This window comes from Periophthalmus magnuspinnatus, chromosome 22 (assembly GCF_009829125.3).
Source record: "Periophthalmus magnuspinnatus isolate fPerMag1 chromosome 22, fPerMag1.2.pri, whole genome shotgun sequence".
Classification (NCBI taxonomy): domain Eukaryota; kingdom Metazoa; phylum Chordata; class Actinopteri; order Gobiiformes; family Gobiidae; genus Periophthalmus; species Periophthalmus magnuspinnatus.
In genome coordinates, this window is record NC_047147.1 from 19,830,118 (window position 1) to 19,891,065 (window position 60,948).

The 60,948-nt window shown below is 41.4% G+C and overlaps 1 protein-coding gene across 1 annotated transcript; it reads left to right on the forward strand.

Moving 5' to 3' along the window:
- The first annotated feature begins 23,743 nt into the window (after nucleotides 1-23,743).
- ddhd1a (DDHD domain containing 1a) lies at nucleotides 23,744-58,854 on the forward strand. Its single transcript, XM_055230981.1, has 14 exons — nucleotides 23,744-24,691; nucleotides 25,761-26,007; nucleotides 32,530-32,706; nucleotides 42,374-42,502; nucleotides 45,104-45,251; nucleotides 48,557-48,666; nucleotides 49,449-49,555; nucleotides 51,906-52,168; nucleotides 53,426-53,501; nucleotides 53,865-54,014; nucleotides 54,755-54,819; nucleotides 55,327-55,499; nucleotides 56,243-56,440; nucleotides 56,913-58,854. The coding sequence occupies exons 1-14, from the start codon at nucleotides 24,182-24,184 to the stop codon at nucleotides 57,104-57,106; spliced, it is 2,547 nt and encodes an 848-aa protein (XP_055086956.1). The 5' UTR covers nucleotides 23,744-24,181; the 3' UTR covers nucleotides 57,107-58,854.
- The last annotated feature ends 2,094 nt before the right edge of the window (nucleotides 58,855-60,948 follow it).

Consider the following 60,948-nt stretch of genomic DNA (forward strand, 5'->3'; position numbering starts at 1 on the left):
GGAGCCTTCACATGGGCCAGTTGGTTTTTAATTACAGTTTTCTTATTAAGTGGCTTCTGTATTTTTTCAACCTCTTTTTTAGTTGTGAGTCCTGCTTTTGCCTTTTTACTTAACTCTTTTTGTTTTTGGACCACAGGCTTGGAGATTGGAGACTGATTGGAGAAATCACGCATATAGGCATAAATAGCAGCTATGGGCTCTCTCACTTGGTGCTGGTCCCGATATCTAACAATATCCGCAGTACGCTCACTTAAAAATTTGTAAATGTCCTCCTCCGGTTTTATCATGAAGGCCATATTTGATAAACAGTCCACTAAGGCCCTCACCGCTGCACAGTTGTAAGGGTCACTCATGATTGCAAATGTACACGGTGAATTTCCCTGGCTGGGGATTAATAAAGTATCTATCTATCTATCGATCTAACTACCTGTGAGTCTGTGTCTGAACAGGAGTTTGACCAGCACACTTACTTCTTCACCTCGGCTGTCTTTGATGATGTCACAAAGATGTCACTTTATGATGTCACAAAGCTTTTCTAGGTTACCGATGACATCACAGGCCGAATTTGCATATGTGTTCCCTGGGTGGGTTGCTAGGTTACCAATGACATCACAGGCCGAATTTGCATATGTGTTTCCTGGGTGGGTTGCTAGGTTACCAATGACATCACAAGCAGAGTTTGCATGTTTGTTTCTGTGTCTGTGTGGGTTACAAGCCAAAACATGCACCAGGTAAAATTCTCCCATAACAACAATAAGGTGTACCTTAATCTAACAGATAAATAAAAGAGAAGTGTGTGTATGTAACAAAATCAAACCAAACAGACTGTGCATGGTGCGCCCTCTGCAGGATTAATGGTGTCACGACAAATCAAACAGGCAGCCCTTGTAACCAGGTAACCAAGAACTTGGAGTATATTCACTAAGCTTTGGTGAAGGTGCTAAATTGGAGACAGTAAAAAGCAGAGGCTTTTCAGATTAACGTCTCTTATAGACGCATTACAGACGCAGCACGGATTTTGCTCGTGGGATCAAATGAATATGAAAAGTGGTGCGTTTGACCAAAAAACGCAAGAAAGGAGGAGGAGAGTCGATTTACGAGTGCTACTTGAGTTATCAAAACAAGTAAAAAACTGTGTAAATTTACCACATAGGAAAGACAGGTTTAAATGATCTATGGAGGATAGACAGTTCCAGTTTCTGCACCAACAGTGGATTAAAAGTGATGTAAAGTTAAAGTGCACAAGTCTACAGTTGCTGATTCACAAAGAGTCGGACGTCCCAGTAGCTGTCATGTCCTGGGTTGACACGGTGTTCCGGTTGTGGATCACAATTCTCTGGATGAGGTTGGTTAGATGCACGAGGCTTCTAGGCATATCTATAATTAGCATGATATAAAGCTGAAGTTGAAGCTAGGTTTAATTGTGTCAAGTTAAATGATTCAATAAAAATCTACAGATACAAAGGGCATAACAGTGAGCAAAGTTATCACATTCTGTTGGTCTATGTGTGAAAAACAACAGAAACAGAGCTGTTCTTTGACGCTAAACTATGTCTTATATTTTACAATTGCAGTAAGAATAAAAGTAGCAGTTTCTAAAGCACATGCAGTTTTTCAGTTTGCACTTGTTATTTGGCAGCTGGTGTAGTCAATATGCCCCCGTGAACGCTGACGCTTAATGTTTTCTTTGATTAATACTCCTGTACATGGACACTAGAAACTAAACTAAATTTAATGGAAAGTGAGAAAATTAGCATTTGTTGTGCACTTTTCTGCAGTATTACTGAGGAATTTGTAGTTACTGCAAATTTCAAAATCAAGATATCTCAAAAGAGATAAAGCCATAAAACTTTGCCAGCAAATAAAACAGGTGATATGAAGCTGTTCTTTGGTCTTAACTTTTCCTGTAAAGGCAGTGTTGGCGAGAAGTGGGCGGGGCTTGTTTTCCTGTAGGTGAGAGATGGGCGGGGCTTGTTTTCCTGTAGGCGAGGGGTGGGCGGGGCTTGTTTTCCTGTAGGCGAGAGGTGGGCGGGGCTTGTTTTCCTGTAGGCGAGAGGTGAGCGGGGCCTGCTCTGCTGTAGGTGGCTCTGTTCAGACCTCTGGGTTCTTTGGGATCGGGTGAAGTCTGGTCTTGCAGGGGCTCAGCCCTAATAAGGTCAAAGGTATAGAACTATCTACAGCATTAAAAGAGTAAACCCTTGAAACTCTTTTTAAACACTGAATCAATCGTGCCCATATTTTATTTGGTAAACATTTCTTTTGGTGTGCATATTTCAGATGCCCTGTTGGTAAATACTGGCACTACCATGGTGAGCCCTGTCATGAGCTGATCACTCTGCCCCTGGACACTTCTCACTCACTCATTGGCCGTGTCCCAATTCGCCAAATGCACCTTTTGAAGGGTCCCTTCGAAGTACTCTTCAAAGTGTAGTTTGAAGGTTCCGGTCAAGAATCTGCCCTCCTCAGTGTAGCCGGCATTTTGCTGAAGTGGGACAGGCCCACACCACGGACCACACTTCAACATCATCTGCGAACAGCAGAGATGAGATCCTGTGGTTCCCAAACCAGGCCCCCTCCGGCCCCTGGCTGCGCCTAGAAATTCTGTCCATAAATATAATGAACAGAACCGGGGACAAAGGGCAGCCCTGGCGGAGTCCAACATGCACCGGGAACAGGTCTGACTTACGTAATGTACGTACGCTCAAAGACAGCGGTGGAAGTGTGGTCCGTGGTGTGGGTCTGTCCCACTTCAGCAAGATGGCGGCTACACTGAGGAGGGCAGATTCTCGACCGGAACCTTCAAATTACACTTTGAAGAGTACTTCGAAGGGACCCTTCAAAGTGTGCATTTGGCGAATTGGGACACGGCCATTGAGCAGGAGCTGAGAGTTGCAGTATCAGGCTTCAAACCCCGGTTCGAAAAGCTGTGCCCTGCAAAACGTGCTCATTGCAGCCATTAATCCTGACTTCTTCATTTTGATAAAGAAAAACAAAACAAACAAAAAGATTTTATAAACAATTTTTTATTTATTTTTATCTTGTTAATGTTGCTGACCAATTAATGTATTATTATTTATTGATTTTATTTAATAGTAATAATTTAATGTGATATTTATTTAATTTTAATGTATTATTTTGATATATATATATTTTTTAATTTGATAGTTAATTACATTTAATTTTATTTTATTTTTTCAGTATCAAGTGGTATTGAACCATTTGATACTGAAAAAATAAGTTGTTCAAAAATGTGTGTAGTTCAAATAAGGATAAATATATATATACATGAATTTCAAGGAAATTTATGCATTTTACATTTTACAAATGTAAAATGCATAAATTTCCTTGAAATTCATATATAAAACAGTGTTATTAGTATTTTTTGTAAGATGATCTATATTGCTTTCTTGTTAGGTTTTTTGTTTTGTTAAATTGTACTATTATAGTTGCGGCGGGGTCTTCACATCACTGAGGTTGTATTGAGACGCACAGTGTGTTTTGTACCAGGTTTCCATTGGGACAACAGGCCATGTCATGTGTGTATAGTTAAAGTCTAACACTGGCTGTGTCTGTGTCTTGTTACATGTGCACACAGGTACAGGTACAGACACCTTGGGCTGTTGGGCAGACATGGTGACTTTTTCTCGTGGGATTTTCGCTGACATGTCATCCCATTTTTTGAGGGATTTTGTTTTTCCCCATTCTGCCCAGCTAACTCGTTTGGTGCTGCTTTGAGGTGCTGTTTTTAAAATATTGGGTGCTGGTGCTAAATGTTTTGTTTTCTGTGCGAAACGTGTGGGGTGACTGCGGTCTAACTGTGCCTTACTGGGTGCTACGGTGTTCTTTGTCTTTTTCGATCCACTAGGATCTGTTACTTGCACCCCTGAGGATTTTGGCTCATTCGGCACAGTTTTAGGTCTTTTTAAAATATTAGGTGCTGGTGCTACATGTTTTGTATTCTGTGCGGCACGTGTGGGGTGACTTACTGCCGGCAATGCGAACACAGCTCCTGCTCCGGTCATACAGGGACCGGACAGCCCTTAGCAAAGAGCCCCGGACCCCATACTCCCAGAGCACCCCCCAAAGGACACCACGAGGGACACGGTCGAATGCCTTCTCCAGATCCACAAAACACATGTGGACTGGTTGGGCATACTCCCATGAGCCCTCGAGGACCCGATGGAGAGTATAGAGCTGGTCCAGTGTTCCACAACCAGGACAAAATCCACACTGCTCCTCCTGAATCCGAGGTTCGACTATCGGTCGGATTCTCCTCTCCAGTACCCTGGAATAGACCTTACTGGGAAGGCTGAGGAGTGTGATTCCCCTGTAATTGGAACACACCCTCCGGTCCCCCTTCTTACACAGAGGGACCACCACCCCGGTCTGCCATTCCACAGGTACTGTCCCCGACCGCCACACGATGTTGCAGAGACATGTCAGCCAAGACAGCCCCACAACATCCAGAGACTTGAGGTACTCAGGACGGATCTCGTCCACCCCCGGAGCCTTGCCACCGAGGAGCTTGCCAACCACCTCAGTGACTTCAGCCAGGGTGATGGACAAGTCCGCCTCTGGTTCCCCAGTTTCTGCTTCCTCCTCGGAAGACGTGACAGTGGGATTGAGGAGATCCTCAAAGTATTCCTTCCACCGCCCGACAACATCCCCAGTCGAAGTCAGCAGCTCTCCCCCCGCACTGTAAACAGTGTTGGTGAAGCACTGCTTCCCCCTCCTGAGGCGTCGGACGGTTTGCCAGAATCTCTTTGAGGCCGTCCGATAGTCCTCCTCCATGGCCTCCCCGAACTCCTCCCAACCCCGAGTTTTTGCCTCTGCCTGCCCAAGCCGCGGCACGCTTGGCCCGCCGGTACTCATCAGCTGCCTCAGGAGTCCCACGAGCCAACAAGGCTCGATAGGACTCCTTCTTCAGCTTGACGGCATCCCTTACTTCCGGTGTCCACCACTGTGTTCGGGGATTGCCGCCGCGACAAGCACCACAGACCTTATGACCACAGCTACGAGCAGCCGCATCGACAATAGAGGTGGAGAACATGGCCCACTCGGAGTCCATGTCTCCAACCTCCCCCGGGATCAGGGAGAAGCTCTCCCGGAGGTGGGAGTTGAAGACCCCCCTGACAGAGGGCTCCGCCAGACGTTCCCAGCAGACCCTCACAATGCGCTTGGGCCTGCCAGGTCTGTCCGGCTTCCTCCTCCGCCAGCGGATCCAACTCACCACCAGGTGGTGATCATTTGACAGCTCAGCCCCTCTCTTCACCCGAGTGTTCAAGACACGCGGTCGGAGGTCAGATGACACGACAACAAAGTCGATCATCGACCTCCGACCTAGAGTGTCCTGGTGCCATGTGCACCGATGGACACCCTTGTGCTCGAACATGGTGTTTGTTATGGACAAGCTGTGACTAGCACAAAAGTCCAATAACAAAACACCGCTCGGGTTCAGATCGGGGAGGCCGTTCCTCCCAATCATGCCCCTCCAAGTGTCACTGTCATTACCCACATGGGCGTTGAAGTCCCCCAGGAGAACAACGGAGCCCCCGGTTGGTGCACTGTCTAGTACCCCTCCCAGGGACTCCAAAAAGGCCGGGTACTCTGCACTGCTGTTTGGCCCGTAGGCCGACACAACAGTGAGAGACCTGTCCCCGACCCGAAGGCGCAGGGACACGACCCTCTCGTTCACCGGAGTGAACCCTAACACGCAGCGGCTGAGCTGTGGGGCAATGAGCAAGCCCACACCAGCTCGCCGCCGCTCCCCGCGGGCAACGCCAGACAAATGGAGAGTCCAACCCCTCTCAAGGAGTTGGGTTCCAGAGCCCAAGCTGTGCGTGGAGGTGAGGCCGACTATATCTAGCCGGTAACGCCCAACCTCCCGCACAAGCTCAGGCTCCATCCCCCCCAGCGAGGTGACATTCCACGTCCCCAGAGGTAGTCTCCATGTCCGGAGATCCGGTCGTCGAGGTCCCCGCCTTCGACTGCCGCCCGGATCTCTCCACACCCACCCCTCATGGCTCCTCCCGCAGGTGGTGGGTCCACGGGAGGACGGCCCCACGTCGTTCCTTCAGGCTGGGCCCAACCGGGCCCCATGGGGAAAGGCCCGGCCACCAGGCGCTCGCTGCCGAGCACCCACCCCAGGCCTGGCTCCAGGGTGGGGCCCCGGTAACGCCAGTCCGGGCGACGTAACTGGCCTCGTTGTTTCTCTATTCATGGGGGCTTCTGAACCGCTCTTAGTCAGACCCGTCTCCCAGGACCTGTTTGCCATGGGTGACCCTACCAGGGGCATGAAGCCCCCGACAACACAGCTCCCAGGATCATTCGGGTGCTCAAACCCCTCCACCACGTTAAGGTGGCGGTTCGGGGGGGGGAAATTTTTTTTTTATTTGATAGTTAATTACATTTAATTTTATTTTATTTTTTCAGTATCAAATGGTATTGAACCATTTGATACTGAAAAAATAAGTTGTTCAAAAATGTGTGTAGTTCAAATAAGGATAAATATATATATACATGAATTTCAAGGAAATTTATGCATTTTACATTTTACAAATATAAAATGCATAAATTTCATTGAAATTCATATATAAAACAATGTTATTAAAGTATTTTTTGTAAGTTGATCTATATTGCTTTCTTGTTGTTTTTTTTGTTTTGTTTTGTTAAATTGTACTATTATAGTTGCGGCGGGGTCTTCACACCACTGAGGTTGTATTGAGACGCACAGTGTGTTTAGTACCAGGTTTCCATTGGGACAACAGGCCATGTCATGTGTGTATAGTTAAAGTCTAACACTGGCTGTGTCTGTGTCTTGTTACATGTGCACACAAGTACAGGTACAGACACCTTGGGCTGTTGGGCAGACATGGTGACATTTTCTCGTGGGATTTTCGCTGACATGTCATCCCATTTTTTGAGGGATTTTGTTTTTCCCCATTCTGCCCAGCTAACTCGTTTGGTGCTGCTTTGAGGTGCTGTTTTTAAAATATTAGGTGCTGGTGCTACATGTTTTGTATTCTGTGCGGCACGTGTGGGGTGACTGCGGTCTATCTGTGCCTTACTGGGTGCTACAGTGTTCTTTGTCTTTTTCGATCCACTAGGATCTATGACTTGCACCCCTGAGGATTTTGGCTCATTCAGCACAGTTTTAGGTCTTTTTAAAATATTAGGTGCTGGTGCTACATGTCTTGTATTCTGTGCGGCACGTGGGGGGTGACTGCGGTCTATCTGTGCCTTACTGGGTGCTACGGTGTTCTTTGTCTTTTTCGATCCACTAGGATCTATGACTTGCACCCCTGAGGATTTTGGCTCATTCAGCACAGTTTTAGGTCTTTTTAAAATATTAGGTGCTGGTGCTACATGTCTTGTATTCTGTGCGGCACGTGGGGGGTGACTGCGGTCTATCTGTGCCTTACTGGGTGCTACGGTGTTCTTTGTCTTTTTCGATCCACTAGGATCTATGACTTGCACCCCTGAGGATTTTGGCTCATTCAGCACAGTTTTAGGTCTTTTTAAAATATTAGGTGCTGGTGCTACATGTCTTGTATTCTGTGCGGCACGTGGGGGGTGACTGCGGTCTAACTGTGCCTTACTGGGTGCTACGGTGTTCTTTGTCTTTTTCGATCCACTAGGATCTGTTACTTGCATCCCTGAGGATTTTGCCTCATTCGCCACAGTTTTACATGTTTTTAAAATATTGGGTGCTGGTGCTACATGTTTTGTTTTCTGTGGGGCACGTGGGGGGTGACTAGGTTCTAACTGGGCCTTTCTAGATGCTTCCATGTTCTTTGATGAACCAGGATCTAGGTTGGTTTTGGAAGGAGAGGGAGCCTTCACATGGGCCAGTTGGTTTTTAATTACAGTCGTCTTATTAAGTGGCTTCTGTATTTTTTCAACCTCTTTTTTAGTTGTGAGTCCTGCTTTTGCCTTTTTACTTAACTCTTTTTGTTTTTGGACAACAGGCTTGGAGATTGGAGACTGATTGGAGAACTCACGCCTATAGCCGTAAATAGCAGCTATGGGGTCTCTCACTTGGTGCTGGTCCCGATATCTAACAATATCCGCAGTACGCTCACTTAAAAATTTGTAAATGTCCTCCGGTTTTGTCATGAAGGCCATATTTGATGAACAGTCCACTAAGGCCCTCACCGCTGCACAGTTGTAAGGGTCACTCATGATTGCAAATGTACACGGTGAATTTCCCTGGCTGGGGATTAATAAAGTATCTATCTATCTATCGATCTAACTACCTGTGAGTCTGTGTCTGAACAGGAGTTTGACCAGCACACTTACTTCTTCACCTCGGCTGTCTTTGATGATGTCACAAAGATGTCACTTTATGATGTCACAAAGCTTTTCTAGGTTACCGATGACATCACAGGCCGAATTTGCATATGTGTTCCCTGGGTGGGTTGCTAGGTTACCAATGACATCACAGGCCGAATTTGCATATGTGTTTCCTGGGTGGGTTGCTAGGTTACCAATGACATCACAAGCAGAGTTTGCATGTTTGTTTCTGTGTCTGTGTGGGTTACAAGCCAAAACATGCACCAGGTAAAATTCTCCCATAACAACAATAAGGTGTACCTTAATCTAACAGATAAATAAAAGAGAAGTGTGTGTATGTAACAAAATCAAACCAAACAGACTGTGCATGGTGCGCCCTCTGCAGGATTAATAGTGTCACGACAAATCAAACAGGCAGCCCTCGTAACCAGGTAACCAAGAACTTGGAGTATATTCACTAAGCTTTGGTGAAGGTGCTAAATTGGAGACGGTAAAAAGCAGAGGCTTTTCAGATCAACGTCTCTTATAGACGCATTACAGACGCAGCACGGATTTTGCTCGTGGGATCAAATGAATATGAAAAGTGGTGCGTTTGACCAAAAAACGCAAGAAAGGAGGAGGAGAAAATGCAAATGAAGTCGATTTACGAGTGCTACTTGAGTTATCAAAACAAGTAAAAAACTGTGTAAATTTACCACATAGGAAAGACAGGTTTAAATGATCTATGGAGGATAGACAGTTCCAGTTTCTGCACCAACAGTGGATTAAAAGTGATGTAAAGTTAAAGTGCACAAGTCTACAGTTGCTGATTCACAAAGAGTCGGACGTCCCAGTGGCTGTCATGTCCTGGGTTGACACGGTGTTCCGGTTGTGGATCACAATTCTCTGGATGAGGTTGGGGTAGATGCACGAGGCTTCTAGGCATATCTATAATTAGCATGATATAAAGCTGAAGTTGAAGCTAGGTTTAATTGTGTCAAGTTAAATGATTCAATAAAAATCTACAGATACAAAGGGCATAACAGTGAGCAAAGTTATCACATTCTGTTGGTCTGTGTGGAAAAACACCAGAAACAGAGCTGTTCTTTGATGCTAAACTATGTCTTATATTTTACAATTGCAGTAAGAATAAAAGTAGCAGTTTCTAAAGCACATGCAGTTTTTCAGTTTGCACTCATTTTTTGGCACCTGGTGTAGTCAATATGCCCCCTTGAATGGGCGCTAGCAACTAAACAAAATTTAATGGAAAGTAAGAGAATTTGCATTTGTTATGTACTTTATGTAAATTTTGGGAAATATATATGCATTTTATATGGACAGAAGCAATGTTGCTGAGGAATTTGTACTTACTGCAAATTTAAAATGAAGATATCTCAAAAAAGTTAAAGCTATAAAACTTTTTCAGCTGTTTTTGGTCTTAACATAAATTAGACCAAATGCCACTTTTCCTTTGAGGGCAGTCTCGGTTAGAGGTGGGCGGGGCTTGTTTTCCTGTAGGTGAGAGGTGGGCGGGGCCTGCTCTGCTGTAGGTGGCTCTGTTCAAATTTCTGGGTTCTGTGGGATCGGGTGAGGTCTGGTCTTGCGGGTGCTGTCAGGCCTAATGAGGTCAAAGGTCAAGAGGCTCTTCACACTGACAAAGACTGACATTCCACTGTGAAAAACACTGTTACACACACGCACTTACAAAACGTCACTTTGACTTTGGAGCCAGAATAATCACAAGCTCATATTCAAGACCACACAACTACAAACAAAGGCATACATTTATTTTCATGTGCTTTCTCCATTCTTTTGAGAACTCTTTTAAGAAATGGATTGTAAAAGATTACTTACAATCTCATTACTCCTGTGCCTGTTTTATATCCATGTTAATAATGGTAGTCTATGCCAGTGGTTCCCGACCTTTTTCACTTGAAGCCCTTTTTGAATGAAGCAGAGACCTTTAACATAGTGGATTTTTAACTTAATGAAAGCAAAGTGGGTCTTGTAGTAAACTGTATTAATCTTTCTGTAATGTAAAAAGGAGATTATCATATGTTGTTTTGCTGTTTAAAACCATTATGCACAAGTAGATGCATCCCTGGTCAGTGTGCACTACCCCTTTGAAGTGTCCCTCCACTCCTCCCTCCTCTCTCAGGGCCGTTAGCCTACTAGCGTGTTAGCGTGCTCAGGTATATCCTAAGTGTTTGGGGCTCTCATTATACATTACAATGTGTTTGGAGCTCTGAAGTGCACTTAGCCTAGTGTCCTGTCTCTGTGCCTGGCCTGTTAATGCTAGCTTTAGTTCCCTTTGCATCAACAGTTTACCCTTGTGTAATTGGAAGATGGACCTCCTTCAGTCTGCTCTGTGTAAACATACAGTAGACGTGCACGCTCCTGTACCCTCACGTGCACGCTCCTACTCACACACCAAATGGGAGAAACATCTGGAGCCGCTCACCCAGGCCACTTCCCCCGGAGAGGTTCCCGGCAGAGGGGCTTCAGATGGGCTTCAAACAGGCACGTATGACCAAGAGGCATAGCTCCAGACCACTATCTACGGCAAGGTTACCGTTGATCATTTGGTTAATTTTATACCCAATGAGAATGAGGTGAAATTCTCTGCATTTGCATAGCAGTCAGGATAGTATTAGCTTCCTTTTATATTTCGTTTTCAAATCTTGGCAATTAATACAAGTGGTACAGTAGTCTGGTTTTCATTCACTCACTCACACACCTCACTCATGCATGCAGTGGAGCTGGAATTGAATCTGATAAGATGTGCCACTAATCAGCCGTTGAAACTAGCTTCTTTCTCTGCACTTTCACCTCACACCAACAAGGTTCCAGGTTCGACTCCCAGGCCAGTTGGAGTCCAGACCTTTTTGTGTGGAATTTGCATGTTCTTCCTGTGTCTCTGTGTTTTTCCTCCAACTACCCTGGTTTCCCCCATCAAACCAAAACATGCACAACAGGTCAAATCCTCCAGCTAAGGTTGTCCTGACCAAGACTATCAAGATCTGGAGATGGGCCCCAGCACTTATGACAGTTTGCCCCAGCTGCACTGAAATGACTGAATTGATTTCCTAAATTTTTCATCACACGACCAGTCAAAGTTTGGACACACTTTTCCATTCATTTTCATGATTATTCACATTGTAGATTCTCTCTGAAGGCATCAAGACTATGAATGGACACATACGGAACATAGTAAACAAAAAAATATTTTTATTTTTTTTTGGTTTGATCACTGGTTTGCACTTTTGGCATTTCTTAATCCCGACACAACACGTATGTGAAATGAAAACTATTTCATGTGAACTCATCAAGAAGCTCATTGATAGAAGGTCAAGGGTTTGCAGCAGTGTCCAAAGCAAATTAAAGAATATAAACCAAATGTTTAGTTGTATATATCTGGCACTGTAAAGCAATTTGTAACTTTGAAAGGTGCCATAAAAAAAAAAAAAAACAACTCCTTACCTCTCTCCCCCCTTTCCCTGCCAGAGCCGTCCTGTCACACATAGGGCAGCGTTTATCATTATCGCCCCCTCTCACCTGAGACCTCCCGCTCCGCAACCACTTCCTGATCCCCCCCCCCCTCTCCTGCTCTCCCTCCTCTCCCCCCTTCCCCCCTCTCCCTTGCCAGCGGTCATCCCTTCACACCTCTCCCCCTCCTCCTCCTCTCCCCCCTTACCACCTACCGCGCTCGCTTCCTCTCCTCTTCCTCCACGCCGACAAAGAAAGGAAAAAGTTCGGACTCAGTAGCGCGCGACCTTTGAACCTCATTTTGAAGAGATCTTACTTGACTCCTGACCAATCACAACGCTTGTACGGACGCGGCTACATCCGATGGATGCGTGTGTGACCGGTGATAGACAGGTCCGCTAACTACGCTATGCTACGTGCTACCTCATGTGGTGCTGTTTAATCTCTGGAGTGCAACTCTGATGGTTATGGATAATTCCCGCGTGGCCTATTTGCTTTATTACCACCATTAGTCCGTTTACAAGTACTTTTGTAGTCATTTGTCTAACCATTGTGAGCGTTAAGCATTCACCTGAGAACTAGAGGGTTGCTGTTTCAAATACTGCTCACATACTGTTGGCCTTGGATAAGACAGAATGTGCATTTAACTTAAATTTCATCACAAAATATACTTGCAAATTTTACTTCAGGAGCTAATGACGTTATGCCATTTATAGATTAGATTTACGGTACTCATGAAAGTCACGTTAATACATTTCTACCTTTTCTGGTCATTTAAAGCCCCACCTTGCAAATATTTTAAAAAATCGTAATCATTTTGGGTTTTTACTTTGCTGAAAAACTGAACGCATCCTCCTCAAAGCTGACTCTGGAGGGCCTCTTCGTGGTTGTTTCCATGGAAATGGTGTTCCCATGGCTATAATAATCCACAATATGGCATAAAATGTATCTATCGCCATGAAAAATGTTCCCAAGTATGATTTTAACTTTGTATTTCCACAGAGCAGCTCTTGAGGTAAGTCAGCTGTGTGCTGTTTGCATCTAATTAGAAAGCGTTTTATTGTCAGAGATTTTAGCATTACCGCTCCTGACTGTGAGAGTTGTGAAAGCCCTTATAAACTCATCGTGGTGAATAATTAGGATGCTCAGAATGCATCATAGACTGTATATATATAAATGGACATAGCTAACTTGCTAGCCGCATGCGTTCTAAATAGGAAGTGAGCATGGGCGCACTTCCGGCTCCATTGACTCTGCGTCCAATTCACAAGTACAAAAACTGTCCCTCTCTCTGTAACTGCTGCTGTCAGGTTCGTCATTTTGGTGTTAAAGTGTTTGACCAGCTCTACATGATCCTGGTGTCTTTATTTGGCTGTTTTGTCTGTAAATCAAGATATGAACATTAAACAAACAAATCAGGCACCTTCTTTCCTACTAGGATTAAGAACAAGTTTGAGTGACAGCGTTGCTAAGCCCCTCCTCTATAGTCTCGTTTCGGATTGGCTCTGTGGTTGCTATGATACTCACGGTCGTAACTCCTAAGATGCAACTCGGCTCCAGTTTGGCCCCTATAACTGCTGGTCTGAGCTTCATTTGACCAGAGCCGAAAGCTACGGGTGACGTTACACTCACTTAGTCCACTTTTTATACAGTCTATGGAATAAGGTAAATGTGGAATAATTTTGGACCACTGCAAACTGCTTCAAACGGACTCAGATTTCTTGTAGAGTTGTGTAGTGTACTGTACAGTGCTGTGCTGGTCTCTCGCTCTAATAATAATTGCTCACAGAAGTTCAGAAGGAACAGATCACATTTGTTGTTAGTGTTGGGAATTGATTCAACAGGAAGCAAATACGCATTAGCTTAAAACTATTACCATCTACCATTTTCTCACTCCTCTCTTTCTTTCCACCCCTCTATCTCAACCTCCCTCTTTCACTCCACCCTTTCACTCTCACTTCTCTGCCCCATCCATCTTTCTTTCCCTCCCTCCATCTTTCTCCCTCCTCTCTCTCTCCCCCTTTTTCCTTCTTTCTACCTTCTCCCCACCCCATCCACTTCTCTTCCTCTGTCATTGTCTGTACGTCATCCTCCCTCTTTCTCCCCCTCTCCTGTGATTCCCCTACTTTCCATCTCCCCTCCGCCACCACCCCCTCTTTTTCTCTCTCTCCACCTTTCGAGTTCTCCATCCTTCCTCCCTCTCTCTGTCCCTCCACCACCATCATCTCTCTCAAGATCCTTCTTTCCTCCTCCTCCTTCCACCTTCTATGTCGCTTTCTCTCTTTCTTTTCCTCTCCAAAAGTTAAAAATCCCTCGCTCACCTCCCTTTCCCCCTTTTTCTCAGTCTCTTTTTAAACGGGTGCAGCAGTAGCTCTTATAGGCCCGGGGACTGGCTCTGCTGTGACCCAGAGGTGTGCACTGCTCCTGGGTCAGGCCTAATGAGGAGGCCAACAGCTGAGTGCCTGGAGCTACTGCAGGCTAATGCTAATGCTAATGCTACTGTAATGGGCCGACACTGCTAACATGCGGCATGTTTGAAACGGTTCTTTCTCGTTTCGTGTTTGAACTACAGAAAAGACTGTGGTAAAGAGTTTTCTTATTTACTTTACATAACTTTTTAGCCAAGAAGTAAACCAAAAAAAGCATGTTTTTCATTTTGGTTGTTTTTATAGCATTGCAAAATATGAGTCCTACAATCCAGAATACATAGCTTTATTTTTTACAATTATTATACATGTTTTAAGGCTGTAAAACTCCTCACCACACACTTTATACACTTTCTTCAAACAGACATTGACATGTTCTCACATTTCTCTCTTTCCGTGCCTCTCTGTGCACAGAAACCCTTACATTCAAAGCACTTCTGAAATTTGTCAAACCAGCCCTTGGTGGCCTTAAATGGGCATAGTACTGCATGAAAAGTACTCGTCGATGGCCTGGGCTCCGCATCATCCTGCTCCTCGCTGCCATGAATGTCATCGCTCTCAGCAAAGGTTTCAGCACTTCAGAGTCACACTGCGATCCAACATTTATGTAAATTTGGCTGAACACATTCTGTACTGTACAGGAGACACGGCACAGAGGAGACTGATTGACAATGGTCTGCAGCCCCTCAGCCAATCAGGACGCAGAACACAATGCACGTTCATACACTATAAAAAAGGCATGGAAAATCTATGAAACAGCGAGACCGCGAAAGTTGAGCCGCGTTATAACGAGGGACCAGTATCCACGCAAATATGGTTACTGACAAGGAGAAAGAAATCACAGGGGACTGATTTATGCTGAATCAATGAGTGAAGCACTAAACTGTTAATCTGAGATGAGAGAAATTAGATTTTGTTCAAAAAGATAGGTAACCAATCAGCTCTTTCGTTTTGCATGTGTCTGGGGAAGAGTTTCCACTTTATGGGAGTTTGAAAATGGGGCCAATGTGCTCTTACACTGTGGTAAATGCTGTGCGCTCTTCAGCAAAGTTGACTTGTTGAATAAACTGTAGAAACCCGAGAGTTGAAGAGAAGAGGCATGAGGCTGGAGTTCTAACCATAGACTGTGGACTAAGTGAGAGTGACGTCACCCATAGCGTTCAGCTCCAGTTAAAAGAAGCTCATCAAGACTAGAGCACAATTTGGAGCTGAGTTCCACATTTGTCATAGCAACCAAAGAGCCAATCTGAAGCGAGGCTGTTGAAAGTAACGCCCCGTCTCGATTTATGGACAAAATGGTGAAATAAAAACACTAGGACCATGTAGAGCAAGTTAACATAAACATTTTAAGACCAGAATGACAAGACTCACTGCAGCAGTTAAAGAAAGAGGGGTGACAATTTTCCAACGTAAAATGAGTCAATGGAGCCAGAAGTGGTCATGATCATTTCCTATTTGGAACACAGCGGCTAACAGGTTAGCTATGTCCATATTTATATATAGTGTATGATTCTAACACAGGAGAAGTTTATTTACCACCAGCACCCAGAAATATGAACCCACTAGACTCTGTGATAGTGTTGTCCGTTGATGTGTTGTACAGTCCAGTCTGGCTATGCTTTTGTTGACGCAGGCCCAGATAACGAGCACTGAGCTGGCAGGATGCCCTCAGTACAGCACAGAGATGGAATTTCTCTAAGACGTCTAAACATTAGATATGTCAGAGGTTTTATGACACAGTATGCTGCCAGACATTTTTACATTCCACATTTTAAATATTGTATCACCACCTGGTCACTTGCTGCCAGCACTAATCGAAAACAAATTAAATCTCTTGTTAAAAAGCAAAATAAAAAACTTTGATTAAAAAAAAAAAAAAAGCACTGTTTTAGAGAAATGTCATTTGCTAACTTTTGATAGTTTTTGTACTTTTTAAAAACACATTTTATTTACAAAGTTCTGGACAGTCTGGCTCCTCCTCCACTGACAGTCCATCACTGTCCACTTTCAAACTGCACCAAGAAAAAAAAAAGTCTCTGGGCACTTTTAAGTCTGACCTTTTATTGTTTTATTGTTTCTATTCTCTTTCTGTAATGTCTGTTATTATCTCATGTGCCACTTCCCTGGAGACGACTGATTGACCTTTTGATATAATCTGGCATATTTACACTGTAACCGTAACAGATGTTCATTGATATGCGCTGTCCCCCTCAAATAAATAAATCAATAAACAAATCTGATTGGATGATTCTGTCTGAATCTGACTCAAGGCACGACAGAAGGAGTGGGAACCAGACTCATATCATTCTGTAAAAAATAAAAAATAAAAATACTAAAAGATTTCAGTCTGGACTCTCCGGTCAAGTCCTGACTCTGACCTGGCTTGCATATTCGCAAACCTGACTCGTATTTACGATCGAGAAGGGCCTCCTACTTGTTTCCATGGTAATGCTGTTCCTTTGGCTATAATATTTCACAGTGTGGCATGAAACATAAGTCCCCTGCATAGATATATAAGCTCTGGTCTGATTTTGTTAGTTTAGTTAAAATTTGGTTTTGACAAACACATATTATACAAAATTGACTTTTTGAGCTTTTAACCATTATATTGTTGTCCCCTTATCAAAAACCTACCTGGAGTTATATTTTGCTTCATTCACACTTGTTTCATTAATCTATTACTTCAAAGTCGTCTTCTCTGAGTCTCAATGCATTTTGCCTGGATTGTTGCATCATAGATAAACCTCTTGTCTTTCACGCAGTTTTAAGCTCATATCCAGACTCATTCTGTGGCCAAATTGTGTTCACAATGAATGCATGGCTCTATTAGCATAGCATGAATGGAGGATACAGACCTCATTTGTTTATTTTCTCACTATTCATTCCTGTTGCTGACAGCAGAGGGAGCTTCCACATCTCAACACCTCATTGGAAATGGAGGTGTAGTTTAGTGTGTTTTCCAAATGTAGATTTTATTTTAAGTTAGGAAAATGTGAAATACTTATCCTGAGGTGAGCTGAAGTCTGCTTAAAAGGGAATTAAAGACACAAGAATGCATATGTTTTCTGTAAACTTGATCACTACACCTTGTTGAGACCCTCTCCATGTTTGCATATGTCATGTGATCCAGTCTGGAGCTTGGTCTGGGGGTGTGTCCCAGTGGGGGTGACCTCAGGAACATGTCTTCAGTCCCCTCCACAGCTCCTGTTTGTAGAGGCCTTGTTCCCACCACTGCTTGTTTATCCCCAAGCCTAGTCCTGAGCTCCACACACAGACATGTGGCCTCCAGACTTCTCCTGATCACCTGGTTCCACGTTGTGCCTCTCCCCTTGGGCCTGTCCTGTCCTCCTCTCATCTTTCTTCTCCTGTGTCTCATCCAAAAAGTGAAGATTTAAAAGTGTTTGTTAAAGGCCTTGCACCTACTTCATATTGTTCAGGGGGGAAAACAAACATCCTCCCCAAAGCTTATCCATTTTAAAAGTATATTATGTAACTTTCTGGAGGTGGCACATCACACGATTTCATAGAAAGGGTTAAAAAACACAGTTTGAACATTCTCCATGGATTATGGATGGATGATATGGTTAATGCTACACTATAAAACATGTTTTTAGTATTTTATTTATTTATTTATTTATTTATTTATTTATTTATTTATTTATTTATTTATTTATTTATTTATTTATTTATTTATTTATTTATGTTTTATTTATTTTTTATTTTATTTTATTTTATTTTTTACTAAAATAATGCATACCGTGGCTTCAAAGGACATATATATTCTTGTAGATTTTATTAGTTTTGGTAACCTTGGAATTAGCATTTGTCATAGTCTAACTCTAAAAAACACACTTCATAATCTACACCTCTGTTTCCAATGAGGCATTTAGGCACTGCAGCTCCCTCTGCTGTCAGCAATAGGAATGAACATTCAGTAAATAAACAAATGAATCCAAATGAAGGCTAATAGAGCCATGTGAATGAGTCTTTTTTATGGACTTAAAAACTGTAGGAAAAGGCCGGAGCTATACCTGTGACGCAACAATCCAGACAAAATGTGACCGCAGCATATTTGAGGCTCAGAGAAGATAACTTTGGAGTGATTAATGAAAAAAGCATGAATGCACGAGAATATAATATGGTTATTAAATAAATAAATAAATATAAGCGTCATAAAGTATCAACAAGTGTGCTGCCCATATGAGAACCATGTAGAAGCAACTGCAGAGGTCTATCCTGTGCTTTGGTTTAGTTTATTATTATGGTATATTGTTATTATGTAGGTTTATTTTGTCTTTAGCCATATCTCACAGCCCTAAGTTACTGAAGGTCTTTTTGTGGACTGCTGAGTATAATTCAGTACGAGTCACATTTTATTTATTAAGAAAATATTTGCTATGCATCTGAAGCACCTACAGCCAATTATGAATCAATGCTTGTTCAGCCTCTGCAGCTCAGTGAGTGAATTCTGGAGGTTCTGAGCTTTCACATGGGGCCTGTAAATAAACTGAGAATGAGAAAAAGTTGTGTGTGTTGTATGGGCAGAGTCTGAAGGTATAAGGAACGGTGTGATTGGTCCAATAGGTATCTGCACTTGCACTCGGCCCCTGCAGCCAGGTGTTTGTGATCAGAAACACCTGGCTGTAAAAGTCACGGGTGATGTCACGTAGTTCTTTGCAGTGGGCGCTAGAGGAAACACACACTTAGATTTAGATGTTTTTGACCAGAAAGCTGCAAATTTGCCAAAAAAGGACTAGGAACAGTAGACTAATACTGTTAAAACAAGTTGATTCAGTGCTCAAGTTATGGTCTTGTTCTCACCTGCCCCATGAGACATATTTGAAATCTAGAGCCCTCTAGAGGAGTTTCATCTGCATTAAATGAATTACAGAAATCATACAAGCCGATTCCATTCCTGATCCAACTCTGGGCCTGTTTTGTAGAGACAACACAGCTCTGAGCCAGTTTCCTTTGACCTTTCTCAGGTATTTTAACAGCTCCATCTTCCCACTATTGAAATATTTGGCGAGGCTATATAATTATGTGAGTGTGAGAGTAGAAACAGCTCATCCTGGTCCAGAAGGCCTCCCTCTAGTATTAAAAAGCATTTAGGCAACCGCAAAAGAAAAACACCATAACCCAGAGATTACTGTACGTGAGAATACTATAAAAGTGACACGGGGGTTCTTAACAGGCAGGATGCTCTGGTTTTAGATGCCATATACTGCGTTCAAATGCAAAGTGGGAGAGGTGCTTTGCCCAAGGATATAAAGGCAGCATGGAGAATGTATAGAGAAAACATTGCTCTCAGCTTTTAAGGGGTAACTTTTCTGGTATGGGGTCAGTCCTCTGCTTGACTCCATGGAAATAGATAGAGTAATGCTATATCATGGAACAATCCAGGCAAAGCAACATCTCCAATGGCAGGTGGTGCCAAAGCTCCACTCCAGACAGTGACTGCAGCTAGACTCTCTTGTCTGTGGCTACCAACCGAGACCATTATCAAGTGTGGAGTGAATGAACAATGTGTCTTCCTAACTCCTGTGAGTGTCTGAGTTCTGAGACCAGAATCATACCATCCATCTGTTTTCTTCTTCTTTATCCAGGGAGGCAACAGTCCAGACTTCCCTTTCCACACACACTTTCACAGCTCTGATCCCAAGGTATTCTCAGGCCAGTCAAGAGACATAGTCCCTCTACCGTGTCCTAGTCTCTATGGCCCTCGCCTAAGAATCATATTCTTAGATGGATTCCTCTTGACCATTCCCTTTCATCTGGAGATTGGTCCTCGGCCACTGCACTACAGTCCACTACTGCTCTCAATGGGTTGCCCTAGAGACATTCTATGGATCAAACACACAATAAACTAAAGAATACTGAAAGAAACATTCTTATCTGATAATTAGAAGCCAAATTCTATTGGAAATCACACATTGGTATGAACATGTTTAAGTTTCAAAATATATTGTTGTATTGTTTAAAGAAGACCTGTCATGCCTGTGTCTCCTATACAGTTATAATTTATGACACAGTGGATCATTATGTTATAATTAGGACATTTTAAATCACAATATTCACCTTAAACAACGTAATAAAAGAAACAAGTCCACTGACTTCTGAGTTAGAACATCAGAGTGCATGTACACAAATATACACTGCCTGGCCAAATAAGCCAAAAAAAGGTCACACACTCTAATATTTGGTTGTTCTGCCTTTAGCGCTGATTATGGCACAGATTGGCTGTGGCATTGTTTTGATTTCGCTTCTGCAATGTCACAAGATTTATTTCCATCCAGTGTTGCATAAATTTTTCACCAAGATGTTGCATTGATGATGGTCGAGTCTGACCGCTGCACAAAGCCTTCTCCAGCACATCCCAAAGATTCTGAATGGGGTTAAGGTCTGTGGTGGACAATCCATATGTGAAAATGATGTCTCATGCTCCTGAACCACTCTTTCACAATTTGAGCCCAATGAATCCTGGCATTGTCATCTTGGAATATGCCCGTGTCATCAGGGAAGAAAAAATCCATTGATGGAATAACCTGGTCATTCAGTATATTCAGGTGTCAGCTGACCTCATTCTTTGAGCACAGACTGTGGCTGAACCTAGACCTGACCAACTGCAGGAGGCTTGTACCTATTTCTTGAGTTAAATCCAGGTGGACTTTGTTTTTTTTGTTTTTGGTTTTTTTTCACGGGCAGTGTATGTCAAATAGGCAAAATAAAGCATAATAATGAGTTCAGATCAATTGCAATAGAACAACACTGTGCTGTCTCACTAAAGCAGAGGCCTGTGTGTAAATTGACATGTCCAATTATGGAAATGTTGCTCTGTACCAAATCTGGAATGGTTCACTAACAGGTTCAAGATGCCCTGTGCCCTGGTTTCACGAGAGGTCTGGTCTGGGTGAAGAATGGAGCTGGTGAAATGTACTTTGGCTCAAGTTCAACTCCCTGCCCCGTAACCATGAGGTGTGTGGTTCATTATGGGCAGGCTGGAATGGTCAACTGAATAGACAACAAGAAGACTCGATAGTCAATATTGATTCTGATACCACAATGATATTTATTTAGACAATAGAATGTGATTTTCTTTTATATTTCCATGTGGCCTTATATCTGTGTAATCCCATTAGCTTTGTGTGTCCTCTGGTAGATCATTAAACATGAATAAAATAAAATCTGTATTTGATTTGAGCAAGTTAATTTGTATGTACTACTTCTACTTTTACTCATATGTACCAGTTTCATTCTAACAACTTTTTTCCCCAGTGATATTGAATTCAATGGGTTAAAGACAGACATAACACTACTAGTCATAATAAATAAATATGATTGAGGAACATGGTTTTACTGGTTCAAATTACTATGATAACTTAAATGTGGAACTGCATTGTGCTTTCTTGCCAGCAGATGGTGCCACAAAACTTAGAAAACTCATTGTTGCAAGTAGAGGACTTTTTGTTTTAATTATCAGAGTAAAATGCATGTACAACTTTCATTTTTACTAAGCACAAAGTACTTAAAGGCGCTGATTTTTACCATCTTAAAAACATGAAAAACAGGTCTACGTTTATTTTAAACTGTTTGCAATGGTCCAAAGTTATAACTCACTTACCTTATGCATTCTTAGCATTATAATTATTCACCACGATGAGTTTGTAAGCACTTTTCACAACTTTCAAAGGCCAGAGCGAATTTTTGCCAAGACAGTAATGCTAACAACAGCATGTTAATGTGCACTTCCAGATTATCGGACAATAAAATGCTTCGTAGTTACATGCAAACAGTACACAACGGACTTATTTTGACCTTGTACAAAATATCTGTACTGGGGCAGCCTCCATTTTGCTCAGATAAATTGGGTACAGGGTCTTTAACAGGGGAGTTATATTCTGGGAGGTGCAATTCTGAGTTTATTTCGGAGTAAATTAGAACAAAGCTGGGGAATGCGTGTTTATTCCAAATGCAGCTGTCTTCCCCTCTCTCCTCCTCTCCCCTTCTTCTTCCTCCTCCTCTCCCTCCTCACATAGACCACACCATGGGCCAGGACCATCACCTGCACTGACACAAACATACAGACTATAGGCTACACAAAAGAGACATTATGCAAAGTCACGCCACACAAACCAGCCAACATGTGCATATGGCAACTATGCACAAGGCTATTTACAGATGCTCCATAGACACAGCAATCTGGAGGTTTCAAAGTATTCTGGGAAATGTGAATTGAAAATCTCTCACAATGTCACTAAACATTATATGAGTGACACAGGTTTGTTCTCAAGTTATTGGTGCAGTCCGAACTGATTGAGGATGCATTCGAGTTTCAAAGGGTGCAAACATAATGTGCTTATTAAGTGGGTGAATTTTAGGGTGAAATGAGGGTGCAAATAATTTTAACTGAAGTTACAATGTACCCTTTTGCACCTCTGTAGACCAGGGCCTGCAACAATCAGAAACTTGCAAAATTGTATATATGGTACAAACTTTGTCCCGTATGGTCTGTAATAAAGGCGATCCATGTGGTTCAGCTACATGTGCAGATAAAGTTTCTTCTAAGTGTAAGCATTCAGTAGAACCCTCATTGATGTCTGTGGGTTGAAGCATTCAAAATATATTGCATTTTTTTCCCAAACGTTCTCCAAATGTCTCCAATTTGGATGTATCAAAAGTCCCTCCATAAAACGCCTGCATTTACTAATGATAAAATGAGTGTAAAAATCTCATTTTTATAGATACTGAACTCAAATTTGAAATGTGAGTGGTCAATGATATTTTCAGTTGAGGTATAGTGTACTTTTGTCCCTTAGCTACCTACTGCAGTTTTCTACACCTTCATTTTCACACAAAAAAAAAAATGTAGGCGATGATGAGAAAAATAATTTCTGATGTGTGTTCCAAAGTGTATAAATGCTTAGCAGACTTACAGTGATTCTGACACCTGTGGGTAAAACTATGGGGCGTTACCTTTACAAAGACCCCAAACTTGTGTATATACTACTGAGGGTTCAATAATGGTGATTATTTTAATTTGGAGACATCAGAACAAAGGCAATTTCACCAAAATGACCCAGAATTGACTAAATATTATATATTTTGGAGAAAATATAATAGAAAATAATAATCAAAATGTTGCATGTAAGAGGACAGTCACATTTATTTATTTATTTATTTATTTGATTTATTTGCGCAAAGTAAGCATCTTTAATTGTGTTTCTTCCAGATAGACAATTAAATGTATCAATCACTGTAGAGGCTATTTTGACTGAAATGTTTATGTTTTATATTTGTTTTTTGATCATTTAAGCTCCATAATAATTTGAAAAATATAGGGTATTTATGAATGTGACAGTTCTCCATCTTCATAACGTCTTCGCTCCCCTCAAGAAGCTACTGCACCCTCACGAACTCCTTACACAAACATAAACTAGTCTTTGTCGCCATCTTGTGTGTGAAGCGCGCATTCCCACCCTCCGCCTCTGCGTCACGTTCGTGTCCTTCCTGCGTGCGCGCCCCCGACCGAATCTTGTGATCTCTGCGTCAGCTGTCATCTGCGCACACGTACGCACTCTACTCCGGCGTCCACTCTCCAACTGATTTGTTTTGACTACCGTTTATGTCCAATTCCAATTCAAAAAGCTGGGAACTATGTTGACCTACGTTGAACCCACTTTATCGGACTACCGTGGCTTTTTACCCAGAAGAAATGGTTTTATTTTAACTGAGTGATTGTGTTTTAACGCGGAATGGGAAAGGTGAACAGGTTTTTCCTGGGGTAACGCTGCTGCAGAGGCTATGAGCTAACTAGCATCCAGCCGGCTTCTGTAGGCTGCGAATGCTAACGGCGGCTAACGAGCTAACGCGGCTAACGGGGGATGTAGAGGAGTCACGATGGGGACATGGAAACGGGAGCTGTCAAGCGTTTAATTCGGGTAGTTTTACAGGACCGTCAGACGATGAGCTAGCGTACCGATGCTAGTTATGAGTTAGTTATGAGCACGTTCAATATTCCGAGTAGTAAAATAGGTTCTGCCGTGGATCTAAGCGGCACCAATAACAACCAGGACTGGACTTTAGCGGGGGACGTGTTCTCCTACTGCCCCGCCGGGATGAGTCCGGTTGACGAGACCGTGAAGGCGGGCATGTCCTCCGTCCAAGCGGGTCTGGACGAGCATCTACTGGGTCTGGGGTCCAGCGAGGAGCAGCTGCTGTTGGAGTTGGGATCCCCGCCGGGTTTTCTCCAGGGGGGGTCCCAGGAGTCGAGCGACAGCGAGGGGAACTGCGCCGCGCCGCTGTACGAGGGCAGGAGGAAGAGGTCCCGCTCCAACAGCTCCAGACACCGCTTTCACGACGTGGTGACGGAGCTCGGCCCGGAGGAGGTGCGCTGGTTCTACAAGGAGGACAAGAAGACCTGGAAGCCCTTCCTAGGACACGACTCGCTGAAGATAGAGCTGGTGTATAGAAAGTACTGCGAGCTGAACCCAAGGACCTCAGACAACCAGGTTAGAGAGGGAAGAACCTGCCACAATATTACACATCTGGAAGCTCTACTCACTTTTTACTTTTTCTACATTTGACCCCACCTTCTTCGAATTACAATCAACAATTATTTTATTCGAGATGATTACACTTAATGCACATTTCACATATTTTTACTTATTTAAGCTTGAAAAGGAATGGGAAGAAAAGAAAGTTTAAATTTTACTATTTTTTCTTTGAAATTCTCATTTTCTAAGGCAGCATTGTTCATTATTCTGAATCCATTCATATTCAGTTTTTTTAAGAAGGGTATTGGGGTGGTCTGACTCTGTTTGCGATTCTTTCACAATGTCAAAAAGATTAATATTACTCTAGTGTGAGCAGATTCATATTATAAAAAAAAAAAAAAAAAGAAAACAGCCTGATTAAACACTACACTGTAGTTTACTTTTGGCAGTATAGATTGAAAATGAACTGATGTTATTTTGCTTTTGAAATGGTCACAATTAAAGATCACCATTATAAATTAACTGCATTATCAATGTCAATATTATTATCTTGGTCCGATCTCTTTTGTCCCTGGATCTTGAGTCTCAGTTCAAGACCCAGTTCTTCTGAATCCCGGTCATGCAGCAGAAAAAATGTATGTATGTATTAGGGTTGTCAGAAGTATCGAAAATCAGATACTAATCGATACTAAAACTTGAAACTAGATGCTTCTCTGAGGAGGTATTAATATTAAAAAGCCACATTCACAGGACAGAAATCAAAATTTCCTGAATAGCTTTAGAGTTGGCTTGGATCAGAACAAGTATAAGACCACATAAACTAATATATGCCAATGGATTACTATGAAAAATACCTGCGTGACTGAGGGATTACAGTCATTGTGGTATCGGAATCAATATTGAGTATAGAGTCTATTCCTTGTGTTGAAAATTGAGATTAACATTTTAGTAAAGTGACAACGCCAGTATGTAATCGCCATACTTCTGCAATTTCACTACTTGATATTTTGAGTCTGGGATTTCAATTGCAAGTCAATAATCATTGGAAGCACAACACTAAAACATATGCATTTCTCTTCTCCAGCTGAACAATGGAGACAAGGAGTCGCCTGGAAACGGCATGGAGAGCAAGGGGCTGAATGAGGCCAGCCCAGCTGACTCCAAGCCCAGCATGATGCAGTCTCCACGGGAGTCCATGGATGCCTCCACCCTGTCCCCCAACCACAGGGACCTGGACGGGCTTGTGGTGCCCGTGGAGCCTGTGTGCGTGAGAGGGGGGCTCTATGAGGTCGATATTACCGTCAGAGAGTGCTACCCGGTCTACTGGAAACGTGAGTACTGTCCATTCATATGGTATAGATCCCTCAAAGTTCTCACACCAAGTGACACCAAAGAAAAGATTTCCGAGTACTACTAGATCTAAATCAATAACAGGACTATTACATGTCTAATCTAGGCTTAAACCAGGCCTAACAGTGGATCATTTCTACTGTAGTTCTAAACCAGGAATGATCCAAAGGAAGACTAAAATGTGCACAAAATTAACTCTAAATTAGGTAAATCCAGAAAACAGAGCCACAGTTTGAAAGCCGAACCAGTCCGGTAGTGGTTTATGTGTTTAAAAACGGTGTATATCACTCTATAAACATGTCATTCTTTGGTTAAATAAGCAGATCAAATTTCACTCTTTGCTCAAATGCCATTGTCAAATGGAAAAAAACTTGTGTTGTCAATGCCTAAATAAGTGATAATTCTGCAACTTTGTTGGTAAATTTACAGTTTTTTCATATTTGTCTGATACTTAAACCCCAACTAATACTTTTACTTTTTAAAATACTTTTACTTTTTTTCAACGCCTTTTAATACTTAGACTTCTTCTAACACATTTCTGTTGGACTTACTATTATCTGAATATTGTTATCGGGATACTCAAAAAAAATTACCAAACTAAATTGTGAGACATGGGTTGGCAATATTAATAATAATAATAATACATTTTATTTATAGGGCGCCTTTCTGGGCACTCAAGGTCACCTTACATACAATATATATACATATACAGACAGTTAAAATCAACATTTATGAACATACAGTTAAAAGCATTCAGATAAAAAACATTGAAAAAGGACAGGGCAGGTGTGGATTATAAAGAATATGCCAGTCTGAACAAGTGGGTTTTAAGTTTGGATTTGAAGTGTGAGAGTGTGTCAGTATTGCGGAGGTCAGGGGGGAGAGAGTTCCAGAGCTGGGGAGCAGAGCGGCTGAAGGCCCTGCTCCCCACGGTGGCAAGCCGGGCTGAGGGATTTTGGAGATATTGAAAAAGTAAAAAATAAAAATCAAATAAAATTGACACTCTAGGTCGGAGGTCGATGATCGACTTTGTTGTCGTGTCATCTGACCTCCGACCGCGTGTCTTGGACACTCGGGTGAAGAGAGGGGCTGAGCTGTCAACTGATCACCACCTGGTGGTGAGTTGGATCCGCTGGCGGAGGAGGAAGCCGGACAGACCTGGCAGGCCCAAGCGCATTGTGAGGGTCTGCTGGGAACGTCTGGCGGAGCCCTCTGTCAGGGGGGTCTTCAACTCCCACCTCCGGGAGAGCTTCTCCCTGATCCCGGGGGAGGTTGGAGACATGGACTCCGAGTGGGCCATGTTCTCCACCTCTATTGTTGATGCGGCTGCTCGTAGCTGTGGTCGTAAGGTCTGTGGTGCTTGTCGCGGCGGCAATCCCCGAACCCGGTGGTGGACACCGGAAGTAAGGGATGCCGTCAAGCTGAAGAAGGAGTCCTATCGAGCCTTGTTGGCTCGTGGGACTCCTGAGGCAGCTGATGAGTACCGGCGGGCCAAGCGTGCCGCGGCTCGGGCAGTCGCAGAGGCAAAAACTCGGGGTTGGGAGGAGTTCAGGGAGGCCATGGAGGAGGACTATCGGACGGCCTCAAAGAGATTCTGGCAAACCGTCCGACGCCTCAGGAGGGGAAAGCAGTGCTTCACCAACACTGTTTACAGTGCGGGTGGAGAGCTGCTGACCTCGACTGGGGATGTTGTCGGGCGGTGGAAGGAATACTTTGAGGATCTCCTCAATCCCACTGTCACGTCTTCCGAGGAGGAAGCAGAAACTGGGGACCCAGGGGCGGACTCGTCCATCACCCTGGCTGAAGTCACTGAGGTGGTTGGCAAGCTCCTCGGTGGCAAGGCTCCGGGGGTGGATGAGATCCGTCCTGAGTACCTCAAGTCTCTGGATGTTGTGGGACTGTCTTGGCTGACACGTCTCTGCAACATCGCGTGGCGGTCGGGGACAGTACCTGTGGAATGGCAGACCGGGGTGGTGGTCCCTCTGTATAAGAAGGGGGACCGGAGGGTGTGTTCCAATTACAGGGGAATCACACTCCTCAGCCTTCCCGGTAAGGTCTATTCCAGGGTGCTGGAGAGGAGAATCCGACCGATAGTCGAACCTCGGATTCAGGAGGAGCAGTGTGGTTTTCGTCCTGGTCGTGGAACACTGGACCAGCTCTATACTCTCCATCGGGTCCTCGAGGGCTCATGGGAGTATGCCCAACCAGTCCACATGTGTTTTGTGGATCTGGAGAAGGCATTCGACCGTGTCCCTCGTGGTGTCCTTTGGGGGGTGCTCTGGGAGTATGGGGTCCGGGGCTCTTTGCAAAGGGCTGTCCGGTCCCTGTATGACCGGAGCAGGAGCTGTGTTCGCATTGCCGGCAGTAAGTCAGACCTGTTCCCAGTGCATGTTGGACTCCGCCAGGGCTGCCCTTTGTCACCGGTTCTGTTCATTATATTTATGGACAGAATTTCTAGGCGCAGCCAGGGGCCGGAGGGGGCCTGGTTTGGGAACTACAGGATTTCATCTCTGCTGTTTGCAGATGATGTTGTCCTGATGGCTTCTTCGAGCCAGGACCTGCAGCAGGCACTGGGGCGGTTTGCAGCCGAGTGTGAAGCGGCTGGGATGAGAATCAGCTCCTCCAAATCCGAGGCCATGGTTCTCGACCGGAAAAAGGTGGTTTGCTCTCTCCGGGTGGGTGGTGAGTCTCTGCCCCAAGTGGAGGAGTTCAAGTATCTCGGGGTCTTGTTCACGAGTGAGGGAAGGATGGAGCGTGAGATTGACAGGCGGATCGGTGCAGCGTCTGCAGTGATGCGGTCGCTGTATCGGTCCGTTGTGGTAAAGAAGGAGCTGAGCCGGAAGGCGAAGCTCTCGATTTACCGGTCAATCTACGTTCCTACCCTCACCTATGGTCATGAGCTTTGGGTAATGACCGAAAGGACAAGATCGCGGATACAAGCGGCTGAAATGGGTTTCCTCCGCAGAGTGGCCGGGCGCACCCTTAGGGATAGGGTGAGGAGCTTGGTCACACGGGAGGAGCTCGGAGTAGAGCCGCTGCTCCTACACGTTGAGAGGAACCAGCTGAGGTGGCTCGGGCATCTGCTCAGGATGCCTCCTGGACGCCTCCCTAGGGAGGTGTTCTGGGCATGTCCCACCGGGAGGAGGCCCCGGGGAAGACCCAGGACACGCTGGAGGGACTATGTCTCTCGGCTGGCCTGGGAACGCCTTGGGGTCCCACCGGAGGAGCTGGAGGACGTGTCCGGGGTGAGGGAAGTCTGGGAGTCCCTGCTTAGACTGCTGCCCCCGCGACCCGGCCCCGGATAAGCGGAAGAAAATGGATGGATGGATGGATGAAACAATTAATAATATAATTTAAAAAACATCAGCTTAAATATTCCGCCATTGTTTTCTGTAATTTCTCTTTTAAAACTATACATTCATTAAAGGAAGGATGCATGTTTCGATACAGACCAGTATATTTCCATTTTATTCATTTATTTGATTTAGTTACTGTGGTTACTGTGTAATTTTCAGTATCACCATTTGTCTACTTTTCCAAAATGACATCCCAAGGACGTCTCATGCTCTCTTCATTGACATACATTGATCTGTATCTTACCTTAAATGCATTATCTGCTGTTAGCTGTGGCTCCCATCTCCCTGACCAGTGGTTTGGGACCTGGCCATCACAGGGCCCATTCAGCCAGCCTCAGCTGATCCGTGCTAACTAATTCATGGCTCTTTCCAGGAAGAGCCCAGAGAAGAAATAGATTGAATCGCCATAGTGACCTGTGTGAAAGGGCTTGGAGTTTAACAGTGAGTGACCTGTATAGAAACCCCAGTTTTCAATGTTACCAGAGGAAGGAGGATAATGATTTGCTCTTGGTTGTTTTCAGATTCTAGATTGTGATGTGGGCACCAGCCAGATTGTCCTATTGATTTACATTGCATTTAAGTAAAAAAATATATGGGAGGGAAATTCACAAATGTTGAAACTGGTCATTTCTAATAGTGACTATAACTATAACTCGATATACAACAGTACAGGTGCAGCTGCGAGACATCTTCAGAACTGTCTCTGGTCTTGGTGGTGACATATCAGCTGTTGTTACTTCCTGGAGGCGTGGTCAGCCTGACAGACCTGGCAGGTTACTCAGACTGACCACGCCTCCCTCTGGTGGTCTCTGGAGGATGGTCCGCAGGTGGGTGAAAGGAGGAACACGTCGTTGTTACAGTTGATGCTGTCCATGGCCCGTTTTCTGATTTCAGTCGCCTCCCTGATCCCTGTTTGAACATGTTGTTTCCGATCCAATGACATGTGCCCTGTCCCAGTCCATACAAGAACCAAAGCTGTCAATGTATAAAAGAAGACAGAATGAAGGTCTTTGTACAAGTCAGCTGTGTACTGTCTGCATCTAATTATAAAGCATTTTATTGTCCCGAGAACCAGGAATTGGACATACATAGTTGTTAGCGTTAGCGTGACAGAAAACTCTGTTGTTGTGAAAAACATTTGCACACACATCAAAACTGGGACTAAACCAGAACTTGAACAAGCGTACACCAGGACGACAAGCCTCTGCTGAATAACACACTGCCAAACAGTTATGAACAAAATTTTGGAATTTGACACTTTGAGGCCACCGTAATCATCCTCTCTAAAACATATTGACAGAATGTTTTTGAAGCTAGTCTTATTAAGACTTTTTTGTCCTTAGCTCAAATAGTTTAAGTCTTAATCTTGAAATTACCATGTTTATTCCCCCAAAAATCGTGCCACAAAAACTCTTAATTATCCTGTATATTCATCTACTTGGTGTAATTTTCAGTCAAGTCATTTTCAGGAAAGTCTTCCGTATGCATTTTTTTTTTCTGCTTAGAACTGCTTTTGAAGTCTGATGGCATTCTCAGAGCAAGGGTTGAGTTCAAGCTAGCGTCGCGTGTTCTGAACGATTAGATTAGAAACAAGCTAAACCACCCTGTTATTGTTAAAAGGTCACATGAAACTTATCAAGTCAAGAACAGAGTTATCTGTGGAGAGCAGCTGCCAGCACACTATCAGATGAGTGAATAACCTCCAGCCAAGGCAGACCTGTTAAGTATTCCTGCCCCGTCTCCCCTCAGCCTCTCTGGGCTTGTCACTGTCACACAGCGGCCTGGATAATGTGCTCTCTTAGTTGGTTGCCAGTCACAAATGGCTAACCCACTTAGTTATTTTCTGATCTACGTTATAATGTTGTTTCTTCATCAACAACATACCCGGAGTTGTGTTTTGTTTTCACATGTTTCCACCTTGTGATGTCATGCAGTAATACAGGAAGCACTCCACTGTGTTTTAAAACTCCATACACCTTCACTAGAATCATTTGGATAATTTCAGCCCTGGAATTTTCTGTCTCTACTAAACAAAAGGTAAAATGTAGCTGTTAACTTGAAAACTACTTCTTCGTGACATCACAGGGTGCATCAGAGCATTTTGAGCTGAGATGTAGACAGACTAATAAAAAAAGATTACTCTAAAGTCTGTGAATGTAACAAAACACAACTCCAGGTATGTTTATGATGAGTTAACAACATTCTAACGTGGCTAAAAGCTCAGAAGTGTCAATTTTGTATAATATATGACCTTTAATAATACATTCAGAGCCAGTTCTGCATGCCACATTTTCTTCACAGGAGAAGGAGCTCATTTGAAATTAACTCGAGCTTGGACTGTAATCAGAAGTGGCCTCAATGTAACGCAGAACCGGTCCTGTGGGAATGAAGAGGTTTAATGAAGTGGAGATGGCTTTACTACTCTTGCTGCTAATGTTACTTACTGCACATGTATCATCATAGGCTGGATGATACAGTTTGTACTATTACGATTACGTTCAAATCTTACCTCCTTTCCGCACTGTTTAAACCAAATTAAACTAAAATCATAATATTTCATGTGTAAAGTGAATGCACACAGTCTGGTGAATTCTTAAAAAAATGTTTTTTCAGTGTCTTTTGTAAGCTCATGTCTCATGTCTGGTGCAGCCTGGCCCCACAAGCCCACCTAGACTACTTCCATTTCAAAGGCTAAAGCATCTTTACAAATCACTTGTTCCTAAAGGTTTGTTTCTGTGAGCCTTTGCTACCGTTGCAACTACAAATAATGCATGTTGTGTTTATGACAAAACAATATGCCCTGTGTTTGGGGAAATTGTACTTCTCAGTGTAATTGCTCCTGTCCACATCCTCTCTCAATGAAAATCCACTTCTAACTGATTTGTATTGGAAAAAGGTCTGCTAGGCATAGCTATTACAATGTTGATATAATAACACATAAACCCTTTTGTCTTCTTAGCTATTCACAACTTAACTTAAACATCACCATCAGTTGACTCTTATTTGCGTATAATGTCTGTTACATTGTGTTGCTGCGTGGTTGTTTTCCTTCACAAACTGACTGAAATCCCTTTTTATCAACTACATGGATGTGGAGATTGCATTGTTAAGTGTATTGACGTGTGTATCTGGTCCTCTCCTGTCCAGAACAAGACCACATCCCTGTAATGAGGGGGCAGTGGTTCATCGATGGCTCGTGGCTCCCTCTGGACGAAGAGGAAAGTGACCTGATCGAGCACGAGCATCTCCGGCACTTTAGGGGGCAGCAGGTGCAGGATACGCTGGAGACGGATCTAGTGGTCAGCACAGTCGACCGCAAAGATGGTAAGAATTACACTATGGTTACAATGCGAATATTTTATATTGGTAATGACAGATTTCTCACAGCCAGATTACTGATCTTATTTTGTAAATTAAATGCACTGTACCTGATTTTTACTGTTTTAAAAACATAAAAACAGAACTAGTTCATTTTAAAATGTTTGCATCTGTCCAAAGTTATATCTCACTTTCCTAAAGTATTCCAAGCAGCCTATTTATTCACAGCAATGAATTGAAGCAATGAACACTTTTTACAACTTTCAGATACTAACAGTACTACTAACAACAACTAGCATGCTAACAGCACGCTTCCTGTTTCTCAGAGAATAAAATGCTTTATAATTAATTTTGATCCTAAAAGCTGGTTTTACAATATATCTGTGCTTGGGCAAAGCCAAATATACTGTCACACATGGAAAATGATCTGGTGCAGTCAGTACAGTCTCATGTATTTCAGACATTTGTGGAGGTTTTAATTAAGTAATATAAGCTACAATAAGCTAAGCTAATATTTAATTTAATTACAATATCATCACCCTGGTATACTATAGTATTTCTACTTTGTCCACTATTTGGGGTCAAAGTTCCAAAGTTGATGCATTCATTAAAGTCTTCATTTTCTCCTTGGTCGAGCTAAAACGAAGAACACAGAACTCTGATCTGGCTATTAGAAATCTATTAAGATGCTAACGGATGCTAACGGAAGGACAGTAATGCCATAAGACTCCATTTGAGTGGTTTAGTATTGATTCATGAGGATGAGTGCTTTGTTTTTCACAGGTGCAGTTTGTTCCATAGTTTTTGCAGGCTCTGTTAGCTAGCTCGCGTGCGTAGCTTTGATCGTGGTTTATTCAGTAGATCCTTAAGGCAGCCAAAGTCAGCACTGATTCATGTCGTGGGCGTGTGAATGAAAACAGACACGGAGATGGTGACGGGGAAGGTGCTGCACAAATGTTTAGACTGTGATACCAAAGCTGAGCACTAATTAGCAATTCAAGTCAAGAGGTTCATTCACGCTCAATAAAAGTAATGTACACTGTGGAATAACACATACTTTTATAGCTGTAATGGTCAGCGCTTAGCAGTATTGACAAAATTATAACATTTAAACATTGATATCTGAAATTGTGCAGATTTGTCATCATAGACCATATTACTCTACATCAGTGGTTCTTAACCTGGGTTCGATCAAACCCTAGGGTTTCGGTGAGTCAGTCTCAGGGGTTCGGCGGAGATCAAGACACACACCCGACTCATATGATTAGCGGACTGCGAGCGTCTCCAGACGTTGGCCCAATTCAACAAATGCAGCCTTTGATGTGTCTATCGAAGTACCTGCCCAACTTAAATGAGCCATTTAAACGGCATAAAAACATAAAACGACATAAAAACTAAGAAAAGGAAAAGACTTTGCTGTGACAATGACATGAGAGTGGCACTTGCCAAGGTGAAGCCACGCGTTTCTGACCTGGTCTCTCAAACGCAACAGCAGAAGTCACACTGATTTGCAGTAAATTTTCATTAGCGCAGGGGTTGGCAATCTGCGGCTCTTTCATCCTTATACTGCGGCTCTGCGTGGCTTGGGAAAATAAATTTTAAGTATTTAATTGAAGTGTATTTTATTTGTGTTAGTGCTTTTTTATTGTAGTTTAAATTGAAAGATTATTGTGATCTTGGAATATTAAAATACAATATATTTGCAATATATTTTCTTATTTTTCGTTGATCAAAATATATTATAAATATATTTTCGTATATAAAATAATTTTCAATAAACTAGGGTTCGGTGAATGTGCATATGAAACCAGTGGGGTTCAGTACCTCCAACAAGGTTAAGAACCACTGCTCTACATCTTAATTTAGCATATTAAAAGATCTTATAGACAATATATAGCGTATTACTAGTCAAGGTTATGCCACTTTGAGATGGTTTAACAATATGGTATGAAAAAAGCTGTACCATTTAAAAGTCCTATTATGCAAAATTGACTCTTGTGAGCTTTAAACCATGTTATAATGTTGTCAGCTCACTAAAAACATGTTTGATTAATCCTTTATTATCTCCAAAGCTCAAAATGGTCTTTTGCACCTTGTGATGTCACAAAATGGTAGTTTTCAAGTTAGCAGCTACCTTTACATTTAGTTCAGAAGAGATGGGCAATTCCAGGTCTGAAATTATCCAAATAATTCTAGTGAAAACAAAATGGAGCCCTTCCTTTATCACCACATGACATCATAAGGTGGAACAGAGTGTTTTCCGTTTGAGAGAAGAACTCACCCTAAATATGCAGGGTTTGTGTGTTGAACATGTGTGAATGAAACATGATAAACAGGTGTGTCTGTGATGAGGAAACAACATTATAACATAGATCAGAAAATAGCGTAATATGGGCCCTTTAACCCTTTATATCTCTCAACATCTTAATTTTACATATTTTCAGAATATATATCTATATATATATATATAGATCTTGTAGACAATATATGGCATAATTCTAGTCAAGGTTATGCCACTTTGAAAGGATTTAACAATATGGTTTGAGAAAAGCCGCACTATTTAATAATAACTACTACTTTAATTGGTTTCATAGACTTAATTCACAATGAACTATTTTGGCTAAGTAACTACTTAATGGAACTCCACTTCTACGTCCGCTCTGGCTCTGGTTTCCATTCATTTTTCCCATAGACTTTTCATAAAATTTATCACAGAGGTTAAGCAGCTACGTGCTAACTAATGTCCTTAACGTGGTAGTTTTCAGTCCAGAAAGCATGTTTAAAATGCAAAATTCAGCAAAATGTTTTAACGTAACTTAGCAGTTTATAAAGGTTCAGAAGCAGGGTTAATTAAATAAAATTATAGGTCTTGTGGTTATTAGTTAACACAGAGCTGATTAGCCCTGAGCAAGCTTTCAAACTTTTTTTTTTTTTTTTTTCGCAAAGTCTATGAGAAAAGTACATGAGAAATTTACTTCTGAAATTGGGGGGTGAGCTGCCGCTGTTGAGCTTCATTATGGAGTTGGGGTTAGGAGTCTGACTGATCCTTAACAAACTATTTCTTCATAATGAATTCTTGGTTCATGCTTTATTAAGGCCAATTAAAGTGTCATTATAAAATTAATTTAAAAAAATATTATAAAGTAATATCTGAAAAACTGAAAACTTATTATTTCCTTTTTACTCACCTAAAATATGTCCCTTTACTTTTCAGTTTTACATCATGAACACTTCATAAGTGTGAAAAAATACTGATCTCTTGGTTGAGGTGCCAGTATACTAAGTAGTATTAAAACTATTCCCAGGGCTAGTTGAACTACATTGCGGCCTGACCAGATTTGAATCATCTTTACAATAGAATAACACAGACGCACACACCTACGTCAATGTTAGACTTATTTAAATCATTTTTGTGGCTTAGTATTCGTAAGTCTCTGCTTGGTCTCATGTGCTAACCATTAAGAGTGCATAAGCTATAAGTAGAATTTGAAGTCCATAACTATTGATTAATACAGAATGTACTTATCTCTCCACCCCCTCTTGAGCTGAATCTCTTCTCTTCGTAGAGAGTGTAAAGGTTAGTAAAGTACCTAGCCTGTAGGATAAGCACATGCTTTTGCTGCCATAACATGACTGTAAGAACAACACAAAGTTCATGTTTCATCAGCACTGGCAGTGTAGAGGTGGGAGATATATTGTCTACACAATAGCACAATAGTTGTTTGACAATATGTGCATATATATGCAAAATAAAAATATCTTTAATTGATACTTTGCAGTGACATCACACTGGGGTGTACTGCATGCATGTTTGTAGCAGAATGATCAGCAGTTACCATGGCGACACAATACCCACATTAGCAAACACAGCCAGTTTTGATTTAAGTCTTAAAACTCAAGTGAAAGTCACATTGTAGGAGCCTCTGATCAATGCAACTGTTCATGGACCCATTTAGGTGTTAAATTTTCACCTAACTGAACAGTTGGCTAATGCTAGCTAGCTTGTGACTGTAATATTATTTGAGAGGGACTTGTTTAACAGCACAAAATGAGCTCACCAGTAGTAGTTCCAGCTACGTCAGTTTGTTATGGTCAGATTGTGTAAAACAAAGATTAAAGTCTAAATTGAGTAAGGGAGGTTCAGAAAGAGCAGTGCCTGCAGTTAGCCTTACGCCCCTAGGGAATGTTGAAGACATTAGCTGCAAAGAACCCTTCCAAAAAAAAAACGTTTGTCCTACCTTGCAGTTGCTGTTTACCTTACTAAACAGGTCAGTCTTAAAATTATACTAAGATGCAATTTATATGAGGTGGATTTCAAGCATGAAATTAAAGGTGCACCATGTAACTTTTGTGGCTGACGTTCTTTTCTCCATAGGGAGATATTTGCTTTGTCTGGATTGTTCCATGGCGTGGCATTACTCGTCTCCATGGAGATGGATCATTCTTGCCATACCAATGCCATACCATGGAACATTCATGGCAATAACTACTTCACTTTACATTTTAAATATACTCGGCCCCAGATAAGCGGAAGAAAATGGATGGATAAAAATATATAAAAAGAAAAAAAGCATAAAGTCACATTTTTCAGATTTGTCAACGAGTCATCAACCCGACATTTGGCCTCCACACAGATGAATGTGATTAGAGCCACATACATTGCTTCATAAATCATGTGTCCCTATTAAAGTCCATCAGGAGTGTATTGATAGCCTGTCCAGGAAACTAGCTCCATGTGCACTTAGCTCAGCGTGCCGTATCTCTGCTGAGCTTTGCAAGTCAGATGTGTGTGTGCGTGTGTGTGTGTGCGTGCGTGCGGGTGTGTGTGTGCGTGCGTGTGTGGGGGTGCGTGAGAGCCTCGTAAGTGACAGACACACACGCACAAGAGGAGATGCTGATTTGAGAAACAAATAAGTGCTGCGAGGGAGGGCTTTACACACAGATGGTCCCAGGAATTGAGAGAATGAAATGATGTAATCTCGTTAATGTTTGGGCTAAGTATGACATTATTAACTTATGGATATTTATTGAGCCTTTAAACAAGAAAAGCAATTAGGAGAGTTATGTGTGTAACTAAAGTTCTATGAGTTCCGGATGACTGCCAGAGACCTATGCACACACATGTAGATATCCACATGCAAAGTACCATCCTCTGGCAGTCAGAAGGAATGAAATAGAAACTTTGTTTTGCAGGACTAGAAGAGCAATGTTTTGTTTTAAAATGTATTGTTTACTTTCTGTTCATCATTTAAAAGTAATAGCTGTTTTTTATCTATACATTCACAACTGAACAAAGAATGCTTTTATCTATCATATTTTGAGGACAGCACCTGCCGTAATACACTCCTGCACTACTTATAATCACAAACACATATTCATTATTTTACACAATTGCATTAAAATAAGGATAACATAGCTGAGATTATGAACTAGTTATTTTCTCCTATAGCATGCTAGCCAGACCTGCAATGCAGCTCTCCCTTCTATTTAATTACGTGGTGCTAGTCTTTGAGCCGTATGCCAAGTAGCAGTGCTGCGCGGGCTGACTGGGGCTGCCTCGTGAATGTGCTGAGCGGGGCACCCTGACAGCAGCACTACCTGACCAGCTCTGTGCTGTATATATGCGTGTGTGTGTGTGTGTCTATTGGCTTGCATCGCCGGGGTCACCATTACTCACTCTCTGTTGGTTGTCAGTTCTCTCCCACTTGCCCGCGTTTTACCTCCCCTTTCTGTTCAAATGGAGCGGATATCAGACCCGAGCTAGAACGGCAGGTCTCAAACGCAAACGCTGCCAAGGTAATACATTTCTGCTTTTTATTTCTTTAGCTTTAGTCCTGTTAGCTTACTCCCTCTTCCTCTAGATGCTAGCTCTGTGTGGAACCTGATTTCCTTTTCTGTACTAGGCTAGTCCGTAGTGCTAGTCCTAGGCTCTGTTTGCAGTGGCTCTGTTGTATTTGGACTTGACTTTTATCTTGCACCGATAACAGAGCCTAGCCACTAGCTCTTCTACCAGAGGACGGTACGGCGGCTGTTGCTTTCTTTGTCTCAAGAAAATGTTTACTTCTTTTCTCCCAACTTGATTCAAAGACCTCAGAAAGTGTAGTGACTGTTGTTTCTGATTTTGATCAAAAAACAAAACTTGATTATCTAGAATATTTAGCCAATCACACTCATTCCATCTCAAACTGCACGTTTATTCAGCTACTTGGAAACTAAAGCAATTTGGGACCTGCTGCAGAAACCGTTAATATGGTATTCATAACTGGCAACCCCATTAAATTTCAAATTAGTTATGAAAAGTTAAAAAGTTAGCTGGAAACATGTTTTAAAATGTTATGGTTATAGTCTTATTTTGTCATTTTTGGGAAAACTATATAGGAAAAAATTATGATAATTGGTCAATCACCAATTGCAGCTTACTTAAAAAAAAATAAAAAATTAAAAAGTACATTTACTTTTTTATGATTGCGATAGACTTTGTATCAAGACCAAACTTTTTTACTCAGCGGACCAGAATAAATGCATATTAGTGATAAATTGCCTCTAATTGTTGTACTTTTTCGGTGGATAGCCCCTTTCATCTTCTGTCTTTTCAATGTAAAATTTTTAGAAAAGGTTAATTTGGTCATGTGGTAATTTTGTCTACCAGATTCTTTTTTCAGACCAGAGTTTGTTTTGCGTTTGCTTTCATACCTGACAATTTCAGCTTCTCCCTTGCAGTCTTCCTCAGAGTGGTCTGGTCAGCTGATTTACACAGGTTTTGACAGCGCCATCTGCTGAGAGCAACAAAAAGAACAGCTGAAAGAACCACATTATGGACCGAGGAACAGAAAACAAACATCATCACTATTAAAGAGGCAATTGAAATAAGGAAATGTGCCCACAAGACTATAAACTGGGACGAGGGGGGCTTTGTTACTCTCGCACACCTGGGATACTGAAGAAGTCGTACTGTCGATGGTGACGTTGTTCTGCCTCTGAAGACGTCACCAAACCCTGTGTAAACCAGCCGACCAGATTCATCACAGCGACATCATGTGACCACTGGGGCTGTACGCCTTTAGTGTCGATTGGGCAATTAATTGGTCAGTGGTGTCTTATTTACATGGAAAAGCCGGTATTTTTTTATATTTATGTGTAAAAAGGCAGATTAAACTCATAATTCCCAAGTTTACTCTGTCTTTATAGAAATGCATTGCTTCCATTTTTTTTTTTTTCCTACTTAAATAGAACTCGTGTGCAGGTGTAGTCTTGTGAGTGCAGTGTGGGTCAGATACATGGAGATACGTAATAGTTTTAAGATCTTTTGCCACGCTACCTTTTAAATCTGCTAATCAATCGTCAGGACATGTCTTTAGTCGACCAACAATTTCCTTAGTTGGCTACAGCCCCAGTGACCACTCTGAAGAAAGCCGCGAAAGAGAAGTTGAACCTGTCAGGTATGAAAACAAACCAACCTTGGTCTGAAAAAAGAATCTGTTAGAACAGAATAGATACTGATTACACTATTGATAAAGGTGTGATATTTTACGCTGCCCATTCTCTCACAACTGCCCAAAACATGCCTAGAGTTTGATCTCCCTGAGCCACCGTACTTGACCCGCTAACTCAGCCGGTCCATCCTGCTCCCCTGTATCCGTCCCACTGGCAGAATGATTGTCTGTTTGATGAACCTCCCTCCCACTCGTCACCGTAGAGCCAGGACAAAGTGCTGTATTGAGGGATGAGTGGCGGCTTAGATCTGGACGGAGGAGCCGGACAGAGGAGCCATTGTGGTCCTATAGCAGAGCGGCTGCAGATGACCCCTCACATGTCCATGCCTGTCCCTGTTCTGAGAGTCCTACTGACCCTCTCCAGGAAGTAGCTCAGCCCCCGTGAGAACTAATCTTTGACGCTTATTACATAACAGCAGCTTTTTGAATATGTAGGTCAAAGATGGAACCGTGTGTGGAATGAAAAACTAATGCCTATTCCAAAAACGACAGCATCTACAGCAGAGGTCAGCCATTTTAGTCATTCAACTTATTTCAAGTTATTGCTAGACCTCATGTTTAGGTCTATAGCATCAACACACTCCAACTAGTGACTACCTGTGTGAGGTGAATATGCTTGAAGACATGTCCACTATTCAACCTATCTGATGTTTAAAGCCCCACTGTGTAATATTTTAGCCAACAAATAGGTAAAAATGAAAGCAGGTATTTGATCACAGGTGCGTTTGTGGAGCTCAACAGTGACAGCCTGCTCAGGTTCTTGAAGTCAATTTTCCATTCATTTTTCTCATAGACTTTTCGTATATTAAGAGTCCAAAGGCAGTGTTGAGGTTAACCAACTTTCAAACTTTCAATATTCATTTTTTTTTGGAAAGTCTATGAGAAATTTAATTCTGGAGCTGCAGGTTGGGTGGTCACTGCTGAGCGCCGTTGCTTGGAGCGGGCTTGCCTCTCCACAGTCCCAACTCATGAGTCGGCACACCTGTGGGGCAAGGCCAACCAAACGTGAAAATACATGTTTATGAATAGACAACAATAAAACTGCAGTTTGCACAAATTGGCAGAGCTTTTAAATAGTTCCAAGTTGGAAATTATTCAGCAAACAGCTCACTTGGTCCAGTGCCAGTCTCTCTCAGCACAAAGATGGGATCAACACGCTCTACCCCCCCCCCCCCCCCTCCCCTCTCCTTCCCATCTCCCTACTTTTCACCCAGTGTCCTTGTACAACCTTTTCGCATGGTCTCATAAGCTGATATTTGATATTCTCTCAGCCAGTGGTAAGCAGAATCTAGTATCCTGTCCATTATTTTACTTTTTCTGATTCTCCAAAAGTACAGTTCTTCACATTTTAACTTTTTTTTTTTTTTTTTACATTACACCTTGCCAAATTGGTTCAATCCACAGAATTAAATACTCAAAATGTATTAAAGACCATATGACAGGGTTTCATGTTTTTAAAATTATTGCTTGGTTTGGTCAGTGTCGGTACATACAGCATATTTATAGGACATAGGATAAACAATTTAACAGGAAGACATTTAGTTTAGTTTAGTACATTAGGCTAATCAAAATTATTATACAAATCTGACAGGTTTTGGCCCTTGTTAACATTATAATTGTTAGGTAACAGTTATAGAACATGGCCAACCAGGAAATAAAATTATAAACGTCCTCCACAGCACTAGAAAAAATAAGATATTTAGTAAAATCATAAATCTAATCATGTTAACAAGTTTTAGTAGACTAACCTGTCATATGCACTTTAATTAAATGCTCAAAATAAAGTGTAAAGTTCTTCCTTTTACTAGCTAAATAGTGTTGAAAATTTGCTAGCATGTTCTTGTTGCTGCAGCGACCGAATCAACAGCTTCCTGAGTGCCTTCTGTAGCCATAGCTCTGCTCTTACTTGCCCTGGTCCCTGATTTGGAACCAAAGATGGCCGCCATATGACTTGGACAAGGAAGAGCCGAAATCCTGATGGTGGATCTTGTGTTTTTCTTCATTTCTTGTGTTGTCGTGTGTTTCCATTCTGAGCCCCTGCAAATCAATGCCCCACGCTGCACTTGATTGGGCTGTTTGACCACACTGCCTCCTGCTTAGTACAATTGAAGTAGTATCCTTCCACCACTTTGTTTTGATATTTTTGTATTAATTGTTAGCCTTCTCATTGCTGTCCTTAGCCATCCACCATCTGAAGCTGAGTCGGACCCACGTGGACTGGCACAGCGTGGAAGAAGTCTACCTCTACAGCGACGCAACCACCTCCAAGATTGCGCGAACGGTCACTCAGAAACTGGGCTTCTCCAAAGGTGTGTATGCAAAACAGCTCATTGTTCAAGAGGGGGCATTATGCTTTTTATTTTTAGCTATGTACCATGTTAAAATGTTGTTCTGTCACATAAATTGTATAAAGACGTCACCCACAGTGTTTAACTGAATCATTTTTAGAATTCTGAGCGTGAGTATCATAGCAATGAAAGTACCAATCGGGAGCAAAGCTGTTGAAGGTAACTGCCCTTTTTTCGCTTAGCAACTCTGCCAATCAAACCTGTTGCTAACACAAGCAGGAGCAACCTTAAGGAAAGAAGTTTGATTTGTCTGTTATTTGTGTTTATGTCTTCATTTACAGAAAACAATACTGAAATAAAAAACCCAGGGTCATGTAGAGTGGGCTAATACGAACATTTTAAGACCAAAATGACGAGCAATTACAGAGAGAGAGGCGGCAGTTTTCCAATGTAAAGTTAAAAGAAGTTGTCGATGGACCCGGAAGTGAACCCATGCTCACTTCCTTTTTGGAACAGCAAGTTAGCTATGTCCATTTATGTATACACTCTATGTTCCCTCACCAAAAACATGCCTGAAGGGATTTTAGATATCACCCATGCATGTTTGAGTATTTTAGTGAACGGATCATGTTATTGCAGCAAAGAAAATGCTCTATAATTAGACACAGACAGTAGATATCTGTCTCATTTGCTTTTACTATTTTAATATATCTGTACGGGGGCAAAACTCTTCCTTTAATAAAAATCCAGTACCGTGTGATCCCTTCTGCAGTTTTAGCATGCTAGCTTGAAGTATTGGCAGCGGTTTGTCATGTCCAAAGGAGTTTGGACAGGCTCCAGGTGTGCACTTGCCCTAATGGAATAAGGGTTTGAGATGAGCAGGGATGTTAGCGAATGAAGTGGGCACATCCTTATTATTATAATCAAACCCATTTTACACTTTATACGTCCAAATGTATAGCAACTAATAAATCATGTGTGAAGGGCTTGTTCTCATTCATACCGTGTCAGCAAAAGGGATGAGCCGATATGGATTTTATTTATTTATTTTTGCATTTATTTATTTATTTTTTTGAGCCAATCCCGATATCCCACGTTTGGCCAGCTGCGGTGGCCGATATCCGGTATTTGCCGATATCGTTATTTCACTTTTAAAATCAATAGCAAGGTCCATAGTAAATCTATCTTGTTGAAGTTGAAATAAAGATCATAAACGATTCACAAAAAAATTATAAAATGCACTAATCTGTGATCTGAAATTTGTTACATGCTTAAGTATAAACATATATAACGATAAAATGCTCTTCTATTTCCACTTTTACTCATTGGTCTGTTCAAAATGACACATCTGATGCATCAAAGATAATCTGGGAATGACACAGCGACAAAATCAATCAATACTGGGAACCAATATATCGCCAATCCCCAGTGTGCGAGTAGATGTTTACTTAAAAACGGGGTCATGTAGGATACGCTATTTGATGGAAGTAGATTAGAGCCAAGCTGGCACTGGAGCTCTCAAATCTCCACACACACAAATGCTCCACAGCCTAAATCTCCTGCCACACGGCACATGGCCCAGACCAGAGGCAGACCAGACAACAGCTACTAAAAAAGAACCTGTAGTCAGACTGCTAGGGCTGCAGTAGTAGTTGTTGTATTTTGATAATTGTAACATTTATTTGGACTATACAGACTCTGGCATTATTAAATGTCAAAAAAGAATGAACATTAATACACTTTATTTGTAAATATTTAGAAGCATTCATCATTTTCAACCAACTTTTATTTGGTTAAAAATTTATTCAAAAAATTGACAAATCGGAAAAATCTTCTATAACTAGTCAACTACTAAAATAACAGTTAGCTGCAGCCCAACACAATGCACAAAAGTAGTATTTGTATATCAAAATCTGAAAGTCCAGAAAAAAATATATATATTGCTGGGTTTCAGATTACATGACAACATTCTAAAGGCCCTACAATATGTAATCCAGATGGGAGCAGCTAAAAATCCATACTGAGTCACTCAGAAATGATCAGGTTCAACTTTTCTGAATTAAGCTTTTGGATATTTCATGACAAAATACAATGTAATTAATTGGTAAAACTGGCTCTTGCCCCCAAATCAGGGATATGACATCATCACATTCTAGCATCTGAAAACCAACACATATTTGTAAGAAAAATGTGTAAAAAATAAGGCAAAATTAAAACTTTTGCTTTCACCGTAGACCTATTATAAAGGCAATGTTTACTTTTCGATGCAGATAACTCGATATCCAGTCAGTGGGTATTACCTAGTAAACAATGCAAAAAACCTGCTAGACTTGTAGTTTAGATGAATACAAACATGTTGAAAAAGCATTTTATTGTTGCATTTGATTAGCAGTTCAGATTTCAGTCTTCTCTCAAAGCTCCTGTTTGAATTGTGCTTAAAATGTGCTTGTTTTTTCCTAATATTGCTCTCTATAATAATGTTAATGTAGTCTATTAGACTTTGTGAAATTTAAAATGTAAAACAAATGATTCTTCGTGTGGTGCATTAAAGATGAATTCCTGAGTATGATGTCATGATTTCTAACCAGGAAGTAAAATTTGCACTTGTGTTGTGTGTTTTAGCCTCCAGCAGTGGTACACGGCTGCACCGGGGCTTCGTGGAGGACTCTTCTCCAGAGGACAGGCCCCCTCAGACCACCCACATCGTGTTTGTGGTGCACGGGATCGGACAGAAGATGGATCAGGGACGGATTATCAAAAACACTGCAATGTGAGTGAGGGAGTGGGAATGGTATGTATAAGAGTGCCTTGGCTTGTTACAAAACTAATGGCAATTTGTATGTATTAAAATCCTCCGTTATTCCAATCAGTCTGATTTTGTGTTAGCTCACCGTCTACTGACAGCAGTAAAAATTACCATGGAAAAAAACAAAAGCTAGCCATAAAGTAGTGTGGTCGGCATGCTAAAATAAGCATGTAGTTGTAATGAACGTGAGTTAACAACAGAAATGCTCATAACAAGTCTGGTGTTGATGATCTTAAAACGGCGTAGAAGACCTCCGGACTTTTACCTGTGACGCCACAATCCGTGAAAATTGAAACAGAGAAATTCATGCAGCTTAGAGGGAAAGACCACAATAAAACAATTCTGAATGATGCAAAATACAACTGTATGTATGTTTTGACCAGGGTCAAACTTGATTCTCACCAGAATATGTGTAGCTGTCTGACTTTGTTAAATCCAGATTAGAGAAAAGCAGACATGTCTTACCCATCCATAAATGTACAAAGTGCTTCCCTCTTCATGTTTTTCACCAAACTAAATGCTCCGGATTTCTGCTAAAATAGGCTGAAGTACATTTGTCGGCGTTGCCGTGTTTGTTTCGGTTCGTTTTGTGCTGGCTTCCACACCACATGATGCCCTGTGACTGGTCAGGCTCTATACCACTGGTGGAGCAGGACCTGTCATGAGCAAACGCTTCAGTCAGAGTTTAATGAGATGGATCCTCAAGAGTTTGTGAACTCAATTCATCTTGCTGGCAGGGTTAATTGCTATATTTATATAGTTAAAGCTGTTTTAATCAAATATAACAAAACAAATCACCCTGTATGTACTACTGTTAAATGTAAAATAATATTAGGATTAAAAATGTGGAATTACTCTGAGAGCAATTTGTAAAAAAAAAAATTTAATTCCATTCTTTTTATTACAAAATGAATGCTTGTATTGCGCTGAACATATTTATCTGCATATTGCACAGCCCTACCAGAAATACATTTTATAGGTCATCCCTGTGCTTCCAGCTGTGTTATCTATCTCACATGAGCAATGTAGTGTCAGCACAGAGCAAATACACTAATATGCTCTCCTGCTTGGTGTGTAGACTCCATGTAAACATGTGCTGTGTCATGACCTGTTACTACTACAGCCACTGCTCGCTCCACACACCGCTCTCTCTGACAAAGGCCCAACAACAAAGCTTAGCCCGGCTCAGCACAGTCGAGTCAAGCTGCTGCCGGCTGCCTCCCTTCAGATTAGTGACAGCCACCAAGGCCCTGCTAAGGCAACAGATCACCCAGGGATCAGCTACATGCTCTGAATGGCTCATTCAAACTTACCACAGACTTAACGCATCCGTAATACAGTTAGGAATTAGTTTAGTGTTTGAAATATTTGAACCTTCTAATAGGGTTGTCCGAAAAATAAAAAATCAGTAATTGATACTAAAACTAGAGTAGAAATTTGAGCCAGTATTGATACTAAAAAAGTAATATTAACATGGCAGAAATGAACCTTTCCTGAATAGCTTCAGGATGATCTTGAGCTGTATCAAAACAAGTATAAGAGTACCATATTTTCTGGACTATAATTCGCACTTTTTTTCATAGTTTGGGCGGGGGTGTGACTTACTCAGATGCGACTTATTTGTGAAATAATTAAAATATATAATTTCACATCTTCATTATTGCCACACTGATAACCGCGCGAGGGCAGTCTAAACTTTTGTACCAGTGGAAGTGGAAGCAGCGCTTTATCTACTTCGGGAGTTGGCGGAGTTGTTCAGATGCAACACTAATGATGAAGAATTCAATGGATTTAGTGATTTTAGTGAGATCAAGAGTAAACTTGTTGCTTGTTTTTTATCCTTTAGTTATCTGATTAACTGTTAATATCGTACATTATCATACCAGACATGTATTCTGTTCCCTGTCTGTTTCATGTAGCTGAACAAATATAAATGGGTTACATTAGTGTGCTGTACTGTTGTTCAGCCTGTTGTTCTCTATTTTATTATTATAACTTGCCTTTAAAGATAAAATGTCTGTTCTTGGTCTTAGATTTTGTAAAATAAATTTGCCCAAAAATTTGAACTTTTTTGGCTCATGCAACTTATCAAAAATACGGTATACACCCATGGAACATTATTGAACTTGCTTGGATGACTGGTATTACGCAGATATAAGGAGTAATGTACAAGAAAGTACTACAATTTAATGTTGAAGATGTCACAAGAAAGAGTGTTTTTATTATCATTGTGGCATCTGAATCAGTTTTGAGTATCAAGTCTATTTCTTAATATAGTAGTTGTTCTGATACATCTCAAGAGCATTCTAAAGCTATTAAAGAAAGGTTAATTTTGTTCTGTGAATGTGACTTTTTAGTATCAAAACATGCTCAAATGAGTATTTGCTTTTGATACTAGTGTTAGTATTTTCGATACTTTTGACATCCTAATGCATTCCTATGTACCAGTAAATGCTGTAGTTTGTCTTTAAAAGCTGTATTCCCCCCCCATGTAGTTTGTCCAAATGTGCAGTGTTTTGCTGGTCCTGTCCTCAGAGCACATTCCTAAAAGCTCCTCTCCTCCTCCCTGTCCCAGCCCAGCCTTCTCTCTTCTCTTAGTGTATGCAGCCCTGTGCTTCACATACTTTACAAAATGCAGCAGTGCAGCTAATGGGGCTTTTGCTGCATGGCTGAAGCTGCTGCATCACTGAGCACAAATGAACCAGTCATCGCTCTGCTCCTGACAGCTAGTCTGAGAGACAGCCTGTGTGCTGCTATACGCCCTGAACTGGATTTAATGTGCTACTGGTCTGCTGACATTCTCATGCAAACATGTGTCTACATTCACAGACACATACTCTGCACACTTGACATTTTCTCTCTTATTGTAATGTTATAACGTTGTTCCATCATCAAAACATACCTGGTGCTGTATTTAGCTTCATTCATGCTTGTTTATGAGGTCCTCTACTTTGAGCCTCAGAAATCACTTTTTCAATATTTCCCCAGTTGTTGTGTCACAGGTATAAATTGTGGGCATAAAAACTGGGTAAGGGGACCTGTATTTCTAACTAGATTTGTTTTGCCATATTTCTACCATCTAATTGGGTTCACAGCAGCTGCATGCTTGAATTAGCATGCCTCGCATTGCTTAAATAGCTAGTTTTTGCTTTTTTCATTTGTTCTTTCCCACACTGCCAGTAGATGGTGAGCTATCGAAAAATCCAAGGTAGCCAAGTATTGCGTATGAAAGCCTATTTCCTTAATCTAAGTGTCCTGTGCTTGTACAGGCTGAGGGATGGTGTGAGGAAGATGGAGGAGAAACACTTCCCTGGCCACAATGACGAGCATGTGGAGTTCCTGCCTGTGGAGTGGCGCTCCAAACTCACTCTGGATGGAGGTGTGTGCACATACACTATCACAGTGGGGATTACTATATATACTTTCACTACGTCTTCATGTCATGTCACCCACAGCTAGAGATTGAACGATTGTTTTTCAAGCAAAGTATTCATTTTAGTCAGGTGTTTAGCCTAAACTAAATATTCATTGTTTTAAATCAACTCATGGACCCAGAAGTGACATCACACTTAACAACTGTATAGATCTATTAGGACTGTTGCGACTTAAAGATTCATTAGCTTATTTCAATGTACCTGTTTTTTACTATTGATACTTTGCAGCTGATATAATCAACACCTGGGGGTGTGAAGATAAGTCAAGGCACTACTCTGTTTGAAGTTGCTCAAGTTAGACTTAATCTGAGCTTAATTTTAACCAGAAAGAGCTGACTTAGTTGGAACTACCACAGTTGATCATCTGTGCGTTTAAACAAGTCTCTCACAAATAAAATTACAGCCACAAGCTAGCTAGCATTAGCTAACAGTTTTTCAATTAGTCACTCACCTTTTTTCAAACACCTAAGTGGGACCATGAACACTCATATTCATCAAAGGCTCCTAAAAAGGTGTTTAAATCAATTTGTTTTATGTTTTTCTTGAGTTTTCAGACGATATTAAGCTTTTTTGTGTCTTTGCTTATGTGTGCATTGTGTCACTAAGGTAACTGCTGAACATTTCTCCCATAAAGATGCATGTACACCCCCAGCTTGAGGTCACTGCAAAGTATCAATAAAGGGTGTGTTGTATTGGACACTCCATAATTATTTTTGTGCATGTGCAGACACTGTGGAAACCATCACTCCAGACAAAGTGCGAGGCCTGAGAGACCTTCTCAACAGCAGTGCCATGGACATCATGTATTACAACAGTCCTTTGTATCGGGACGAGGTCAGTCTGGAGTTCAACTCTTTCTCCCGTTTCATTTTGCTCCATCCTCTACTGGAGATTGGCCACTATGGGTGCTTTCCTGGCTGATGCCGATTGTTTAGAATCCAGAGAAACCGATGGATGATATGCTCTACCAATATCTTTGGGCTGATATGTAGGGCAGATTTAGATAATTTTCCCCAAATGATTTAATTTGAATTTAGTCCAAATTCCATAACCTTGCTTTACTACAGATTGGATAAGAGAGCTGTTTTGCAGTACCATCTTTGGACTGATGTGTTCAAATTAAGCTTTATACATATATTATTAATGCATATTTAGGCAGCTGGTCGGGCCAAACAAAATATTGGTCACTGCTGGAGAGTTAAGGCCAATATGCTAAAGTGAAAATATCAGCTAACAGATATATCTGTCTATCTCTGTCCTCTACATCCTTTTTCTCACTCTCTTGAACTCATCTATCCATTCAATCTATATTTTCGCGGATTATCATTAAAAAGCAGATGGGTTTTGTTGTACCTGATTTTTACTGTCTTAAAAAACTTGAAAGTGGTAGTAGCTCATTTTAAACGGCTTGCAGTGGTCCAGACTTATTCTTCACTTACCTTATGCATTCCGAACATGCTATGAGCGATGAGTTTATGTTTTTTCACGATTTTCAGATACCAGCGCGGAGTAGTTATTTTATCTAATTATATTATAATTACAAACTTATTTGGACCTCAAAATCTACTTATAGAATATATCTGTACTGTGGCAAGACACATTTTGCTCAGATACATGGGGAAAAATCAGGCACAGGACTTTTTAATAGCTGTAATTACAGGCCTATCCACGTGAAATAAAAAGCAGCACAAATCACAAAGGTGTGATTGTTTTCAGTTGAATGAACATTAAGAAACAAGATTAATGTGGACCCAATCCCAGACAAATAATAATCCGATTTAACAATTTTTTTTACCCCATAGTGATATTGGCTGTTTCCTGCTTTTGAAATGTTCACATCAATGTTGAATTTGATGTCTTAATTTCAGATGAAGCTCTGGAGTTTGTAACACTGTTTATGATTTATTATATTTATTAACAAACAGAAAATCCACAAATCTTAGCCCTTTTCGTCACAGAGAATTGCTCCACACATATTAATCTTATGTCTTAAAGTGCTTTCTTTCGACAACAATCGCACCTTTGTGACTGAATAATTCATCTAAGTTCATTTGTGTCAACACAGAGAACGTATTGAACTTTTTTTTTATCTGAATAGGTCCAGTAAATACAGAGATTTAAACCATAAACCAGAGCTAAACATATGCATTTTGAAAGTGAAAAGCTCCGTTCTACCATGAAATTCTGACCTACCATCTAGCTCTATTTTAAACTTGTTTTGTCATGTGTACGCAACCTATTTTTTCCAGACTTATAGATCCTTATCTTCCATCTGAAATGATCATCAAATTTTAAAACACAAACATTAATGCTGCAGCTAATTATTTCTACTAGTCAGTGATTATTTTCTCATTTAGTTTACTGCGTTGTACATAGAGATTTAAATACATTTTTAACTAAAGCTTCTACATTTCAAATATCTGTGAATGAAAAGTATTATTGATAGTATATAGTTTAGTCTTTTTTTACTTTTTGATTTAATAATGCCACTGTGTTTGTTATAAAATGGTCTTTTTGCATGTGTACTTAAAGACAGAGAATTATGCCAAATGGACTTTTTGAGCTTTCTGCTTTGTTATAATGTTCCCTGATCAAAAACACACCTGAAGAGGTTTTAGATGTCATCCTTGCAAGTTTGAGTAATCTAGCGATCTGTCCCGGGCCCAATTGAACCCTCCTTATGGTTAGCAGTATGAACCTGTCCAAAGCTCAACCCACAAACCTACGTCAATCATGATCCTACACAGCCATTTTTCATAAAAATACTGAAGCAGGATACAAAACTATGCACTACAATTTCACAAACCTGATGCAATGTGCAGTAGTTTCAACACTAGCAAAATTCTTTTGATTGTGACATGGCAGTGCTCTGAAGAACAGAAAAAACCTTGAAAAACTTAAACTATTTTAACTTTTTAATATGTTGTTTTGAGCAAATAAAGGATTTTCAAAACAATAAAAGGTGATTTAAATATGTTATGTGTTAGCCATTAGTACCCTATAGAAGTGTAATACCCTCTTTAATGTCCGTTTTTTCCAGTTAATGATACAATACCATTACGATTATTTTAATAGTCGACTACTCACAATTAATCCAATGAATCCTTGCAGCCCTAGCAAGGATCCTTGCAGCCCTATTTCACTGCATTTCCCCTTCCTAAACCTACTTCCCTGTTTGTTGCAGATCACCAAAGGCCTGACGCAGGAGCTGAACAGACTGTACAGCCTGTTCTGCTCGCGGAACCCGGACTTCGAGGAGCGCGGGGGGAAGGTGTCGGTGGTGTCTCACTCTCTGGGCTGTGTCATCACCTACGACATCATGACTGGCTGGGACCCGGTGCGCTTCTGTCTGCAGGAGAGCCGCTGCATGGAGGAGGAGCTAGACCAGCGCTGGATGTCCTACGAGGAGAGACACGTGCTGGAGCAAATCAAGATCACCAGGAAGAGGTACCACTGGTCCCTTAGACAGGTTCATATAATACAAATACATATTGATACTGTGCAGTGATGTCACGTTGGGGGTGTTCTGCATCTGTATCTATGGTGGAATGTTCAGCAGTTACCATGGTGACACAAAGCAAAAAACGGCAAATGCTGCCGAAAATGTTTTAAGAAAAAATACAAAATGGATTTGAACACATTATCAGGAGCCTGTGATCAGTGTTCAGAGTGTTCATGGTCCTGTTTAGGTGTTTGAGTTTCAATAAAAAGGTGAGAGTGTCTGGCTAAAACTGTTGGCTAATGCTAGCTAGCTTGTGACTGTCATTTTAAGTGTGAGAGATTTGTTCAACAGCACAAAATCAGCTCACCTGTTCTAGTTCTGACTAGTTCTTTTTGGTCAGATTGCATTAAAACAAAGCTCAGATTAAAGTCTAACAGATCTTCAGACAGAGCAGTGCCTACAGTTAGCATCATACCATCAGGGAATGTTGTTGACATCATCTGCAAAGTATGAATATGACAAATTTGAAAATTAAAATAAAATCTAATGATGGGGTCTTTTTAAAGGTACACTATGTTACTTTCTGATGAAGGTCCGCCACCTGCTTATCTCCATGGAGATATGGTTATTGCAGTGCCTGGAATTTTCCACAGTATGACATTAAGCTTATCCATCTCCATGAAGACAAGCAGGTGAAGCGACAGGCCAAGTTAGAGATCAGATCTATGGAGAGGCTGCCCACTCAAAGTAAGACTGCATCTTTTTTAAGGTTTATTTAAGCAAGAAAAACACATGTTAAATGCAAGATGGATAACTGTAGAACATTTGAGGAAAAAAAGAAAAATGAACACTACAAGGAGGGGACCGACCCCCACCAGAAAATAGTTACATAGTGCAACTTTAAAGCCAAAATGTCACCAAAATTGTACTCAACTAGTGCTGTCAATCGATTGAAAAAAACAACATATAATGAAATATAAGAATGTATCATTTAATGTCAATTAAACATAGCGTAAAACTTCTAATTTTTTGGCTTTTTCGCACAGGAACATTATATTATGTAATTATTTCACAAATCAAAATAAATGAAAAGTCCACCTGAATGTGATTTGGCTGTAGACATTGTATTTAATTTCATATATGTTTCTGCCTTTTCCTGTAAAGTTAGCACAATGCCACTTTAGTTCTCGACTGTATTGAATAGATTTGAGTGTGGAGTGTCTGAAGAGGCTGTGTAATGGTTTTGTCTTTGTAATGATCAGGTTGAGAGAGTTGGAAACCCAGCTCATCGACCTGGAGGCCAGCAAACCCTCTGCACGACCAGCTCTCAAGTTTAAGGTAAGAGGACTTCTTCAGAGCTTCAATGAGATTATTCAGAATCTGGATGTGAAAAAACTGCACTTCTAGTGCACAGGAAAAGACAGAAGCATTTCATTTCCTTAGAGGAACTGCAAAAAAATGAATGCATGTAATGAATAAAAAAGAAAAAGCTCAGAATCGTAGTAGAGTTTTTATGGCTTGTAAGAGTATTTATTTACCCCCCTGCACTTATGTCCCTTGTGACTGAAAGCACATTACTATTGTCATGTATTGGCATTAGTATGTTCCTGCCTCCCTAATTACAATAACAAGGCAAAATATATCTTTATGGGAAAAAATCATTTTGAACTTAACACAAATGAAGTTTTCATGTGTGTGCAGATAGAGAACTTCTTCTGCATGGGCTCTCCTCTGGCTGTGTTCCTGGCCCTCAGAGGGATCCGTCCTGGGGCCAGTGGTCACCAGGACCACATCCTGCCCACATCCATCTGCAGCCGCCTCTTCAACGTCTTCCACCCCACCGACCCTGTGGTCAGCCTCACACACAGCAGGGCATCTGTATTACATATGCTGGTTTTCTTTGTTTTCACCCTTTTCCTGTTGGTCAGTTCATTAAATAGCTGACCTTAAGTAGAAGAAAAGCGCACAGTTAAAGTTGCACTGTGTAACTTTTCTGGTGCACCTGGATGGTGCTAAAGTGCTATATTTAGTGTGATGTGATGGAGAGGTAACCTTGCACAGCAAGATGGATTCTCGTGATATTTGTGAGTTCACAAACTCATACGATCCATCTTGGTGTGCTCCCGTGGGTTGGAGGACCAATCACAGAGCAGCACTGAGGTTTGTGCAGAAGCCAAAGGCGAAGCGCCCAAGCAAACCAAAACATGGCGACACCGACAGACGCACTTAAGCCCATCTTAGCAAAAATATGTGCAGAAGGTAAGCGCTTTATGAAAACAATCGAATAATCAGATATTTGAATCTGATCTGTCAGAGCATCACAGTCGAAAAGCCGAAAAATCACACTTTTGTTACATCCAGTCGAGAGAAAAGCACTGACATCTTCCCTGTCCACAAAAGCACAAAGCACTTCCCTTCTGCACATTTTTCACAAACATATTTTAGTTTTTAAATCATTTTCACAATAATACAATATTGTCAAACTTTGTATATGCAATGTCAAAACTGCATATTGTTATTGGAATTGATTCAGTATTTTAGTCGTATCACCCAGTAACTTGTAATAAGTCCTTTTTTCTTGTTTGTTCCAGGCCTACAGACTGGAGCCCCTCATTCTCAAGCATTACAGCAATATATCTCCAGTACAGATTCACTGGTGAGTCCTTGTACCATGAAGCCCCATTAAAACATATACACATGTACACATATATACACTTATACACATATACACACACACATATACACACACATATACACACACATATACACACACATATACACGTACACACATATACACATATACACACACACACACATATATACACACATATACATATACACACATATACACATGTATACATATACACACACACACCCACATACACCCCCACATATACACATACACACATACACATACACACATATACACGTACACACACATACACATGTATACATATACACACACATATACATGTATACTTATACACACATACACACTTATACACACACATACACACACACATATACACACACACATATACACATACACACACACATATACACGTACACACACATACACATGTATACATATACACACACATATACACTTATACACACACATATACACATATCGTCTGACCTGCTCTCATGTTGTGTCCTTTAGGTGCAGTGCCACTAACTCCACCCCGTACGATGAGCTGCGGCCGATCTTCCTCACCCCAGTGAAGGAGCCCACGTCGGACACAGACAGCATCCCCAGTCCCAGCACCTCCCCGGTGCTCCAACGCAGACACTACGGGGAGTCCATCACCAGTCTGGGCAAGGCCAGCATCCTGGGTAAGAGAGAGCAAGATGAGCTTTTCAATGGACAAAGTATGTTATGAATGTCTTGAACATATTTTTGGATAGGGTGGAACAATTTAACAATACTATTCTGTTCAAAGTTCACATTTTAAACACACCCAGAAGAACTGACTCAAAGTTGAAATATGAACTGACAAACTAACACAAGAATCACATTTTAGAACATTCTTTGATTTTGTTGTTTGTGGATGAAATTATGGTACTTCAAATACTGCAGCTTTGTCATTTGCTGATTGTGTTCATTCAAATTTTAAGTTTTGAGTTAGCAAAACATTAGTAATGGCATAAATGCTTGAGGTTAAGTATATTTATTGAGTGAAATGTTCAGCAGTTGGGCTGTAAGGAATGTAATGTTCAGTGTCTAGTATCCAATTAGAGGCACTATTCCAGATTTTTAGAAACAAGTCTTAAAAACTTGAAAAACAGAACTAGTTAATTTTAAACTGCAATGAGTTTATAAGCTTTTTTCACAACTTTGAGACCAGACATGACAGTAAAGCTAACAAAAACTAGCATCCTAACACAATTCCTGATTATCAAATAATAACACACAATATATAGAGATAATTGTGAACAGGCAAATAAACCAGATTCTACTAAAATTTAAGAGCTGAAGTTCATTGATTTAGCATACTATGTAATTATGGTATCCAATCAATAATAAAGTTAAAAAATTACTCAATATAAATCTACGTCTATGTGTTGTGGAATTGTAGGGGCGGCCAGCATTGGCAAAGGCATCGGGGGCATCTTGTTCTCTCGATTCTCACGCTCCAACAGCCAACCGTCTGTGAGTCTGGGAGCAGAGGGCGTGCCCACCACAGAGGAGGAGGAACAGAAGAGAGCCGAGAGCCAATCAGCGTACGGCCTCTCCTCTATGGCCCGCCCCACCTCTCCCACCGTCGATACATCACGTGAGTCTCTCTGGCAACTATATTGAAAACCACAACAAAACATTATCTCATGATAGCCACAATTTATATTGAAAAACAGAAATTCCTAGAGTACTTGTCAGTGTTGTCGGCTCACCACGTTTCAAGTAGAGCTGCTAAAACGGGACAGTACCTGGAGGACTGAAGAAGAGAGGGAAGGGAGAGGAGGGCCGGGGTCTGGACATAAGAGAGGCAGTGTGATTGGTCTAACAGGTATCCACACTTCACACTCCGCCCCTTACAGCCAGGTGTTTGTAATCAGAAACACCTGGCTGTAATTGGGGCAGTCCTGTGTGATGTCACATAGTACTTGAAATTGCAGAGGCCACTGGAGGCAGCACACGGTTAGATTTAGACGCTGCAAATATACCTAATTTGTGGCAGTTTTGGTACAAAGCGTTTAGTTGCCCTTTCTACCCATCGTCACACTAACCCCTCATGTCGCCCCCTGCAGTTGAGCTGGAGCGGCGCATAGACTTTGAGCTGCGCGAGGGCCTGGTGGAGAGCAGGTACTGGTCTGCGGTCACGTCCCACACGAGCTACTGGTGCTCCCACGACATCGCCCTCTTCCTCCTCACCTTCATCTACAGACCCTGCACCAGCCTGGCCCCGCAGCAGAGTGTGGACGAGGGACTGGAACCAGACTGAACCAGGCCGGACGGGATCAGGACTCCTCCACCTCACATCGTTTCCAAACAAACTGACCCATGCATCATTCCATTCCCAATGTGCTTTTCGTCTCATTTTGTGTATTTTTTACACAGTTGCTTAAAATATCAGTGGCTTTTGGACCAGCAGTCTCTCAAGTCCTTTTGTTGTTACTGAAAGGTTGAGTTCACATGTTGCCAGAATATTCTTAATTGTTTGAAATTGATACTTTGCAGTGACATCGCGCTGGGGGCGTTCTGCATGCATGTGTATGGCGGAATGGTCAGCAGTTCCCATGGTGACACAAAGCACACATTAGCAAACAAAAGCCTGATAAGTTTATAAATACAAAATGGATTTGAACCGCACATTTTCAGGAGCTTGTGATCATTACGAGCGCCCATGGACACATTTGACCCAAAAAGGTGAGAGTGACAAACTGAAAACCTGTTGGCGAAAATAAGCTAGCTTTTTAATGGTTAGATTGTGTTAAAACAAAGATTAAAAATTTAAGTTTAACATGAGTAACAGAGCAGTGCCTCAAGTTAGCGCCACCCCCCCAGGGAATGTTGATGACATCAGCTGCAAAGTATCAGTAAAGTTAAGTATCATGTCACTTCTGGGTTCATCATCTGATTGAAAACAATGAATTCTCCTCTTTTTTTTTTCTTTTTTTTTTACATCTCACTTTAAAATAGATTGCAGTCGTTTAAATGTAACAAGGTTGTAAGCAAGGATCTATGGTTATAACTGACAGAAAGTGTACGCGAGAGGTTGAGTTTAAACTAGGCTAGGCTAAGATAGCGTTAGCGGTGACCAGCAGTTATTGAGATATGCACACTGGTAATTCTATGTTATGGTAGATTATCACTACATTATTTACATATTTAATACTATTTTTGGTTAAACATGTGCATTTGAAAGTGTTGTTGTTTGATGAATAAGGAACAAAAACAAAGCTAGAAATCAGCTGTGAAGTTTATGGTTGGACCTGGAAGTGACATTATCACTGAACAACTCTATAGAGCTGGAGGACAGGTGGAACTGTCAAAATGCAGCCTTGTTTACCTGGTTTGTGGTTAATATCTTACTGGGCCTATCCACATGAAACAAAACTGTTATAAAGCTTGTACTGTGTAACTTTTGTTGAGATTTCACCACCTGTTTATCAGAGGCTTTTAACTTCTCTTACATTTGTTCAATTCGATTCAAGTGTTCCTATTGCTAAAAAAAAATTTGAAAAACACTTGTTCTTCCTGTGAGCAGGGTTGACTCTCCACAGATCTGGCCTGTAACTTCAAAACTGGAATATGAATTACTGAAATCATCCCCAAGTGGAAATTGATCAAACATAAAGTTAAGTTAAATATCAGTGTCACAGTACACAAAAATACACACAAAATAAATACATTTTAATCAAGTTTTATTAACTAAACCCTTAATAAAACAAACTTGGATTATTACGAAACTTAAAAAAATAGATTCACATTTAATGCCAATACTGTGAAACATTACAAGCAAGGCAATAACATCTCCATGGAGACGAACAGGTGGCAGGCACTCCATCAGAAAAGTTACATAGTGCACCTTTAACATCATCTCTGTCAGCACAAATGAAGTACGGTCCATTTTGTTTCACTTTATCGTATTATAAAGTGCTTGCATTTTTCAAACACAAACATGATTGTCGTCAGCTGAAAGGACTTTAAGCCATAAGATTAATATGGCAAATTTTTCTATACCAAAAACATTTCAGTTTAGTGATTGTGCATCGGCCCTTGACCTCCATCTGGCATCAAATTCGTCGTGAACGCAACCTAATCAATTTTTGCGAGAAAGAAATTAACATTATTCACAATGTTCCAACAGCTTGCCGGAACATCGCTACATACTTAGCAACTTGGGCTAACGGAATATTTTAAACCCAATACTGCATTTACTCACATTGTTTTCAAACACGTGCAATGCCTTTTTAAAGAGTAACCAATGCAAAATTTTAATATGTTGATATATTTGTGGACTGTAGGGCATTATCCCTTTAAAACATGCAGTTTAGACTCCATTCTGAATGACTGTTGACCTAGTTTGAATATTAAAGGTCCCACGCAATTTTGCTATCTATGTTATAATGTTCTTTCCTCACCACAAACAGACCGGGAGTTGTGTTTCGTTTCGTTCACACACAAACTCAGACAGAAAATGCTTTGTTCCTCCTTGTGATGTCATTGCGTGGTGATACAGGAAGCGCTTCTCTGCGTTTCTAAACTCCGTCTTCACTATAATCATTTGAATTGCCAAACTTTGAAGCTACAGCTATTGCGTTAGCGTTAAGGTTATAAATAGCTGTTAACGTTTAAACTACCACTTGATGACATCACAACGTGGCACAGAGCATTTTCAGGTTTGTAGATGTGTGTGTGAATGAAACAAAACAAAACTCCAGGTATGTTTTTGAGGAAGTAACAACATTATAACATGGCTTACAGCTCACACGAGTCAATTTTGCGTAGTATAGGACCTAGTATGCACTTAAATAATGTATCTGCACCACATAACGGGAGTGCGTAATGTTCTAATCTTAAAACCAAACTAGGCGTGTTGAGCTCGACATGTACAGCCCTCCTCAGTCTATCTGGGTTTCTATTCAGACTTTGTTAAGCCTGGTTTCTACATTTTAGATAAGACTGTATGTGGTTCAACTATGTAGATGTATTTTCGTAAATCAAACTAAAGGAAGTATTTTCTTAGCAATATTCACAGTCCTCTTAAAGGCCGGGGTCATAAGTCAAAAGCAGCGGTCCGTTCTCGTGTCTGTAGTGGCAAATCCTAAATGTCTTTTCTTTCGGTTGTGTCATTGCTACATACATGTATCTGCCTTTCATCTTTCCATGTCAAAGAGACTCACGTTTTGTAAAAGTTTGCTTCAGCTGAAAATGCATCTCTAATGAAGATGGACAGCTTTATAGAAACAGAAAATCTCAAAAGTCTAAAGCTTTGTGGCGTGCATGGCATCAGACGAGCAGGACATTTCACACAGTGCCAATGTAACATAGAATACAAGAGTACTGATGCGTCCTGTCTGTGCTGTTTTTTTACTGACAAACTGTCTAACTGTCCTCTTTGTGTCTGACCCAGCCTCTGTCCAAAGGGCTGAGCGCTCCACGTGTGGGCTGTGTGCAAAGGCACTGAGGTACATTAGAGGAATCATCACCATGGTAACCTATAGTAACAGACAGGTCCTATGGCCGTGCTCTGACTGTAATGTTTTACTCAAGAACTCTTGCAAACTAATAGGAAGAGCACTTTTAGAGTAATGTTCTTTGAACTGACTTTGTTGATTTAATTTTAAGTCCTGAAATTAAGGCCTTAAGACCCTCAATTTAAGGCTTTTTAAGATCCTAATTCAAAGGCCTTTATGCCCTCAATTTAAGGCCTTTACTCAATGACATTTCAGGCCCTGTTTTCACATTATTTTCTATTACAGATTTGCTCTTCCCACAGTCACAAGATGGCCGCCCTGTTGGCCATGGTATCTGTATCCATGGTTCCTTTAGTTGTATTTGTACCACAGTGTGTAAAGCCTTTCTGACCGGCCTCGACACGGTGAGCGCTCTGATGCAGATGTCTATGCTCATTGGTGGGACTGAAACTTGCACATGTAAAATATGTAAAGGGCACAAGATATGTGTGGGTGGGCGGAGCATGTTCCAACAGAAGAGACTGTTACTATGGTCACAATCAGGCCCAGAGGGGAGGGGTGAGGGGTGAGGGAGGGCGTGGTTTTGCACAAGTTTCATAGAGAAAAGAGTGGATCGTTTAAAGCACAGGCGCTCATTTCATTG

Coding starts and splice junctions, on each gene's coding strand:
- ddhd1a (XM_055230981.1), top strand. CDS start 24,182: ATGAGCACGTTCAATATTCCGAGTAGTAAAATAGGTTCTGCCGTGGAT. Junction 24,692..25,760: donor CAAGGACCTCAGACAACCAG/GTTAGAGAGGGA, acceptor TCTCTTCTCCAG/CTGAACAATGGAGACAAGGA. Junction 55,500..56,242: donor GGGCAAGGCCAGCATCCTGG/GTAAGAGAGAGC, acceptor GTGGAATTGTAG/GGGCGGCCAGCATTGGCAAA.